This window comes from Aulonocara stuartgranti (assembly GCF_965226115.1).
Source record: "Aulonocara stuartgranti genome assembly, chromosome: 3".
In the NCBI taxonomy this organism is placed as follows: Eukaryota; Metazoa; Chordata; class Actinopteri; order Cichliformes; family Cichlidae; genus Aulonocara; species Aulonocara stuartgranti.
In genome coordinates this window covers 43838502-43910590 of record NC_138941.1, presented here as the reverse complement: position 1 = coordinate 43910590, position 72089 = coordinate 43838502, and the positions used below count along the sequence as shown (strand labels likewise).

The following is a 72089-nucleotide window of genomic DNA, read 5'->3' as shown; positions in this document are numbered from 1 at the left end:
TATAATGAAACATATTTAAATAATAAGAAAGCTGATTAAAATGAACGTTCACAATAAAATTAGAATATTTACAGTATAAGACATTTAAAAGAAATGATGGGAGAAAGAAGTATGTACAGTTATTTCAAGTGATCTGATGGATATAAGAGGTCTGGTGTTTGCCTGAATGGGAAGTCTCTGGCAGTGTCACTTTATCTGACATGGATGGAGTACTGCAAGAGTTTGTCTTTTGGCAAGTGCAGCATCACACAGGGTGGTCTGCAGGTGGTTCTTGTGGAGTCTTCTTTCTTTACCATTAAATACATTTTCGGTGCTGGCTCAATCGACAATTACAAAACAGCTGAAGAGCTGCTGTTAAGAGCTGTGGCTGAATTTGGATTGACATTATTGTAGTCAGAGCTCTCCTCTGGGTCACCACGTTGCCCTGTTCAGGTGATCAAATGAAAGCATTTCAAGTGTAATTATTAATGATGATAATTATCAAGGTATTTTCTCATGGTCATCACCTCACATTTTGTGCACTCACTTGTCTTGTTAATGACTGAGCTGAATCCCAGATGTGACATTGTTGTAATCACCTTCTGCTGGACCTGAAATAAGAATCTGATTGACTTTCATGTTAAACACAGTTACTGTATCATCATCCAGCTTCCACAAGCTCTGTATTAATGAAAGTGTAAACTTTACCATTTTCAGTGTTTTCACATCTTCTGACTGTCTCATAGACACAACGATCACCTGCAGGTCAGAGAAAATCAGTCACCTCATGTCTGTGATACTAAATTAAACACAAATATTCTTACAAATAACATTTATATTAAAAGCTGCAGCAGATGTAACAAGTACAGTCTTGTTGCAAATAGCATCAGAATATTTGAAACTGCATGAAAAACTAACCATGAAGAAGAGAGGAGTACACTTGCTGCTGATCTTCATCCTGACTCAGCGTCTGCTCATTAGCAGCACCTTCATTAAAAATGTAAAATTAGATGTTTGTTTTATGTTGTTGTGGATTATACATTCTTGTGAACAGTTTGCATTTTATGACTCAATGCTGCATCTGTGTATTTAATCATTTAAGATATAAAATATGTAATATTAGAAGAAAAATATGAAAATCTCACCTTTGAACTTTTTACAGCAATACAACAAGAGCAGGATGAAAATAAATGTAATTCCAGAAATTGTTCCAATGCTTATCAGAATAGGAAATGAAGAGATTTCAGGACTCGGGACATCTACTGTGGATAAGAAACATACGTTTTAAACTGAACCTAAGTTATAAGTTAAAAAAAGTTAAATAATATATTATAAACTCACCCTTTGTATCAATGCTGACTGACTGGCTGTCCTCTGTGTAGTAAACTGGGTTTCCTCTTCCTCCTCTGCACCTGTAGAGTCCTTCCTGTGAGACACTGATTTGTCCATTTGAGTGGAAAACTGCATCTTGTGTGGTCAGAGGTTCAGAGGAGTTCTCATCTCTGTACCAGTAGTATTTCCATCCAGATGATGATGAGTTCACAGAGCAGGTCAAGGTCACACTGCCCCCTACTGGAATGTCTCTCATATCAGAAGTTATTTGGGCCTTTGGTTGATCTGCTGTTGAGTCTAAACAAAGACAGAAAGAAAATATGAATATATACCCCACACACAGGCTGGGATCACACCAGTCTGATGTAATCTGCATGTGTCTGTATGTTGTTGGGAATAAACTTGCTCTCCAGTTTCCAACAACACATAGGAAGGAATAAGAGCAAACTGAAATGGTATGAGTGCTCTTACAGAGGCCGATAATGCATTTTATTCTTTTAGTGTTTATTTTTTTCTGTTTCATTATGATTCTTCTCTGGATTTATAAAAGAGTACCACAACAGAAGACACAGAACTTCTTCCCAATTGAAGTTTATAATTCCCAGACTAGTAGTAGTCCAACTAGTAGCTGCACAGAGAAATTTGAAATAGAAACACTTTATTTATGAGATTTTTAATTTCAGACTTTCATAAAGCATTTTCATTTGTTTAGATTATTTGTTCATGGCAAGTTTGGTTTGATTAGCGGATAGTCTTCTTCCTACATGACCAGAAGAAACGCATCAATATATTTCTCTGTATCTATAAACTTCCTGTTGCAAAAATACACACTAATATCAAAAAGTCACACATCACTGTTCGTTCCATCAATACAACAAAATGCAATGATTTATCTACCACTGTTCTTAAATGAAGTCTTTGAAAGCATCAATTTCCTGACAAAAAGAGAAAGAAGAAAAATCTTCAACAGTAATGCAACTGAACAAGGAAAATATTGCATTACTTCTTGTAACTCCATTAATCACAAAGACAACCAGTAATTAAAAAAAATATATAAATCTTACTATCTATTATAAAAAGGATAATGTAATATGGTTAATATGCTACATCTTCACCCCACACATTCTGTCCACTTTGTATTTCCACAGACATCACCTCAGTGTTTGTTTGTAATAATAATTTTTCCACCTTGTCAGTTTTTTTCTGTTTTTGTATTTCTGTCATTATTGTCCTCAGGTGATGGAGCAGCAGGTCAGCATTGGCGTCTCTATACCAGCTGAAAGTTCATGACACAAAGTGGTGACAAACTGTCTACAATGAGGCTACTATCAGCTGCAGCTCTTTGTCTGACTAACAATGTAACATGCTTTGTAGACCATTGAATTCATCCTGTGCTGACCATGATGACATTTGTCAAATGGAGATCACACAACTGTGACAAAGTGGAGAAGCAGTTGTAATTCTCTCCATTTGTCCCATATGTGTTTACCTTTTTTTTGCACATTGTACACATTATTCTGTTTCTATGTATTTGCTATGATTTGCTATTTGTCAAGTAACATTACTTCACTCACTATCCCGGGTTTGTTTGTGTAAGCGTTTTGTTGCCGGCAAATCAAACATTCTGCAAATTAAGACAAATACTAAGTTATGTTTCTTTATACTTTATTATGTTACAGATTAAGTCATTTGTTCATACTTACTTTGTTTGTCTTTTCAGTCATCATGAGTGTCAGGTGTGGGGAAACGCCCGCCTGGCATTTCCTCATTTTAAAGTCCTGATCATGTCACACATGACATCATCAGGTCAAACCAAGTGGAGGGGTTTCTTTTTCCAGAGAGATGCTTCCTTTTGTTTGTGTTAATGTTTAAAGGGATTTGTTGAATGTTTTTCCTTGTGTTAATACTGCCATTTAGTTGTGTAAATGTGCATATTAGAAGTGTGTAGAGGTTTTGTGTTTTTAGATAATCTGTGTAGAGTTTTAGATCCCTCAGTTGAGTGAGTGGTACTGGCTGGGCAATTGGAGGGAAATTGATGGCCCTATTTAAAGCCAGTCTCTACCAGATGCAGGAGAGTGGAGAGGTGAGCTGTGTCACCAGAGCCATGGCGCCAGAGCCATGTCATGTTGAGTTTTGTTAAATGAATTGATTTGGGGTAAGTTTTGTTAAGTTACATTAAAATTAAGTTCACTGTAAATAAATTGCTCACCTTGGAAACCTAAAATGTCTGCATAGTCTGCTTCCCTACCACCTTCCTTGACATTCGAGTCTGACTACTTCACAACAACAAACATGACTTACTTGATGCTGACAATGTGAAGGCTTCACTCCACTCTGTTGAAGAATATGAGTCATCTCTGCGTCGACTCTTACACATGTAGTCTCCACTGCTGGACTCAGAAACTCTGAATGTCACATCGTTATTGTGTGTCCACTGTGTGGGTGTCCTGGGTCCTCTCCATTCATACTCCCACTCAGTGGTTTCACCTCCTTCCTGCACCTCACATGTCAGAGTGATCGTCTCACCTCTGAATATCTGAGGCCAGTTGGGTCGTTGTTTTACAACAACTTTATTGGAAACTGTTCACACATATTAACAGTTGAGATACAAATAGAAACATGAAATCAACACAGAAAACTTCACACTGTATGTTTGATAATCATGAGTGAATGTATATTTCAAACTAAATTACTGAACTCACTGGTTTTCTCAATGGTGACATGATCACTTATATCAGTGTAGTAAACTGGGTTTCCTCTTGTTCCTCTGCAGCTGTAGATTCCTCCTTGAGATACTCTGATATCTCTGTTTTGTTGATCTCTGATTTGAACTTCAGAGGTTGTTTGGGTTCGTCTGAACCACTCATATTTCCATCCATCAGAGCTCTGCAGAGAGCAGGTCAGTGTCACACTGCCCCCTACTGGTATGATTGTTGTTCCTGCTGTCAGTGTGGCCCAGGGTCTATATTCTGTTATCAAAAAGACGAAAAGAAAACACAAAGCCATTGAAAAACATTTTAAAATATGCTTTCATTTTATTTAAATTCCAACTTCCAAGAAGAGATGTCTTTGTTGAGCACGCATCATTCTCAGGGACTCCTCTCATCCTGCCAATAAACTCTTCCAGCTCCTCCCCTTCAGCTGACGCTACAGGACCCTACAGACTAAAACCAGCAGGTTTATGAACAGCTTCTTCCCCACAGCTGTCAGCTTACTGAACTCAGTCCCCTGCTGAACCTTTCCATCCACACCCACTTATCCCTCCTAATGACCATGATCATGACTGTCATTCATTCTCAACATTCAGAATATGCTTACATTGGTTACTGCTATAGTTTAGGACACTGAACCAGTATAGTCTCTGGTATAGTGCGTACACTGTTCACTATTATAGTCTGTTCAGAGCGCTACGCTTCCACTGTGAATATATTCATAGCACTTTGTAGATCTGTTTACCATATGTAGCACATCTGTATATATTTAGCAAAACTTTATATTTGTTCATAGTACATCTGTATTTCTGCCCGTCTGTATAGCAATACAGAACATCTGTATACTATATAGATCATCTGTATATCTGTACATATGTCTGTAGGTCATCTGTATATTTGCTCTCTCTGTATATAATCTGTTCATAACTATCCCACCATTTATTTATACTACCCTTATCTGTATATAATTGCTCCTATTTTAAGCACTTACTACTCTTGCACTCTAAACAGATGCAAACTGTATTTCCTTAACCTGTATTTATAGATGTGTAATGACAATAAAGTTGAATGCTAATCCTAATTAAATTTATTTTTTTAATATAGTTTAAGATCATTTTAATTTTTTCTGACATAGTAAGAGAGCTACAATATTGAGGTTAGTCAGGTAATTCAGGTTGTAGATCTCTAAATAAGCACATTTCAAATGTTTGTCCATTCTTTGGCCTGAAGAAGTCACACTGAATGTAAACTAATGAAGTTCACTGTTGAAGGAAACACACGATGGGTTCAGAGGGATCTGCCTGGTTTCACATTTAGATAACAGAAACATCGTCACCTTAAATTATGTGGAGCTTTTGATGTTTCTTTTTTCATTATTTAAATTACATTTCATCCACAGTTATTCTTGTTATACATTAAAACATGCACATGTTGTAATGACAAGAAACATATTGTCTGAGTATTTTGGTTGTAGTGTGTACTGTGAACAAAGTTAGGTAAAATGCAATGGTCATGGTTAAAGTTCAATGTTTCAATACATCAGAAATACAATACTTTCAATGAAACATTTATTAAACAGATTTTTTTTAATAATTCAGATGAGAATTTTAACTGGAATCATCACATTATTAATCACTGAGGACTTACCTAATACACTTATAAAGACAGTATTACTGTTCTTTGTATAATCTGACTCCTTCCATCTACCAGAGCACTGATATTCACCACTGCGATATGTTTCGAATCTGTAGTCTTTTTGTGCACTGTAGGGGAAATCCTCTCGACCATCCTTGTTGAGTGCATAATACCAGTCAGTGTCTCTTCCTTCATTCATGTCACACTTGAAGGTAACAAACTCTCCAGTGAAATAACTGGACCAGCTGGGTTCAATAGTGAGCACAGCATCTAGAATCCAACACAAACAGACAATTAGCAATCTGAAACACTTATTTAATGCTCAAGGCAAGACATTGATTGATAACACTTTATATATATTCACACAAAATGAAAATACTGTGATAAATAGAAAAAAAGAAACACAAATAGGATCTGCATTAGAGTCATACAGGTTGAGAATAATCTTTATTAAATAAAAAGGAAGAAATAGAAAAAGGAAAACTGTTCAGTCACCTTGAGCGTGTCCACTGCAGACGAGCGTACAGAGCACTACAATAAAGACAGAAACTTCAGACATTATCAAACTAAAGACACCAAAATGTAACATAAATAAAAAAACTGTTGGTAATGATGTGTCTCATTTCTTGAGGCACATGATCAATAGTGAGTTAATGACCTTCTTAAGGAACAATCCCACTAGTGTTTAAAGTCCAGTCGCTTTCTTACCAAGCTCCTTAAAACACTTGGAGATTTTCAATGTCTGCTATGATCTGAGTCAGTGCACTAAAATCTAATCCAGTCTACAAACAAACATGGTGATAACAGACATGAGTGTCCTCTGATCATATGACCTGAAATGGTACAGGCCATCCTCTTTGGGCAGCCAGTGAAAGACTGGGTTCCAAAAGGGAAATGATCTCCCCAGTATTTACTTTGTATATTAGAAAAAAATCTCAAAAATTAATGCCATTGACAAATTGCAGTGGGTCACTTCTGTCAACAAGAATTTGTCTAGAAGGTGATATTTGTTGACCATTTTTGACATATTTATGTGTCATAGCAAACAACATTCATCTGAAGTTAAACCTGCCTACTGGCAGTTTTCTTTTTTAAATCTCCATTTATGGCTGGACGAGCTCTAATCTTCCTTTAGGAAGCAAGTTTCATTTAGTCAGGAGCAGGATTAGTCTAGTACTCTTTATACCTTGACTAAGGAAGAATATTTCTGCAATAAAATGCTGTTAAAATCTAGCACTGGCTTTAATCACTGCCTCTAGGCGTTTTATCATTGTCTACTATGATTGGTTACATTTTGTATTACGATTTAATCAGCATCAAATTATCACTGATGGAGAAAATAAACCTTTCTTAGATAAACTAAAGCAGCTCCACTCTGATCTGAGTCAGTGCACTAAAATCTAATCCAGTCTACAAACAACCATGTTGGTAACAAACATGAGAGTCCTCTGATCACATGACTTGCAATGGTACAAATGACTGATGCTCTGTTCTTCTTACTAAAACATGTTTATGGATCAGTATGAATCAAAAAATAGGAGTCAGTGATGTACTCACAGAATAGGCCCAGCTCACAGAGCAAAGTGGCTCCCATCCTCACATCCAGCAGTGACACGTCTGAAAACCTTTACAACTTTCTGTAAAGAGAGAGAGTGAAGCAGCAGCACAGCAGATACCAAAGAGCTGTGAAGGAAACAAAGAGGTTTTAAAACTTCTCTCTGCTTCCTTCCTTTTACACAGAAATAACAACTTAACATAGTCTGACCACCACATCATGTGATACATTTATACTCTCCTGCAGAAACATTTCAGGCAGATTTTTATCAGAACGGCTGTAAAAAATATATATATACTGAAACTAAACAATAATAGCTTGACTGAGTGCCCAAAATGAGATAGACACAAGTCAAAGACAAGCTTTAACTGTGAAGTACTTTAGTTCATTTTACAGCCCAGAAACACAACGAGAAACATTGTTCAGATTCAGATTGCTAACAAGTATCTATCAAGCATTAGATATTAAAGTAACAGGTTAGTAATACGTTTTTCCTGGTTGCTTAGAGTGCTGTCTATGGACTTTTTGTATATACTGTAATAACTCCAGACTTGGGCATTACATGCATTACGAAACTGCATTTCGTTGCCCTGTACCTGTGCATGTGCAATGACAATAAATTTGAATTCTATTCTATTAAAATTTGACTGAGGTCCGACAGAAGCAGCGACTGATATTTTGTTGCCTTTGTCTGCTGCTTGTATGCTTGGTTTGATTATTAGGAGCTTTATCACCAGTAATAATTACCCTCATAAACACTACATGTACACATCATTCATATCGTTTTAAACTGCAGTAGATGCATAAATGAAGACGACTGATTAAACACAACCAAGACAATAAACTTTTACCATTCCCTTCCTGTCACAGATGTAGTCATTGAGTTTGCTGCTGCTCCTTTACAAGGAGATGACGATACACTAAATATTGATGCACAAAATCATTACATTGCTTCAAATATACATTAAATGGATTTGAGGTGAGCCCCCATACCAGCTGATAAACAGAGATGTCATACTTACTGACAGCAAATGTTCACAGCAGATGTTGGTAATCCACACACTTTCTCACACAGCAGTGAAATCAAGAACTGACAGTAATTTTATTTTTATTTCATTAAACTAATGCAGATTCCTTTAACATATCTTTCCACTGTGGTGACATCTTAGATTGGTCATAAATTCACTCACAGAAAGTAAGCGTGCACTAGTTAAAATAGAAATGTGTCCTTAACCAGAAGTGACCGTGAGACCAGATGAAGTCCTGCCCCCTTTCTCAGCTCCTCTCTGTTTTCTTACAAGTAGTTGTAACTGCTGTATTAATAAATAATGAAAGTGCCTTTTAGCTACACTTAGTAACTAAAAAGCACACTTACACACTTAGTTACTCATTTCCATGGCTACATTTTTAGATAGCAGAGCAAAGCTGCAAACAAAGTAGCTGTTTATATACTTGAATGTGTTTTACAGAATTAACGGTGTAAGTCAAATAAAGGAAGCAATAAGAGGAAGCAAGCAGTTCAGCAAGGCAGAGTTACCATGGAAATCTGATAACGTACAGTTATCCGATTGTTCAGTCTGACGTCACTAGCCATGTCTGGGTCTAAACTCCGCTGCAGGTCCATATATCAAACGATCACTATGGCATTACTGAGAGTTGAAAAACTGTCTAAAATCTTTCATCTTTAATAAAATGATCAGCGTTCTGCACTACCAGGTGTAACAATTGAGTTTAACATCCAGGCATCCATGAAAACGGAATTTATGACATTTAACGGAGTTAGAAGTTAGCAGGGAGTTAGCTCGCTAGCTTCTATCTAAATACAATATAGCATGTCCTGACTGCGGGGTTTTGGAAACAAATTAAAAGGTACAGCTCTGTTATCACTTCCAACATAAATTAAGACAGAAAACTAAACAGCAGTGACGTTTGTAGGGTTACTGAAGTTGGGCTAGCTGGTATATAATGATGTGCTACGTGACCGCTAGCGACACAGGTATGTTAGCATAATATAAACAAGCTAACTTTTTTTCCACTCGATAAAAGTTAACGTGAGTGTTCTCGGTGGTCAGGAACAAATGTAATCGCATGGCAGGATGCTGTAAAAGGACCAAACTTCAGCCAGGAGAACAACTGAGATAATCCATCCACAATACGAGGTTAGTCATTCATATACTGCTGCATGGGCTGGGCTGTAGTTACATCCTAAGGTTTTAAAAACTGAGCTTAAATAAATGATTAGTGGTAATAAAAGCCGAGGGAGGTCAACAGTGATCACTGACTGTTTTAGGAGCTTTTTGAGATCAAATAGAAGAAAATACATAACATTAAACATGTTAACAACACAAAAGCCATATTAAACGCAGACTACTTTAGACCCGGAAGTAGGATTCGTCGCGTCATCACTGAACAACCGGATAGGTGAAACACAGTTGTGCTTCCTGCACCCTTTACTTCATAAGATGGTGGACTCCAGCTCGTATTGAGGCGATTTGCTGCTGAGTGTGAAGAGGAGGAAATGAGAATCAGCACCTCCAACTCTGAGCCATGATTGACACTGGATAATTGTTGAAGTCATAACTGTGTTTTAGGGATGAGTTCTGGCTTTATCTGGATTTATCTTCCTACCCTTGTGTGGTCACAAGCTCTGGGTAGTGACGGAGATAATGAGAAGGAAGACATTAGCTTCCTCTAAAGGTGCAGTTAGAGAACATATCTTGAAGCAAATCATAAATCATAATGTTATTTATATATTTATATGTATATATGTAGTATGTAGCTGCAGCTATAATATACTATGTAATAATGTGTGAGTCACAGTGAACTTTCACAAAACTGCATTGCATAGATTTTATTTTTTATTATTTAAATTGAATTTTTGTAATAATAAGGTTCCACATGTCAATGTTGTCGGGGGCATTAGTCAGTGGGACACCGCTAGCAAACATGTTGCATATGTGGAGGTTCCCAGACAGAGTTGCATGATCTCCACACTGGTAAGGCACATTCACTGTAGGTCCTCTCCCTGTACTAACTTATAAGTTTAAGTTTGGTGTTGCTTTACTAAGTGTTAGTTCTTAGAGCTAAATGTCCCCAAAGTGCTTTTGATTACTTTGAAAGGAAAAAATATTAATTTAATCTGACTTTTATCCATTATAACACCTATTTATGTGTTTTGCACCTGTGCTAAACAGGGATGAAGAGAGGCCTGCTGCTGTGTGTTTCCCTGATTGTGCATTTTGTCTTTTAGAGTTTGTAGAGATTTTGTTTTATGTGTATAATGAGTTTGTCATCTAAAGCTGCACATTAAATAGTATTTTCAGCCATGTTGGGAAAATTTACTCTTGTATCTATAGGTTTTTTGTAATTGATCCATCTTAGTGGGGATTTAAATATTATAAGTGATTATCAGTAGTTTGTTTTTGAGTATACTTCCTCATCGTATCAGAGGTGGGTCGAGTATCCAAAGATTGTACTCAAGTAAGAGTAGCATTACTTTAAAATATTATTACTCAAATAAAGTGAAAAGTAGTTGTCAAAAAAGTTACTCAAGTAAGAGTAAAAAAGTACTTGGCGAAAAGACTACTCAAGTAGCGAGTAACTGTTTCAAATGTCCGATTTATTTTATAAATAAATGCTATCAGACAAACAGAAATAAATAAATATACAAATTTTACCATTTTCAAAAGGAATATATGTAAACAGATCAACAAAATAAGGCACAACAATTCTAATTTCCAGATTTCAGTTTTTCACAACATTAAGCTTTTTTCACCAATACCTACAGTAAATAATATAAACATATAAACAGTGCAAACAATTTCCAGTGACAAGATATGCTGTAAACTTTATATTCATTTTTGCTCCAAACGGCACAGGAGTCTCAGAGAAAACAGAACGAGGCATCTTCAACATATGTACATACAAGGCAGCTCAGTTTACCATAAATTGTATGGGTGTGCATTTATTTCTGCATATTTAGCAAAAATGTGACATTTCTTCACTCAGTGAGGTGATGGTTAAGCTTCAGCAGCAGTTTGCTCTCAAGGTTCTTTCTGTGAAGCTGTAACTGTTTAGCAGTGAACAGGAGTCCTGCATGACTGAGAAGTCCTTCACAAGCTCCAGATGCAGGAAGAGCTGTATTGACTTTGATCAACAGCTTCTTGATGTGAGGAAAGCCATGCAATAGATCCACACCTCCAGTGAATGGACAAGAAAAGGTACCTCTCCTGCTCCCCTGCTTCTGGCTTTCCTGACCCCATGGATCCATCATCTTCGTTGAATAGGCCGCTGTTTGCGCTGGCCTCATCCATCTCTGTGTCTAGGTGATGTCTGATGAAGTTGAGACCTGTGGAAAGATGAACCAACAACCATGAAAAGAGTTGGATGGACATTGCTGCTCAATCACAGCTGCCTGGTCAATGTTTTTCATTAGTAATTTAGCAAAGTTGATGGTGTGTGTGTGTGTGTCTGTGTGAGTGAGTGAAAGACACAAAGAGGGAGAGCAAGAGACAGATTTTGTATGATAAGCTTCATGTTATTGAGCACTCAGGTCGCATCAGAGCATCAGGCCGTATAGTGTGAGACCCTGCATCGTGACCTATGAACTTCTAACCCCTGAGATTTAATTGTACAGTTTGAGCAGGAGCTAAATAACGTTGTTGTGATATTTTGATACCATGGTAGCATTTACAGGATATTGCTTTGTAGTGAAAACTGTTACTCAATAAGGCCCATTTACTAGTTGTTTTTCTCTTTCTCTCTGACCCATGTATTGATGTGTAAGAATCACAGGCTGGTACCCCAAGGTCGAAAATACCACAGAGACGAGACCACTTCCTTACTCCCATCCTCCCTTCTTCTTTATCTCTTAGAAAAAGGCTCGTTAAAGGCCAGGTGGTTTGTTTCAGAATTCACTAATGAAAGAACTCTGTATTCTATGTCTAGGAGTGTATTTTGCTGGGATGATCATAAATTGTAGCTGAACTGATAAACTACACACAGGATACTTCTTTGCTCAGAAGGCAGGAAGACGTTTCCTTATTTGGTCTGTACCGGAACCTGCTGACACACGAACCTTTTTTTCCTCTATATAAGCTGTTGTTTGATGAATAAACCTTGAGTTGATTTTGGAAGAGCAACCTGAAGCAGTTTCTGTGTCATTTTGTTCTCCCAAGCTACTCCCGGCGCTGTAACTAACCTGCTGAACGGCATACTTGAGTGTTACTTTGAATAATTAGGAATCTAATAAAGAAAGGACAGAACTCTGCTTATCGGTGCTCGTGCCTTGGAGGGAAACCGGGACGGAGATTTTCTCTTCAAACGTGACTGAAAAAAATCGCACAGTGTTTGCCCAGCTTAATGCAGACTGTTTAAACTAAACAAGCTGCTGTTTCACATATTAAACCCTGTCAGCCGCAGTATTGCCTTCTGTTTTAACAGTTAAAGCAGTAGAGACGAGCTGTTTGCATGTTCGTGGAACTCTAGCGTCATTAACCAGGCTAGCTGTTAGCTTATAGGCTAACCAGCGAGCAGTTAACAGGACAGCCGAAGCTGCACAAAACACCCACAAACTTGTCTCACTACAACGTAGCGCCGAAAATATGACTCGCAGCTCGAGCTAGACACAGCGTCTGTAACATAAGACTGACATCCACTGACACCACAGCTAAAAGATATTTAGAGAAAACTTACTGTTTCCTCAGGTTACACGAGTTGAGTTGTTTCACGCTGAAAAGTTTGTTTGTTTTGGCTCTCACTGAAGACACCGACACTGAAGACATAGCTGTTCTTTTGTACTGCTTTTAAGCGAAACATCCTTTGTATGTGAGGCCAAGGCTGTTCATCCTCTTCAGCTCTAGCATAGACGACTGGCTCTGCCATGTTTCGTGAACGAATCGTTCAATACTCGAGAATCACTTTACTGACTCGTGAATCATGATTCACAAGCCCAACTGACTCACTGACTCATCCCTGTTGCTGTTAGCAAACTAATTCCATTAGTAAAAATATATCTAGCTTATAATTAAAATTGTGGGGGAAAAAACAACAGCCAGTTTTGTAACAAAAGCATTTCTGCTCTGAACTGGAAGAAAAAACCCTGAGTAGAAGCTCACATCAAGAAAATAGCTCCTCGGTTCAGAGTAGCATCACACTGCTAACATGCTAACAACACATTTGAGCTACTCACCCCCTCCCTTCCTGTGCTGAATCGTAAGCATAAGCGAATCACTCAGGACTCGCTCACCCCCTCCCTCCTGTGCTGAATCATAGAGCGAACGAATCACTCACTCACTCACTAACCCCCTCCCGGGGTGAGGCACCAAGATGGCGGCTTGAACAGTCGTGTTTTTTCAGGAGCTCCGAAAGACCGCAAAATTTACTAAGTAACTTTATTCTCTTTCCACTCGAACTATAACTATGGATGCCCAAAAGGTTATTAAGAATGCAAAGCTGCAATTTGTGCAGCTTATTGTGGAGATTATTGTGGACTTCAGGAAGCACACAGCCCCACTCCCCCCCATCATCCTGACTGACACCCCCATCACCTCTGTGGACTCATTCCGCTTCCTGGGTACCACCATCACCCAGGACCTGAAGTGGGAGCCCACCATCACCTCCGTCATCAAGAAAGCCCAGCAGAGGATGTACTTCCTGAGGCAGCTGAAGAAATTCAACCTGCCAACACGGACGATGATGCAATTCTACACTGCAATCATCGAGTCCATCCTCACCTCCTCCATCACCGTGTGGTACGCTGGAGCCACTATCAGGGACAAACAGAGACTGCAGCGTGTTGTGCGCTCTGCTGAGAAGGTGATTGGCTGCAGACTCCCATCTCTGCAGGACCTGTACACCTCCAGGACACTGCGGCGTGAAGCCCGGATCTCAGCTGACCCTTCTCACCCTGGACACAGTCTGTTTGACCTGCTCCCCTCAGGCAGGAGGCTCCGGTCCATTCGCACCAGAACCTCTCGCCATAAGAACAGTTTCTTCCCCTCTGCTGTTGGACACATGAACAATAACCACATGACTGTCCCCGCCACTGACACATGACCCTACGCTGTGTCACTGCATCATTTCATGTCTGGCACTGATCACCACCTGCACTCATGTATATATCTTTCTACGTAGCACTCATAATTCTTATTCTCATGTATATATCTCATGTATATCTCATGCACATATCTTTCTTTCTACATAGCACTTTAATTCTTATTGTTTGCACTGAAGCACCGCAGCAATTTCCTAATGTTGTAAACCTCAACATCTGGCAATAAACCCATTCTGATTCTGATTCTGATTCTGTCAAACCCCATTGTTAAGACGTCGTCGCATGCTAAAGTCAGTGACCATGGCTATGCTAGCACTGAAGCTGCCAACGTGGGCTTAAACAAGCGAGAACGAGGAACAGACTCGGCGCCGCCAACTCCTTCAAAACAACCGCCAGAGGAGAAAAGAACAAAATCTTCAGAGAAGGAAGATGATATCTCCAATAAAACTATTTTTGAAGCCATTATGGGACTTGACAAAAAATTTGAAGCACAACTGGAGGATATCAAGGAACAAAACAAACAAAGTGCAGCTATGGTTGCCAGCTTGGCTAAGGCTGTAGAGTTTAATGCTGCAGAGATAGTTGATTGCAAACTGAAAGTTGTTAAACTGGCAAATGCGAATGAACAGCTGCTTAAAGAAAATGAAGACTTGAAAAGAAGAGTGAGAGAACAAGAGCGCTACCGAATGAGGTGGTGCCTAAAACTGAAAGGGGTGAAGGAAGACAAAGATGAAAACATTAGAGTGAAGGTTTTGCAAACGCTTCAGAAGATTGCCCCTGACTTGAACTTAGAAGAGGCCGTTGATATTGTCCACCGCTTAGGGAAACGAGTTGATGGCAGAAACAGAAACATCATTATTCTATTTACACAGAGGCGAATTAAAGAAGAATTGTGGAGGCGCACCAAAGACTCTTCAACCTGCAAGCAAGAAGGCATCAGCTTCGCGGAGATGTTGCCGCAGGAGGACATACAAGATCGACAGCGCCTATGGCCTCTGGTGGAGGAAGCAAGACGTGCGGGTAAACGGGCCTACTTTCGTGGTCCACATGCCTTCATTGATGGACGCAAAGTTGAGGAAAGACAGGAGAACTAAAAATGACAAAAACTGAAATAGTGGAAACTTGTTCGCGGTCTGAGGAGCTCAGCATTTAGTACTTTTTTTTTCTTCTTTTTCTCACGTGGTGAGTGATATTCTGTCTATAGTTCATGTTGAATGTTAACATTTGTTTTGGTTCTTTAAATGTTAGGGGTTTAAGAGAATCTGTTAAAAGAAAAGCCTTATTTTTGTACTGCAAAGGTAAAAAATCAAACTGTATTTTTCTACAAGAGACTCATTCATCTGATAGTGATGTATCTTTTTGGTCAAACCAATGGGGTAGCAAAATCCTGTTTAGCCATGGCTCAATGAGGTCGGGGGGTGTAGCAATTTTATTCAATAACTTTCCCGGGGATCTTGTAATACAACGAACTGACTTGAATGGTCATTGGTTGATTGCTGTAATGAGAGTTGAAAGTTTGTTTTTCATTTTAGTCAACGTTTATGGATATAACAATGAAAGTCAGAATAAAATTATGTTAGAAGATATAACTTCAAATATTTTTGAACTTAAAGGTCGATACCCTACAGAATACATTTTAATGGGTGGTGATTGGAATATGACTCCTGATGAATGGACTGATAGATGGCCCTCAAGGACAGGTAGACCACAAAAAAATAACCTAATTATAGAATTTTTGATTAATAACAACTTGACAGATATTTGGAGAGTAAGAAATCCAGAAATTAAGAGCTTTTCCTGGTTTAAACCAAATGGAGCTTGTAAATCTAGAATAGACTATTGGCTAGGAAGTGACATCATTCTTAGCCACACTGTAAAAGTTGCAATGTCAAATGCACCTCTATCTGATCATTGCTTTATTGAACTGTGCTTAGAATCGGAAATTAGACAATCAAATAAAATAACTTATTGGAAGTTCAATGCCAAACTTTTGCAAAATGAAGACTACTGCAACATAGTCAAAAAAAATATAAAAGATATTATGGCTGATCATCTAATTGTAGGATATATCAATAAATGGGAATTCATTAAATTCAAAATTAGAGAATTTAGTATTCAATTCAGTAAAAACATAAGTCAAAAGCAAAGAGAATATGAATGTAAATTATTCCAAGAAATTACTTATTGCTGTAGTAAATATGATCTAAATACCCAAGAAAGGAGTAAACTTATGGAGTTGCAAACTAAATTAGATCAGCTCTACCTAAATAAAGCAGAAGGAGCTTTTGTGTGTTCACGGGCCAAGTGGATTGAGGAGGGGGAAAGAAATTCTTCATATTTTTTTAATTTAGAAAAGAGCAGACAGAAAAGAAATTTTATATCTTCTCTGTTAATTGATGGCATTGAATGTGACGACCCTAAAATTTTGGAGAATGAAACTTATACATTCTATTCCAATTTATACTCCTCACAGTTCTCCCAAGCAGATTGTGATGTCTTTTTTGATCAAATAGATAATCTGATCCCTAAAATTGATGAATCATTTAAGGAATTATGTGAATCTGACTTCAGAATTGAAGAGTTAGATGCATCTGTTAAGAAAATGGCACTTAATAAATCCCCTGGTCCAGATGGGCTTACAGTTAATTTCTTCCAATTTTTTTGGGAAGACTTACGGGAAATTTTATTCAAAGCTATACTGGCCAGTATTGAAAAGGGAGAATTGATGTCTAGCATGAAACAAGGATTAATTACATTAATTCCTAAACCAAACAAAGATAAACGACAATTGGATAACTTAAGGCCCATAACTTTATTAAATACAGATTATAAAATTTTCTCTAGCTCAGTTGCAACAAGGCTCAAACAAGGGGTTTCAAGTATAATTAGTGAGACACAATCAGGGTTTTTGAAAGACAGGAACATTCATAATAATATCAGATTGGTTTTAGACTTACTGGACTACAATGATCTGATTAGTGATGACAGTTTTATTCTTTTCTTGGACTTTTATAAAGCTTTCGATTCAGTAGAACATCCTTTTATTTTAGAAACACTAACTCGATTTGGATTTGGGGATAAATTTAGGAAGATAATAGATATACTGTATAATGATATAAATAGCTCTGTGTCATTAGGCTATGGCACTGGTAAAAGATTTAGCGTCAAAAGAGGAATTAGGCAAGGGTGTGGAAGCTCTCCGTTGTTGTTCATAATGGTTGTGGAGATGCTCGCAATTCTAATTAAAAACAGCAGCGTTGCCGGAATTGAGATTATGGACAATTCTTTAATAATTAGTCAACTTGCGGATGACACTACTCTTTTCTTAAAAAATGAACATCAGATTCCCCTGGTAAAACAAATAATCACTACATTCTCAAAAGCTTCAGGCTTAAAGTTAAATTTAAATAAATGTGAATTATTGGCATTAAAGGAGTGTAATTCACAATTACTGTACGATATAAAGGTGAAGGAGGTGGTAAAATATTTGGGCATCACAATTTCAAAAGATCACAAAGTCTTAGAAAAAGTAAATATTTTAGATAATGTTGACAAATGTAAGACAATCCTAAATAAGTGGTTACAAAGAGATATCACAATTTTTGGAAGAATATTATTAACCAAAATGGATAGTTTATCTAGATTTATATATCCAGCTTACTCTCTATCAATATCGAATAAAGTTATTAAAACAATTAATAGCTTGAATTTTAATTTTATTTGGAGGAATAAGTGCCATTATATATCTAAAGATGATTTGGTTAAACCATACATTGAAGGCGGTGGAAACGCAATTGATTTTGACATAATGAATGGTGTTTTGAAACTTAAATGGTTAAAATCCTTCCTAAATAATCCACACTCCATTTGGTTTTTTATACCAAGTAAGGTCTTTAACACACTAGGGGGTATCGACTTTCTCCTAAAGTGTGACTTTGAAATTACTAAGCTACCTGCTAAACTCTCTGAATTCCATAAACAGGTCCTTCTTTATTGGAAAATGTTATTTAAACATAATTTCACTCCACATAATAGCCCAATTTGGAACAATAGATATATACTGATGAACAGAAAATCTATTTTTATTCAAGATTGGTTATCAAAAGGTGTTTGGGCAATTGCCCATTTTGTAGATGAGGAAGGACATGTTCTAGGACATCAAGATTTTTGCCAAAAGTTTAATATCCAATGTTCTAAAAGTAAATTTAATCGGGTTATAAAATCCATTCCATTGTCACTTAAAAACATAGTTGTAAATGATATAATATATTCTGACATCTCCCCCAAGTTAAGGCAATTATATATAGATGGTATTCGATTTTGTGATGTTAAATGCAACAATAAGTTTCTTAGATCTTCATTAAGGAGGCTTTATTCTCCAAATTTACTTAGACGTAATTACATATTAAAAGATTTCCAAAGGGAAGAAATTGAAAAAATAAGAACTGATTATATCACCTTCCCTATCCCTCCTAAAGGGAAAGAAGTCCAATTTAAAATCTTGAATAAAATTTACCCGACAAATAGACTCCTTAGTGATAGATTCAAAATAGAAACGGGTAATTGTGTATTTTGTGAAACAGAAGAGGAGGATTTGGACCATCTATTCTTTTTGTGCAATTTTATACAAATAGTTTGGTTGGATTTTCATACCTGGCTTTATTCCAGTGGGATTCAAATTACCCCATTTACCTTAAATATGATAATGTTTGGAGTGTTTTTGAAAGAAAAGAAAGCTAATTATGGTGTTAATGTGTTATTAATCTTGTGTAAGTATTTTATACATAAATGTCGCTTTTTTAAGATTAAACCAACACTGGCTCACTGGAAAAACGACCTAAACCTGTTGGTTAAATCTTTGACTTTAGTTAAAAAGAAAAAGGCTGCTTTTTTTGTTTCCTTTGTAGAAGATTTTGATTTAGTGAGTTAATAATCTGTTAATTTATGTGACCCCATCTTTATATTTTATTTTCACTATATATGAAAGTTGCTAATATGTAAGAAATGTTTATTCTCTGAATCTGTAATATATGGTGCATTTTGTTTGTATGTTTATATTACTAATAAAAGAAAAAAACAAACAAAAAAAAAACAAACAAAAAAAAACAAAAAACTAATCCTCTCCCTCCTGTGCTGAATCAAAGAGCGAACGAATCACTCAGGACTCACTAACCCCCTTCCCTCCTGTGCTGAATCATAGAGCGAGCGAACGAATCACTCACTCACCCCCTCCCTCCTGGCTCACAGCTTCTTCTTCTTGGTTGGCAACCAATGTTAAGGCGCATTACCGCCCCCTGGCTCACAGCGCAGTGGATATTTAGATGAGAAAAAATATATTTGACACACTTAAGGAAAATACTAATAAAATACAAAAAAACAAAATAAATGTTTATTAAGCAATTTTGATAGGAAATTGCTTAATTTTAGAAATGTTTTTGCTCTTTTTTCTCTATAAAATAGTTTTTTTTTTTTTTTTTGACTCATTCATCTTAGCAGTGGGATTTACGTGAAAAGGGAAAAAAAATAAGTTTGAGTGAAAATGAAAATTTTTTGCACTCTCTGGTCAACTGACTCAGTGAATCAAATGACTCAAAAAAACCCGATTCACTTTGGTGAGTGACTCATTAACACTCGATTCAGTAAAAAGAATCAAATTTACCATCACTATTGCCCATGTTCAGAGACAGATTGTTGACTCTACACCAGTCCATTAGCTGTTGCACCTCCTCTCTGTATACTGACTCATTGTTCTTGCTGATGAGACCCACCACAGTCGTGTCATTGGCAAACTTGATGAGGTGGTTTGAACTGTGCATTGCTACACAGTCGTGAGTCAGCAGAGTAAACAGCAATGGGCTAAGCACACAGCCCTGAGGGGCTCCAGTGCTCAGTGTGGTGGTGTTGGAGATGCTGTTGCCGATCCAGACTGTCTGAGGCCTCTCCGTCCAGGATCCATTTGCAGAGGGAGGTGTTCAGGCCCAGCAGGCTGTTTTCCAATCAGGTACTGAGGAATGATTCTGTTGAATGCTGAACTGAAGTCTATGAACAGCATTCGAACATATATGCCCTTATTGTCCAGGTGGGTGAGGGCAAGATGTAGGGTGATAGTGATGGCGTTCTCTGTTGACCGGTTGGGGCTATAGTCAAACTGCAGTGGGTCCAGTGTGGGTGGCAGCAGGGTCTTAATGTGCCTCATGACAAGCCTCTTAAAGCACTTCATCATGATGGGTGTGAGTGACGGTAGTTGTTGAGGCAGGACACTGGGGACTTATTTGGCACAGGAACGATGGTGGTTGAGGCACGTTGGGACAACAGCAGTGCTCAGGGAGAGGTTGAAGATGTCGGTGAGGACATATGTCAGCTGGTCTGCACATTCCCTGAGCACTCTACCAGGAATTTTATCTGGATATGTGGGTTAACTCTGCAAAGAATTTTCCTCACATCAGCAGAGGTCAGACAGAGAACCTGGTCATTATGACTTCCTCACCAGCACATCATTCTGGGGATCAAACCATGCGCTGCGTGTCACCGCTGTCCTGGAAGTGGCTGCGGATTTTTCTGCCATGCGCGCACTTCGCTGCTTTGATGGTTTGAGACAGTTTGGCCCCCTTGTCACCTGCTCTGAAGGCAGAGTCTTGAATCCTTAGCAGGTCACGTACTTCTACAGTCATCCACGCTTTCTGGTTGGTCCGTATTATAATATCCCTGGAGTAGGTGACATCATCGATGCACTTCTTGATGTAGCTAGTCACAGATGATGTGTACTCCTCCAAGTTGGTCCAGTCGCCATTTGTTGTAGCCTCCCTGAACATGTTCCAGTCAGTGTGCTCAAAACAGTCCTGGAGAGCAGAGAGAGCTCAAGTAGGCCAAGTTCCCACCTGTCTCAGAACCAGTTTGGAGTGTCTGATGAGCGGTCTGTATGCCGGAATTAGCATAATAGACCAGTGGTCTGAGTGTCCGAGGTAGCTGCGGGGCTTCGCTCTCTGCGCGCTGGGAATGTTTGTGTAAACAAGATCCAGCATGTTTTACCCCCCGTGGCAAAGTCAACGTGTTGATGGAATTTTGGAAGGACTGACTTGCGATTTGCGTGATTGAAATCTCCGGCGATAATAAACAGTCCATCGGAGTGTGAGTTCAGGAGCTCACTGATCAGCTCGCAGAGCGCTTCCTTAGTATTAGCGCTGGGTGGGATGTACACTGCTGTAATGAGCACAACAGTGAATTCTCAAGCTACATAAAAAGGTCTGCATCTAACAGTCATAGGCTACGTCCACATGTACCTGGGTATTTTTGAAAACACAGATTTTTCTATGCATTTGCACCTTTCGTCCACACGTAAACGGCTTTTTCGGTCACTGAAAATGGAGATTTTTGAAAACTCCTGCCAGGGTGGAGATTTTCGAAAGTTCTAACTATATATGTAAGCATTTAAACACTGCAGAGAGTAAAATTTACGTGTGGATGAGGAAAACGTCCACACTGTGTGTCCTGCTGTGTAGACTTGCCTTTCTTAAGCTTAACATAGTTTCCTTGTGTTTCTCTTCACTTCATTTCATTTCATTTATTCATTTATAAAGCACATTTAATAACAACAGGGCGTTGACCAAAGTGCTGTACAACATAACAATTAAACAGTGACATTAACAACAACAACTGATAAAAATTAAAAACAGATTAGGATAAAAGAATTGGTAACTCTCCTACAGTTTCGAAAGCCAGAGTAAAAAAATATGTTTTAAGATGCGATTTAAAAAGAGTAACAGTTGGGGCCTTTCTAATGTGGAGAGGTAGATCGTTCCACATTTTCGGTGCCACAACTGCAAATGCCCGATCTCCTCTATGAACCATCCTAGACTTATGTAAAGTAAGGAGTAGGTGATCACTTGATCGAAGGGCTCTAGAGGGCGTATACTGCTGCACAAGGTCAGACAAATAGTCCGGTGTCTGGCCATTTAGCACTTTATAAGTTAAAAGTAAGATTTTGAATTTAATTCTAAAACGCACTGGAAGCCAATGAAGGGAAGCAAGCCCCGGAGTAATATGTTGGTGTTTCTTCACACGAGTCAAAAGGCGAGCTGCAGCATTCTGTACAAGTTGGAGCCAGGCCAAGCTGGACTGACTGACACCCACATACAGTGAATTGCAGTAATCCAGTTGAGATAAAACAAACGCATGCATTGGTCGTTCCAAGTTTCTAAAGGATAGAAAAGATCTCACTTTGGATAGGAGCCTTAATTTAAAAAAGGACCGCTGGACAACTGAATTAATTTGTTTCTCAAATGTAAGTTTGCTATCCAAGAGAACCCCCAGGTTTTTTACATGCGTTTTAACAGCACATGTTAGGTTACATAAGTCCAAATCTGGGGCATTGAAATTACAGCTTGGTCCAAAAATAATTACCTCTGTTTTATTCTCGTTGAAGGTAAGAAAGTTTGAGGCCATCCAGATTTTAACTTCGTCGAGACATTTGACTAACGATTCCATGGGCGTAGAGGTGTTTCTATTAAACCGAAGATAAATCTGGGTGTCATCGGCATATGAGTGAAAGCAGATGTTATGTTTCCTAAAAATTAGGCCTAGGGGCAACATATAGATTGAAAAAAGAATTGGGCCTAATACGGATCCCTGCGGGACACCACAAGTAAGAGGAGCTGGGGAAGAAATAAAATCATCAAGGCTCACGGAAAAAGTCCTCTTGGAGAGGTACGACCTAAACCATTCCAAGGGGATACCTTTGATACCACATTGCTCCAAACAGGAGATCAGAATGCTGTGGTCAACAGTATCAAAGGCTGCAGTTAAGTCTAGGAGCAGGGGCACGGCTGGGTCTCCTGAGTCAGTGATTAATAAAATATCATTAAGTATTTTTAAGAGGGCAGTTTCTGTGCTGTGGTGGGTTTTGAAGCCCAACTGGAACTTCTCAAAAATATTATGACTGTTTAGAAAGGATTGTAGCTGCTCAAATACAATCCTTTCTAGCATTTTTGACAGAAACGGTAGCTTGGAGACAGGTCTAAAATTAGCAAGAACAGAAGATTCAAGATTCGGTTTTTTAAGTACTGGCTGCACTACAGCGTGCTTGTATCCAGTTGGTACTACTCCAGAGCTGAGACTGCTGTTAAAAATAGTTAAAATGTCAGGACCGACTACCTTAATAATCTTTTTTTGAAAATGGGTTGGGACTGCATCTGAGGGGCAGGATGATATCTTTATGCTATTGCAAAGCTCTTCTGCCTCGTTAAGACATACAGCCTGTCAAGGTTCGAGTTTTTGAGGAGGAGACAAACGACTGCATGGTCCTCAGTAGATGTCAAAATGTCATGGTCCTGGGTCGTGTGACCCAGTGTGTTATGCTTAACCTATTTTGATGTTTATTGTTTGCTTAGGTTCTTTAAGGTAGTCCAGCCCTTTTTGTAATTATGTTACCCTTGCATTACGTCTCCCTTGCCCTTCGTGTGTTTATGTCTGTGTGTCTTGTACTGTCAAGTTCATGCTGTCAGTTATGTCACCTCCCCCTGTACTACGTCTCCCCGGTTCATGTCTCATGTTTCCTGTTTTACTTTGAAGGCCTGCATTCACTGTCTGTGTATTCAGCTCACTCCTCCTGTCCTGTCGTTAAATTCATGTGTGTCAGCTGCGTTCCCATGTGTGGCCACTTCCCCTGATCATCCCTCATGTGTATTTAGTCTCTGTGTTTCTTACAGTCTGTGTCGCGTCGTCTGTGTTCCCACCCTCCGTGTTTCCATGCCTGGTCTGTTGTCTTCCAAGCCATAACCTCACCATAGTTTGTTCCCAGTTTAGGTTTTTGTTTAGCCACGCAATCCCTGCTGTATTTGCACACCTTGTTTTCAGCCATATTAAAGGCTCGCCTTCTGTTAAAGCTCACTCCCGTCTGTTCACTTGTGTACGCACCTGGGTCCATTACACGCATTCTCCACTCGGTCCGTCACAGCGGACCGTGACACAAAATAGTGGTTTTTATTATACACATATATATGTGGGGAAGATGAGCATCATAAACCTTTCAGAGCTGATCTCCCCCGAACAACCATGTCACAAGGCTTTTATTGCAATGATGCCGTCAAGTCACATGATAAGTATCAGTCAGTTCTCAGAACTCAGGAAGTTCCCCTTATATGGCCTCCAGATGTTTCCACTCAGTCCAGCACTTAGAGAAAACCAGTGTGTGTGGTGTGTATTTCTATTCGTGTCTATTGTGAGTGTGTGTGTGTCAAACAGGGAGCATGTCCTGAGACGCCCTCACAGTTCTCCATAAGTGTGTGCGTGTTCTACATGACTATGTAGGTGCGTGTAGTGTGGACTTGAATGTGTGTACTCCGTGTAAGTGTATTCAATTGTTGTCCAAAACCAAATATGGAGTTGTCTTTAGTTGGCCTCAGCTCTGACAGCATTACAGTGGAATGTGTGGGGAGTGTGTAGTGCATGTATCTGCAGACCTCTTATTATTGGTCAGTTTAACATGAATATGATTAAGCCTGGAATGTAGGATTCTTCTGTAACCATACATGATAAATGATAAATCATAAGTGATGCAAAAGCAATAATACTAAGTGTGAATAGTAACACAGAGACAGTAAAATAATATTCCACCTGATAAGCCTCAAACTGGTCAAAAGTTGTTGAGGGGGTATATGTTAATGAGACATTATACAGCAATGGGATAGATGTAGATCGAAGCCTTTCTATCTTATTAATAAAAAACTGCAAGAATCTATCGCAAGTTTCAATGGAGCTATCTATATGGAAAGCGGGGGAGGTATTCAAGACCGATTCAATAACTGAGAAAAGAGTTCGAGGGTTATTAGAGTTGGTCTCAATAATGCTTGCGAGAAACTTAGATTTTCTTGGCTTTTACGATGACTTGATATCTAGATAGGCTCTCTCTCAGCAGCAGGAAAGAGACTTGTAACTTTTTTCCATTTTCGTTCGGCCTTCCTGCACTGTCGCCTAGCTGATCGAGTTGAGTCGTTTATCCACGGGTCTGAGTAAGCTGTTGATTGCACTGATTTAAATGGAGCGATCTCATCAAGAATAGTCTTACATTTATTATTAAAATTCAAATGCATCTGCTCAATGCCATCACCAAGAGCAGAATTCGACAGTCCTTCAAAGGCAGTGGAAAACTGTTCTGTGGAAGTTGGTTTAAAAACACGATACCATCGTGTTGAGGATGTAGGTTTAAGATGGAAATGAGATAAAAGTATATTAAACACTAATAGACAGTGGTCGGAAAAGATTGCATCACTTATTTCCAAATTAAAAATTGGTAATCCAAAAGACAACACGAGGTCCAACGTGTGGCCCTGTACATGTGTTGGATCCAATACATGCTGGATGAGGCTAAAAGAGTCAATCAAATTTAAAAAGTCTTTAGCCAGCTGATTGTGGGGGCAGCATACATGGATATTTTTTTTTTTTTTTTTTTTTTTTGGTCTGTCCCGTTTGGCTCTTTTGCCCTCAGAATTGTTGTCTAAAGGCAAAGAAAGATGCCCAACGGATTTACTTTACCAAACTGACCATCCCAGCCTTGCCTTAATGGTCCATTTGATTCACCTTTTATTGTTTATTTTATTTTCACTTACTGAATACGGGACAGACTTGACTGGGGGAAAGAAGGGGAGAAAGAAAGAGGGAAAGAGAAACAGCTGAGAAGAGGGACGGGGAGAAGGGCAAAAGACAAAAACCAACAGAACGGGCAGAGAAAAAAAATGCATATATCAATCACCTGGGTCACCTGCTGAGAAAGAAAAAAGAAAGCAAGCAGAAGAGAACAAGAGTAATAGAATAAACAACATCACAATGATATATGGGAATATGACAGTAAATACTAAATGTTAAACATTATTGTGCAGCACATAAGATCAACAGAACACAGTGTGCTTTGAGGTAGGAGCCAAAAAGGGTGTAGTTTGTGGGTGTGTACACCTGTGAGCATGGACGCGCTTGTTTTTTGTTTTTTTAAAAGGTTCCATCCATCCATTCGCTTCCGCTTATCCTTTTCAGGGTCGCGGCTGGAGCCTATCCCAGCTGTCATAGGGCGAAGGGCGGGGTACACCCTGGACAGGTCGCCAGTCTGTCGCAGGGCCAACACACAGGGACAGACAACCATTCACACTCACATTCACACCTAGTGACAATTTGGATCATCCAATTAACCTATCCCCACAAGCTGCATGTCTTTGGACGGTGGGAGGAAGCCGGAGTACCCGGAGGGAACCCACGCAAACACGGGGAGAACATGCAAACTCCACACAGAAAGACCCCGGCCTGATGGTGGAATTGAACTCAGGACCTTCTTGTTGTGCGGCAACAGTGCTAACCACTGTGCCACCGTGGTTCTTTGTGTCCGGGGATGGGCGTCCAGGTACACACCGGCTCACTCCTTGGCGGCCGCTGATCGGGGCCTGGAGCCTGGGGCTCGCTCGGGCCACTTCGGAGGTGGGGTGCCCCCGGCCTCTCGGCCTGGGGCTCGGTCACTCAGGCGCAGCTGGCTGCCGGCGGAGCTCACGGGCGCGTCACTGCAACTCCCCCTGGCTTCTGCTCCGCGGCTGCTGAGTGAGCCCTCATCTGGGACTCTCCTCAGCTCTTTCTGGGACAGTGGCGCAGCTGCCCCTCTGTTGGTCTTCCTTGGTTTCTTGTGTTCTGGGGGCCTCTGGATGTCTGGAGTTTTGATCTCCTCCACACCTGCTTCATGCCCTGGAGGACGGGGCTGTGGCCCCCCACACCCTCTAGCATACATGGATATTAAAATCACCTACTATTAGAATTTGATCATAACTCGGGGTGATTCCTGCACTTATTACAGCAGTTCTGGTGAAATCACACTTCTTAGGCTGACTAAGGCTGCACAGAAAACGTAACATAGCAGGAGATCAGGGACTGTCATGGTGCTGCGTCTTTAGACCCAGCTTTAAGTTATAGACCAAGATTCATATTCTTCAGTATCCTGAGTAATTGGGCCTAATTTTTGCTTCATACATTTATGATACCATGTAATGTTTTTGTCTTTACACCATCAGGCTATAGTTTAGTTGTTGGTCATAGTTTGTTTATGTTCTGCTTCAGTTTAATCTTTCTTCTGTGTCATGGATTCAGCCAGACACCTCCAGAAAGACCCTTTATATTGGTTCTGATTAGTAATAAGCATGATTAACTATCACCAACCTACTTAACACTCACACATGATGACAGGCCACAGACTTCCACAATCTTATCTTCACCACATTCCTGCAGCCAGTCTCACACACAGAGACTAATATGTTGAGGTTGGAGGTGAATGATGCCAGTGCAGGCAAAATCCAGACATTAAAACAATTTTCATTGATCAAACTAGGTTTTCTTGTTCATCCTATTAATTAGGGTCATACTTCAATTAGAATTAAGCATGATTAATTATTTGGAGAATAGTATATAGATAAACATATAGATGTTAAATCCTCGTACTCCACTTTTGAGAGTGTGTTTCACATACCTTGTTAAGTCTTTGTCTCTGTGGTAGGTGTTCGTTACTCCCTGTTTTCTTTTGGTAACCTTTTTCTTATATGTTAGTGGTCAGCTTTACTTTCCCCATCATTTCCCCAGTTAGTCCCAGCTGTTCTTCCACCTGTTTCCTCTTCCTATGTTACCTTTTATGCATTTGTTGTTTGAGTCTCGCCTTGTTTCTTGCCGCATTCGACCCTCTTTGGTTGTGTGTCTTCTGTCTTATCTATTTAAATTTGTTCTGTGAGTCACAGAGAATAAAATCAAGATTTTTTTTTAAAGTTTATTACCATGTTCTGCATTTAAGGTCCTGCTCTGTCTGCCACACAGTCATCATATGAGAGAAACAGTAAACAGATTATTCTCTTTCTTTAAAAAACATGGTTAAAAAAAAACCTGCTGCATTATGTTGTCACTTTGATGTGTCTTTGCATTTAGCCCTCTGTAGGTTGATGATTTTCATTTCCAAGTGTTGTTTTATTTGTAATTAATTTATTGAACAATTACATGTAATAACACTTACAGTTTAATGAATATTCATGTCTAAAAAGCATCCTGGTCTCAAAGCCAGATCATCATTTGGTGCTATTATGATGGAAGAAAGTTTTTAAAGTTATTTTATTTTATTTTACAAAACAGTGCATAATCTCATTTTCTTCAATGATCTCTTTACTTCTAATGGAATTAACTCAGTTTTGTCACTGATCCAGTTGGTTTTGCAGATCTTGTTATTAATCTGAAAGAAACGATGCAGCATAATTCAGTCATTAAAGGTGATTTAGAACTGAATTAACTTCCTTTAAAACTTATTTGGGTTCATCGTTACAGCAACAAATCACAACATTTAAGCTATTTTATTTCTGCACAGTTACCCAGAGCTGTTTGTGATTTAACTTCAGAATAAACGGTGTCATCAGCTGCTACAGGAGCTGGTTTCCCTGCAAAGAAATAGTTTGTCAAATGTGATTTCAAGTACCTCTTTGTTCAAAGTGACGACTTGATTTATTTATACAATTTTCCTTCTTGTGTAAAACATTTAAAACCTAAAGCAAAAAATAAGTTACTTATTTTATTACATTACTTACCTTTGTGTCTCTTAGGTTTCGCTTTAATGTAATAGACCCGTGCGTACAACAGACTGTCATCTAAAAGAGGTTGGACAGATGAGCAGCATTAACAAACTTGAGTGGCTTTAATTTCCTTTATATTTCTGTCAGTTAACACCTACAGTAACTCATCACAGGAACTGACTGAAGGAGGTTTTGAAGCTCTATTGAAGACATGTTTGAAAACCTGTTTCTTTCTCTGCTGCTGTTAAATCTCATTTCAGTGTCAGATCACTTCAAGCTTCCTCCACCCTGGTTATTAAGGTCAGTGACCCTATGATCCAATGATATCTAACTGATGTCATTATAACCCTCTTAAAATGATGAAATAATGGTGTAGTCAATGTTGATTGCTTGCTAAATAAAAAACAAGAAAAAAAGGTATGTATTATTTTACTCACCGTTGTCTTTCTTGGTTTTAGCTCTATCGTGGGAGACCTGTGCATACAAACAAATGTCATCTGAAAGAGGATGGACAGATGATCAGGATAAAATGTTAAGTGTGGTAATTTTCATTATATTTATATCTCTGTCAGCCAACACCACACTGATCACATAAATCTATTGAAAATCTGTTAAAGATGAGATGTTTGTGTCATGTTTAAAAACCTTTTCTATGAAAACCTGTTAGCCCTCAATTCAGTGTCACATCAGCTCAACCCTGCTCAGCATGACCCTTCCACTAAGCTCAAATCCAAACCTTAAGGATCAGACTTCACTCACTCTGTTGACAACAGGACTGAAATTAATTCTACATAATGCTTCTAGGTTAAAATATTACAATTACAATAATAATGTTTATTCCGTAATCTGGCATGAGAAAAACAAAAAGTAATTTCATCACAAAAAAACATACCAAAATAAAGAAAAAACAATAACCTCTGAAATTTAAAAAACAAACAAACAAAAACATATATCCAAAGATTTTAGAAAATGAAGAAATAAATAGAATTTATGTTTGTATTTTTTTTTTTTTCTTTTGCCTGTCCCATTTGGTTCTTTAGCCATCAGAATTGTTGTCTGAAGACCAACAAGGATACCCAATAGATTTACTTTGCCAAATGGATCATCGTGGCATTGCCGTATTGGTCCATTTGGTCGATCTTTGTTTTTATTATTTATTATATTTTATTTTCAGATGTTACAGACGGGACAGACATGAGTGAGGGATAGGAAAGGGAGAAAGAAAGAGGAAGGAAAGGAAAAACAGAAGGGGAGAGGGACAGTGAGAAAGGGGGGAGAAAAAAAAAATCTCCTGGATCACCTGTTGAGAGAAAAATAGAAAACAAGCAAAAAAAACAAAGCAACATACTAAACACAACACCATCGCATTAATCTAGCTAAGTGTAAACAGCAGTAAATACTAAATATTCAATGTTGTTGTGCAGCACGCAGGACAGATGTGCTTCGAAGTAGCGGCCAAGAAAGGTGTAATTTGGGTCTACGAGCAGTGAACACCCGTGTGCATACCTGTGTGGATCAGCGCGCTTGTATTCCAAAGGTTTCTCCATGTAACGATCTGCTAGGGAGTGTGGGGGGGCCACAGCCCCGTCCTCCAGGGTGTGAAGCGGGTATGGAGGAGATCAAAACTCCAGACATCCAGAGGCCCCCAGAACACAAGAGACCATGGAAGACCAACAGAGGGGCAGCCGCGCCACTGTTCCAGTAAGAGCTGAGGAGAGTCCCAGATGAGGGTTCACTCAGCAGCCGCGGAGCAGAAGCTAGGGGGAGTTGCAGTGACGCGCCCATGAGCTCCGCCGGCCCCCAGCTGTGCCTGAAGTTTGTATTTTTTTTCTGTATGTTGATGACCTCAAAGTTGAACTGACTTTGTGTCACACTGGAAGGACCAAGTGTTCAGCTTCTTTTGTTTTCTTAGCTGTGTGGTGTGCAGCTGATTTCTTAAACCTTAAATCACACAGTCTACATCAGGGGTGTCAAACTCAAATACACAGTGGGCCAAAATTCAAAACTGGAACAAAGTCGCGGGCTAACATTAATATTTATTGAAAAAAAAATCTTCCTCCAGATTTAAGAATGAATCTTTTCTTATGGACTCAAACAAGTTTTGCTGAAAAACTGAATATGGAACAAGCAAAGCTTAATGCTAAACAATATATATATTAGCTGTATAATACCAGTAGGCCAGCTGTAATAGTAATTTGGTATGGCTTCGCGGGCCAAATGTAATTAGGCCAAATTTGGCCCGCGGGCCAGAGTTTGACACCTATGGTCTACATACTTCTGTGCTACTGTGTCTACATTACCATTTTTTGTGTCATCGTGGTCTTTGATTGATTCATAAACACAAGAATCACCTACAAAACAAGCCAATGTTAGATTAAAAATTGAAGTTCTAATGTATAGATTTGATTATTAAATCAGCAAACTCGAAACAAATATATTGGACTTTGAGTTTAAAAATGTTCAGTAAATAAATGAATAAATAAAGCAACAATAAAACTTGTCATGGATCAGGCTGACTTTGGAGAGTAGAAACATGCTGACTGTGTTGAGCTTCATCCTTGATCATGTGATTCATTGCAGAGCTCTGATTTGTGCTCCGAGTCCTGGTAGAAACCCGTGGAAGTAGTAACCCTGTAGATTTAATAAGAAACAAGGGATGCAGTTCTACTACTGGAGAGGGGAGATTTGAACCAACCTGACAAAGAATGAATCTGTAATGAATATATAGTAAATTGTTCTGGTGCAGAAATATTACATGGAGTGTTTAGGATACATCTGTGAATTTTATTATTTACATCATATTCAGTTTAATATCAGATTGATAATGGTCTCACCCTTTGACTGTTTGAAGCGACACAACAGCAGAAGAAGAAGAATCAGTAAAATTCCACAAACGAGTCCAACGATCAAAGGAGTGAGAAATGAAGAGCTTTCAAGCTCAGGTGCTGCTGTAATAATACCAGGTTTTAATTAGATGTATTTATACAGATTATCAACATAGGACATGGAGCGGCTCTACTCCCGCACGACGATATACTTCTTCATTGGTAACGCGATCCCGATATGTGATCTTGAGCAGCCGTCGAAGACAACGTTGTTGGAAAACGTCAAGTTGGCGGTTGATCTTTGCAGTTGATTTCCAAGTCTCCGCTGCATACAGTGCTGTCCGTTTTATGATGGTCTTCAGGAGCCACAACTTGGTTGATAAAGGCAGTGTGGTTGTCATCCATATGGGTCGTAATCGTTGAAAGGCTGCCCATGCTTTCCCAATTCCGTCATGCTCCACGTCCCCGTCACTGCTAAAAGTGCAACCCAGATACATGAACCTGTCCACCTCTTCTAGTTGCTGCTGCTGCTTCACAGTTACCGCTGTGTTTGATGGTGTAGCGTAACCAACTCGCATAATCTTCGACTTCTCACCGCTGATCCTGAGTCCTATTGGTGCTGCTTCTCTTTCCAAAGATGAGGTTGTTTTCTGAAGAGCCCGGAGTGTTGGTGCAAGTAAGGCTATATCGTCCGCAAAGTCCAAATCTGTGAACTGCTGCAGGGGATCACGTCCGGCGATGCCCATCGTGTTCGGTCCAATTGCTCGGCGCATGACATGGTCAATGGCGATGTTGAAGAGGAATGGCGATAGGACGCAGCCTTGTCGCACACCAGTATCGATGTTAAAATATTCCGTGATGCCTTTGTCTGTTCGGACGCAACAACTAGAGCTGCGGTACAACGCTTGGAACGCGGAAATGAAGCGGTCGGGTATGCCGTAAGACTTGATGATTTTCCAGAGCGTGTCTCGATTAAGGCTATCAAAAGCCTTTATAAAGTCAACAAAGTTCACGCATAGCCTTTGCTGGAATTCGAGGCTCTGCTCAATAATTGATCTCAGCGCGAATATTTGTTCAATGCAGGACCTTCCACTTCTAAAACCCGCCTGCTCCTCGCGTAACCGTTCGTCCACCGTTCTCAATAGTCGCCGAAGTAATACCTTTCCGAACACCTTCCCTGGGATGGAGAGAAGGGTGATGCCACGCCAATTATTGCAGTTTGACAGATCACCCTTCTTTGGGAGTTTCACGATGGTACCTCTTGTCCAGTCGCCGGGTACTTCGCCTCTTTCCCAGCATTTGTTGACCAGAGTTGTCAAAGCTCTGACCAGAACGGGGTCCGCGTACTTCAGGAGTTCCGCGGTGATTTCGTTGGCGCCAGCTGCCTTTCCACTCTTGAGAGACTTAATTGCCGCCTTTGTCTCGTCCATAGTGAAGGGGTCAGTGTCAACGAGTTCATCATTTTTGGCTAACTCATTGTCCAACTAGGGCGTGTCTGGGGTTGATTCAGGAGGTCTTTGAAATGTTCTACCCAGCGCTTATCTTGGTCTTCCTGCGTGACGAGAGGTCTGCCATCTGTGCTTTTAATTGGCACTCCTTGACCCGAAAAGGTGCCAGTGAGGTCACGCACGATCCTGTATAGCATTCTCGTATCATTCCGATCAGCAGCTTCCTGTGCCTCCTCTGCTTTCCGCTCGACCCCTTCGCGTTTATCCCTTCGACAGCTTCGCTTCACCTGCCGATCAAGGCGTCGGTACCGCTCCTCTGTGGCTTGCTGTTGTTCATTTGATGTCGTCTGATCCCGGGCGATATTTGCTCTTCGTCGTTCATCGATTAGCTGCCATGTTTGATCTTGGATCCAACGTTCCTTGAAGGTACCTCTTCGCCACCCGATGGCCTTCTCAGCAGCTGGCCGCCACAGCAATTTGAAGACACTCCCAGTGTGCCTCCAGATCTTCGACTTCTTCCAAAAATGGCAAAGCGATTTCAGATCTCAACGTTATATCGGTCGCGGAAATCGCAATCCTTGAGCTTGGCAACATCGAAAGAGCATACGCGGCGAGCATCTTGTCTTGTTCGTTTGAGCCGCAACTGGATCTTTGCCATAACAAGATAGTGGTCAGACCAACATCCGCGCCGTGTCGAGTGACTACGTCAGCAGTAGCTGACCTCCATTGCCTCGATATGCAAATGTAGTCGATCTCATTTGCTGTTAGACCATCCGGGCTTCTCCACGTCTTCTTGTGAATATGCTTGTGACGAAAGTATGAGTTCCCGACGCAGAGATTGTTTGCCGCACAGAAACTAGTCAATCGCAGGCCATTGTCATTTTTATTCGCGGACGATCCATGTGGGCCAATCACCTGCTCAAAGCCATTTCGATCAGGTCCAATCTGTGTGTTGAAGTCGCCCATGAGTATGACGAGGTCATGCCGGTGCACCTCGTCCAGAACAGTTTGAAGCTCGTCGTAGAAGGCTTTCTTGTCCATATCATCAGCGTCCTCGGTCGGAGCATAAACTTGAATCACAGTGGTTTTCGCATGGGCAGATATAAATCTTGCCACGATCAGTCGTTCAGAGATTGGTCGCCAACTGACCAGAGCGGCTACGGCTCATTCCGATAGGACTAATCCAGGTACTGCACTGCAGTGGTTTGTATCATATCTATCTAATAGACTCCAATTTGTTCATGTAAATGGAGAGTCCTCTTCACACACTGAGGTTAATTATGGAGTTCCACAGGGTTCAGTGCTAGGACCAATTCTGTTTACACTATACATGCTTCCCTTAGGCAGTATCATTAGAAGACATAGCATACATTTTCACTGCTATGCAGATGACACCCAGCTCTATCTGTCCATGAAGCCAGATAACACACACCAATTAGTTAAATTGCAGGAATGTCTTACAGACATAAAGACCTGGATGGCCGCTAACTTTCTGCTTCTTAATTCAGATAAAACTGAGGTTATTGTACTCGGCCCTGAAAAGCCTAGAAATATGGTATCTAACCAGATTCTTACTCTGGATGGCATTACCTTGGCCTCCAGTAACGCTGTGAGGAACCTTGGAGTCATTTTTGACCAGGACATGTCCTTCAATGCACATATTAAACAAATATGTAAGACTGCGTTCTTCCATTTGCGCAACATCTCTAAAATTAGAAATATCCTGTCTCAGAGTGACACTGAAAAACTAGTTCATGCATTTATTACTTCCAGGCTGGACTACTGTAATTCATTATTACAGGGCTGGACCAGGTGACCCTGAATCCTCCCTTAGTTATGCTGCAATAGACATAGGCTGCCGGGGGATTCCCATGATGCATTGAGTTTTTCCTTTCCAGTCACCTTTCTCGCTCACTATGTATTAACAGACCTCTCTGCATTGAATCATATCCGTTATTAACCTCTGTCTCTCTTCCACAGCATGTCTTTTATCCTGTCTTCCTTCTCTCACCCCAACCGGTCGCAGCAGATGGCCGCCCCTCCCTGAGCCTGGTTCTGCCGGAGGTTTCTTCCTGTTAAAAGGGAGTTTTTCCTTCCCACTGTTGCCAAAGTGCTTGCTCATAGGGGGTCATATGATTGTTGGGTTTTTCTCTGTATCTATGAAGCGCCTTGAGGCGACTTATGTTGTGATTTGGCGCTATATAAATAAAATTGAATTGAATTGAATTAATCCCACACTTTTAACGTGATCAGTGACGTGTCCCGCATAAAGTATGCTCTTCTTGTCGCTTACAGTTCGCCCACTACCAGTCCATCTTACCTCGCTCAGGCCTAAGATGTCCAACGTGTATCGCTCAAACTCGCGCAGCACTTGTGCTAACCGTCCACTCTGGAATAAAGTTCTGACATTCCAAGTCCCGATCCTTGTCCTTGTCTTTGCCGTAAAGAGGGCGCTGGGCATCAGGCGATGGACGTCCGATTGATGGCTTTCTTCCATCGCCGTAATCAGACGGCGCTCTTCACCGCTAACATCCCGTATTCGATATTTCTCTTTTGTCGTTTCTGTAGCGGTAAAAAAAAATTTATGGGGTCGGGTTGCTAGCCCAACCCTCCTCCTTTCTCATCCGGACTTGGGATGAGTTCTACGTGCTAATAAACAGCCTAAAAAATGTTTCAGCTCAGAAGAACATTTACATTTTCTCTGCAGACAGTGTGGTTTTTTTAATAATGATAATCATGCAGTAGATAATGAGCGAGTGTGGAATTAGATTCTATTCTAAATATTGTATAAAGAACATAATGAATAGTGAAAAATTGAAATAATCACTCTAATCTGTTGAATACTGGTCTGCGCTCTCCCTTTACACCTGTACACTCCATTATGGGGTTAATAAGCATATTTAACTTCCTGGATTTATTTTTCTTTGGATGTTATCCTTTCATACACACACTCAGTGTCTTCTCCATGGATCTCACATCTGATCATTATCTTATCACATTTTGGGTTCCTAGAAGAATAAAAAAAACTCACCCTTTTCATCAATCCTGACTGACTGGCTGTGTGTAGTAAACTGAAGGTAACAACCTCTCCAATGAAAAAATTGGACCAGTTGGGTTCAACAGTTAGCACAGCATCTAGAATCCAACACAAACAGATCATTAGCAATCCGAAACAATTTTATGTACTCAAAGCAAAATCTGTTCATGAAATGAAAATACATTGAAAAATAAAACAATGGAAATAGAAATGGGATGTGCTGTACAGTGATGAACTACGCTGAGAATAATCTTTACTGAATAAAAGAAATTTAAGAGAAAACGTTTCAGTCACCTCAAGCATGTCCAGTGCAGAGGAGCACTATAATAAAGACAGAGACATTATCAAACTAAAGACAAACAACTATAAAATAAATCAAACACGTGTGGTTGTACCAGTGGCTGCTATGATTTGTATGCATTAAATTGTCACTGTTGGAGAAACAAACCTTTCTTAGATAATCTAAGGCAGCTCCACTCTGATCTGAGTCAGTGCACTAAAATCTAATCCAGTCTACAAACAACCATGTTGGTAACAAACATGAGAGTCCTCTGATCACATGACCTGAAATGGTACAAATGACTGATGCTCTGTTCTTCTTACTAAAACATGTTTATGGATCAGTATGAATCAAGCAATAGAAGTCAGTGATGTACTCACAGAATAGGCCCAGCTCACAGAGCAAAGTGGCTCCCATCCTCACATCCAGCAGTGACACGTCTGAAAACTTCTACAACTTTCTGTAAAGAGAGAGAGTGAAGCAGCAGCACAGCAGATACCAAAGAGCTGTGAAGGAAACCAAGAGTTTGTATTACTTCTCTCTGCTTCCTTCCTTTTACACAGAAATAAAAATGTAACAAGATCTAACTAAAGCATGATGTACAGTGGGGCAAAAAAGTATTTAGTCAGCCACCGATTGTGCAAGTTCCCCCACCTAAAATTATGACAGAGGTCAGTAATTTGCACCAGAGGTACACTTCAACTGTGAGAGACAGAATGTGAAAAAAAATCCATGAATCCACATGGTAGGATTTGTAAAGAATTTATTTGTAAATCAGGGTGGAAAATAAGTATTTGGTCAATAACAAAAATACAACTCAATACTTTGTAACATAACCTTTGTTGGCAATAACAGAGGTCAAACGTTTACTATAGGTCTTTACCAGGTTTGCACACACAGTAGCTGGTATTTTGGCCCATTCCTCCATGCAGATCTTCTCGAGAGCAGTGATGTTTTGGGGCTGTCGCCGAGCAACACGGACTTTCAACTCCCACCACAGATTTTCTATGGGGTTGAGGTCTGGAGACTGGCTAGGCCACTCCAGGACTTTCAAATGCTTCTTACGGAGCCACTCCTTTGTTGCCCGGGCGGTGTGTTTTGGATCATTGTCATGTTGGAAGACCCAGCCTCGTTTCATCTTCAAAGTTCTCACTGATGGAAGGAGGTTTTGGCTCAAAATCTCATGATACATGGCCCCATTCATTCTGTCCTTAACACGGATCAGTCGTCCTGTCCCCTTGGCAGAAAAACAGCCCCATAGCATGATGTTTCCACCCCCATGCTTCACAGTAGGTATGGTGTTCTTGGGACGCAACTCAGTATTCTTCTTCCTCCAAACACGACGAGTTGAGTTTATACCAAAAAGTTCTACTTTGGTTTCATCTGACCACATGACATTCTCCCAATCCTCTGCTGTATCATCCATGTGCTCTCTGGCAAACTTCAGACGGGCCTGGACATGCACTGGCTTCAGCAGCGGAACACGTCTGGCACTGCGGGATTTGATTCCCTGCCGTTGTAGTGTGTTACTGATGGTGACCTTTGTTACTGTGGTCCCAGCTCTCTGCAGGTCATTCACCAGGTCCCCCCGTGTGGTTCTGGGATCTTTGCTCACCGTTCTCATGATCATTTTGACCCCACGGGATGAGATCTTGCGTGGAGCTCCAGATCGAGGGAGATTATCAGTGGTCTTGTATGTCTTCCATTTTCTGATGATTGCTCCCACAGTTGATTTTTTCACACCAAGCTGCTTGCCTATTGTAGATTCACTCTTCCCAGTCTGGTGCAGGTCTACAATACTTTTCCTGGTGTCCTTCGAAAGCTCTTTGGTCTTGGCCATGGCGGAGTTTGGAGTCTGACTGTTTGAGGCTGTGGACGGGTGTCTTTTATACAGATGATGAGTTCAAACAGGTGCCATTCATACAGGTAACGAGTGGGGGACAGAAAAGCTTCTTACAGAAGACGTTACAGGTCTGTGGGAGCCAGAGATTTTTCTTGTTTGAGGTGACCGAATACTTATTTTCCACCCTAATTTACGAATAAATTCTTTACAAATCCTACCATGTGAATTCATGGATTTCTTTTTTCACATTCTGTCTCTCACAGTTGAAGTGTACCTCTGGTGCAAATTACTGACCTCTGTCATCATTTTAAGTGGGGGAACTTGCACAATCGGTGGCTGACTAAATACTTTTTTGCCTGTAACTAGCCAACTTAAAGCTTTCTGATTAACCGTCTCCATTTCAACTTGGGTTTAACGTGCGGACTTCAAACCATTTACCAGTTTTTAAATTGTGTTGATAGGACACGTAAAACCGATGTTTTTTGTTTTTTTCTGAATAAAACAGTGGCGTTTAATCTGGGAAGAAACGGTAAAAACTGTGTTTTCTAAGGAGAGCGCTAGCGAACAGGCTTTGCTTGTGAGTGAAAAAAAAAAAACTCCTTCCCTATTGGTGGAAAAAATGTACCATGTCGACCAATCAAAAAATGATATGGCAGCATGTGGCATTTGTTTGTTTAGGAGTGACCGGCGAGAGAGAGCGAGTGAGCGAAAGAGAGAGAGAGAGTTTTGATACGTGAGAGATACGTGACGTTTACCGTGTTTGGAGTCTCAAGTGTAGTGGTGTAGTCGTTGTTTTGTTTTGTGTGTGAGTTCTACTAGTGAATGTCACAGTTGCCACCAAAAGCAGATTGCAGTGTAAACACTGAGTGACACACCTGGGGCCCGTTCTTCGTACCTCGCTAAGTAGGTTAGCCGGATTAGATTGTTGACGATTTCGCGTGATCCTGGATCAGTCGGTTCCCCGAAGCTCATCCGGGACTTGCTGTCATAGCAACAGAGCCGTAAGCGTAAACCTGCTCGGGAGCAGGTTTACTTTATGTAAACAGGATTAGATCGCGGCCACGCAGGTATGTCCGCTTCATTTATACGAAAGCAACAGCGATATTTTTCCACTGTTTCACCATAAATAAATATTATCAATGTAACTAAAGATAATGCAGCACTTGATCCTTTTATTGATGTCACACAGATACATACAGGTCATTTCCTAAAAAAGGGAAATGTACTATTAACATTCTATTACATGTATGTGATTATTACAGATGTAATTCATATTTCAGAGTAGTAATTGTAAATTACTTCGTGTAATCAAGATGAGAGACCACGGCTATAAAAGCGAAGGTGGATTTGGGAAGCCTGTCGCAGCCATGTCCTGTCCGTATACGCGACCAACCCATTGCGGAAGGTGCAAGATTGATAAGGAGAGTCCTCAGAATTCAGCGTATATTGCGGGACAGACAGGATCCTTTAGCTCAGCGCGACAGTGTGCTCATAGCGAGATATCGATATTCCCGTGAGGGTATTATTTACTTAACCAACTTGTTGACGAGGGGGTGCAGGACCACCACCTGTCTTTTTTTCCTCTGCCCTTTTCTTGGTTGCTGTTATGAACAAACTAACAGAGTATTACAGGCCAGTATTACCTTGCCAAGAGACGCAAAGCAATCTAAGAGATAAATATTACCATTCTGTAGAATACTCCTGTATTCCACTTTTACTTGTTCCCATGTTCTTGTGGGTCCTGTTGTGGCTCTAATGTGAAAGGGGATATAATATAACATATTATAATATAATATAATGCCATATGATATTGGACAATATAGTGTCATATGATAGATCTACCCTACCGCCTACTGGTGTTGGCCAGAGGGGCCGATGGCGCGATATGGCAGCCTGGCTACAACCGTAGCTGCCTCCACCAGTGTGTGAATGTGGGAGTGAATGAATAGTGGTATCGTAAAGCGCTTTGGGTGCCTTGGAAAGCGCTATATAAACCCAATCCATTATTATTATTATTATTAAATTACCTACGAGTTTGATTTGTCAGCAACTTTCTGCCAGCCCTCTCTCCTTGCTTTTGCAGCCTTTGCAGTGTTCTCTTGCGTTTTAATTAAACTCTGAAACTCCTGAAATCCCTCACTCATGAGTTCTTGCTCTGCTGCCGGAAAATACCGAGCACGCCCCTTGGACATTTTCGCCGACCAATCAGCGGGTTGCCGATCAATGTTTCTACTATCGATGCGTAGCCCCTTTTACGACACCCAGTGATGTCACATTCCTGCGTCCAGCTGTAGTAATCGTCAACAGCAGGTGTGTTCGGGGAACCGGATTAGCGAGCTCACGGTTAGCGCGATGATTTGATCTTGGATGTGTCATTTGATCTTGGATGTAGTAAGCGACGTACGAAGAACGGGCCCCTGGGCCCTATTTCAGGAAGCCGGTTTAGTGCAAACTCTGAGTAAGTATACCCTGAGTTAACGAAAACTCTGGGTTTTCGGTTTCACAAAGCGAGTTTAGATTAATCCTGAGTGAGTTACTATGACGACACACTCCGTGAAGCTAACCTGCCCCCTAGCAGGTTTACTTCAACTAACCCTGACTGTCTCCGCCTCTTTGTCGGAAACCTGACTGTAGGAAGTGTCAGACATGGCATGCCCCTTCCTTGAAGAGCCAGTAGATGTTGAAGCCCAAATTCTCCGCAGAGCTCTCCGCCGGGAGAGAGTGATTAGAGCGCGTTCGGACATTTTATCATTTCCTGATGATTTTCTGTGTGAACGTCACCGTTTTTCAGCACAATCTATAATTTATTTGAATAACATCCTCAGGCCTAATATTGCTCATGTGACACATCGCGGACATTCTTTCAGTTCTGTACATATTATTTGTATTGCACTTCGGATTTTTGCAAACGGGAGCTTTCTGTATAATATTGGTGACGCTGAGCACGTTTCCAAGGCTACCGTCTGTCGGGCAGTCAGGAATGTTACAGTTGCACTGAAACGTCTCCTGTACTCGTTTGTGGTGTTCCCCGGTCATAGACCCACAAGATTTATCAAAGAGGGATTCCACAAAATTGCAGGTATCAGGATGAACGAAACTTAATTCATGATGTGGTGATATTTGAACTACTACTTAAATGTTACATTTATTCTCACGGTTCCCAGGCGTGATTGGCTGTATAGATGGCACTCACATTCCAATCATTGCTCCTTCAGTAAATGAAGGAGACTATGTGAACAGGAAGTCTTTCCACAGCATTAATGTACAGGTACATAGTTCCCTGTAGCATTTCAAACTAACAAATTATTTCATTATAGTAATGGATGCTAATTTGTGTTCTCTGCACTGTGAAGATCATATGTGATGCTGCCAACATTATCACAAATGTGGAAGCCAACTGCTCAGCCTCTGTGAGTGGTGGTGGTGGAGGACCCCCACCTGTTTTTCGGGCCTCCGCTTTTTTTTCTGTTGGCTATAACGGGTCACATTTGAGCATACAGAGTAAGCAAATATGTACTTGTAATGTGCTCAGATAATTTCAATAAGTGCTTACAGAGGGGAAATTAATGTAGCCTCTAACTGCAATTGATTTACATTGGACAAACAGACCAAGCGCTATGGCTCATAATACAATTACACCTTACTTGTTTGGACTATATTTTTATATTTCATTTTTACTTGCTGCCAGGAACGTTTGGGGCCTGTTGGGTTGCACCTGCGCTCACATCACATCATAAAATAAAATGTATAAAATAAAAAATAAAATATAATAAAATAACGTGTTAAATGGGTGGAAATCCCTAGATCAATGTTTAAATTAACACTCACGCATTGACTCTGTCGGCTATGTTTTGCCATGCATGCTTCCTTTCTTTTGCAGCTGAGGCTGTGTTACTTTTTTCCCGCAAAATTTGCATGTTATCGGCATATGCTGCCATCAGAATTTCGGCCTCAAGCGCTGTAAAATACATTGACCGCACCTTCTTTCCCTCCGTCTCCATGGTGACTCGCTTAATCTGTGCTCCACTAATCAGGGCTTTATGTATCCTCGTGCACGCGCTTAACTTGGGGTTAAAGCAACTCCGCGTTGACTGAACGCAAGGAGGTATTTCTGTAGTCTATTGATACTAGATAGTGGAAAAGGGGTGGGATTAAATAAGCTTACGCTTCTTCCTGCTCCTTTTTGAACATCGACGTTATTTGGAGTTGTGGTTGCTCGTTTTCCTTTTGTTTGCTTTGTTCATTTGTTTCTTTTAATTCTATTTTTTTTATACTTTTTCAACATGTTCAAAATAAAGATTCAATCAATCAATCAATCAAACTAATTGTTATCAGCCTTTCTGAAACCGAATATTCTGAGTTGGACAGTTCGGGGTTACTCAACCCTGAGTATCGTTTTTCACTCTGAGTTTTCTAAACCGACTTCCTGAAATAGGGCCCCGCTGTCAGACCTGCAGGTTTATCCCTGTGCTGTTCTCCTCTGTCTTAGAGTGGACACAAACTATGTACAATTGTATGTACAATAATGTACAATTTGTATTTGCATTTCAAGTTATGAAAATGATTCCTTAAACATGCTTGTGGTTTTTACAGTCAGAAATATCACTTTCTACTCGTATTTTACATTTTGTCTGAATTTAGATAACTTGTGCTGATACAGTTTGTCAAAATGAGAAAATAACAGATTGGCAAGATAAACAGTTTTTAAAGGTGAAATATAGAGGCTAAATCAAAACGAGTCAAAAACGGCCAGTTATACCCTGGACCCCAGAGGGTTAGAGGCTAAAAGCAAAGATGTCACCAAGTACTGTTTATATTTGTGTGTATTGCTGCAGCTTATTTGAGTATTAACTTGGTGCCTTTGGGTGAAATAATGGTAATATGAGGGAGCGATCTATATGGTCACAAAGAATAGCCACTTGTTTCTGTGCTACCAAAGTTCCCCGGCTTTCATTCAAAATGTGTTTATCGTCAGCACCGACACATTAAACTGCTTAAACATTATAAATGTCTTCAAGCTCACACTGAGGCCTGTGGGGCACAATCAGCCACTGAGACAGTTCACACATTTATGTGTATTTGTACATGAATATTTCATACTTTAAGGCTGCCTGTTTATTTAAGGGAGATGAACAAAATACATTGGAATTGTACATAATCACATCACAGATGATAAATTAAATAGATTTTAAGTAGATGCTTGTGCATTCTTAAAGTCTCATATGTTGCATTGAACTATGTGATCTATTCAAAGCCTCCCAGTCAGTGCTGTTCTCCATGCCTGTCTGACTGTACACGATGTTATTAGCACAAACACTTTAAAGGTATTATTTAGGACTTCAGCAATAATACAGACAGCAATGTAGTTAGCAATAAAACAGTTTAATTGGGAATTAACAAACAACAAACAAACATCTGTCTCCTATTTTTTGTCACACAGGAAAGAAGCATCAATATCTGATGAGAAGACTTATTTCCTTTTTGGGGGGTTTTCAACAGGAGATGAATATCTCTAACAAGTTGATTTGTTCACATTTTCACATCTTCATTTTTAAGTGAAATGTGCATTTTGAGTTTATACACTATATGCATATAAGGAGCTTTATCACCAATGATAACTACCCTCATAAACACTACATGCATACAGCATTCAAATGGATTTAAACTGCAGTAGCTGCATAAATGAGGACCAATGAACTGTTACTGTTTCCTTCCTGTCACAGATGTAGTCACTGAGTTTGCTGCTGCTCCTTTGCAACGAGATGATGATACACTAAAGACTGATGCACAAAATCTATACACTGCTTCAAATATACATTGAATACATTTGGTGTGAAGCCCCGTATCAGCTGATGAACACAAACTTCATACTTACTGATGTTCATGTAAATGTTCACAGCAGGTGTTGGTAATCCATGCACTTTCACAGAAGTGAAATGATTAACTAAAAATACTTTTACATTGTAATCAACAAAGCAGAGTGTCACTAATTCAAAGTATCTCATTAAACTAATGCAGACTCCTTTAACATATCTTTACCTTATGGTGAAATTTTAGTTTGGTCATAAGTTCACTCACAGGAAGTAAGCGCGCACAAGTTAAAAAGGAAATGGTGTCCTTAACCAGAAGTGACTGTGAGACAAGATGAAGTCCTCTCTCAGCTCCTCTCTGTTTTCTTACAAGTATTCGTAACTACTGTATTAATAAATAATGAAATTGTTTTGCAGTATTCAGTTACTCAGTAATGTTGCTAAGATTGTCTAACTTTATAATGACAGTCTGTTCAAACTTCAGGAGATAATCATTTAGTTTCAAAAACAGAAAGAAACTCAATGACAAAAATCTGATTAATGACATTTACAAACATTTCACTCTTGTACAAACTGTTTTCAGTGAGATCAGATGAAGTAAATTCAGATGATGAAACTCAGTTACACAGCTACATTTTTGCATAGCAGAGCACAGCTGCAAACACAGCAGCTGTTTATAGACTTGAATGTGTCTTACAGAATTAGAGGTATACGTATCACAGATCAAATAAAGGAAGCAACACAAGACTCAAGGCTGAGTTGCCATGGAAATCTGATTACGTACAGTTACTAGTGAAATACAGTTGTGCTTACTTCCCTCCTCGCTTCATAAGATGGTGGACTCCAGCTCATACTGAGGCGATTTGCCACAGAGTGTCAAGAGGAGGGAATGAGAATCAGCACCGACAGCTCTGAGCTGTGATTTTCAGCTCAGAAACGATGAAGTTCTAACTGTGGTTTAGGGATGAGTTGTGGCCCAAAACACAGGCGAGTGTGGAGTGAGAGATTGGCAGCAGGATTGTGTGATACTGGATGATATACAGTGATGGACAATTTCGACACATGTTTAAATATTATGAGAGAGATTATTATAAAAGAGCTGTCATGAAAAAAATGACCTAAAACTCATTTTGAACCTTTTAAAAAGATGATTAAAAACATTTACAATAAAATTTGAATATTTATAAGAAATCAAACAAAATGACAGGAGAAAGAGTATGTGCAGTTATTTACACTGCAGGATTAACCTGGTCCTGGACTAGTTCTTTTAAACAGTCATACAAGACATCTGATGTTTGCCTGAATAGGAAGTCTCGCAGTGTCACTTCTCATGACATGGATGAAGTGCTGCACAAGATTGTCTTTTGGAAAGTGGAGAATCACACAGGGTGATCTGCAGGTGGTTCTTGTGGAGTCTTGGTTTTTGTTTTTTGTTTTTTTTTCCATTAAATGGATTTTTGTGGCTGGGTCAATCAACCACTAAGATGACACTAAGAACCCAAATTAACAGTATTTCTGTCCTGCCTGGAAAGGCAGGGCTCAATGTCTACTCACAGTTCTTTAGTGACACACAAAACTCACACCATGCATAGACATCCACTGCTGAGTTAGTCTGCAAGGTGGCTCTTACTATATGTTAGTTAAAACTCTGTGCTCTGGACCATATACCATATGCTCAATAGTGCAACGGTGGTCTCTCGCCACAAGGGGGATCTCCCACACAGTTGACAGCCTTTCCAACAATTTCATTGATACATACATATGAAATGAAAATACACATTTGTGCTAAAAGTTCTATGTCCTATTTTACTATTTGTACATGTTTACTTTTATGGCTAAAAGTCTAGATTTTGCCATTTGGACTTTTTTTCTTTTGTTGTTGTTTTTTTGTTCATTTAACTCTGTTTCACAAGTCTGACACATTTATTCAGCATGTAACAGCTACAAAAAACTGATCTATGGTATATATTTGAAAGAAACATAAACTCAGACTATCAGGATCTTTGAATTCAAAATCTCCTTTTCACTAAAAGTGACTTCAAGTTTTTAAAAGACTTTAAAGAGAAAAAGAGAGCGAAAAAAACAGCGCTGCTGTTAAGATTTTAGAGCTGTGGCTGAATTTGGATTGACATCATTGTAGTCAGAGCTCTCCTCTGGGTCACCACGTTGCCCTGTTGAGGTGATCAAATGAAAGCATTTCAAAACAAACTCCCTCTGTTTTGTCCACAAATGCATTTATTATCAGTGAGAATAATTACCAATGTATATTTTGCATTTCAAATCTCACATTTTGTGCACCCACTTGTCTTGTTAATGACTTTGAGAATCCCAGATGTGACATTGGTGTAATCACCTTCTGCTGGACATGAAATAATAATCTTATTGACTTTCATGTTAAACACAGTTTTTGTATCATCATCCAGCTTCCACAAGCTCTATATTAATGAAAGTGTAAACTTTACCATTTTCAGTGTTTTCACACCTTCTGACTGTCTCATAGACACAACGATCACCTGCAGGTCAGAGAAAATCAGTCACCTCATGTCTGTGATACTAATTTAAACACAAATGTTCTTGCAAATAACATTTATATTAAAAGCTGCAGCAGATGTAATAAGTACAGTCTTGTTGCAAATAGCATCAGAAATTTTGAAACTACATGAAAAACTAACCATGAAGAAGAGAGGAGTACACTTGCTGCTGATCTTCATCCCGATTGAGCGTCTGCTCATTAGCAGCACCTTTATTAAAAATTATAAACAATATGTTTGTTTTATGTTCTTGTGGATTATACATTCTTGTGAACAGTTCACAATTCATGACCCTATGCTGCATCTGTTTATTTAGTCATTTTAAAAAATAAAATATCTAATATCAGAAGAAGAAAAAAAACAAAGTCTCACCTTTCAACTTTTTGCAGCAATACAACAAGAGCAGGAGGAAAATCAGTGTAATTCCAGAAATTAGTCCAACGATCATCAGAACAGGAAACAAAGAGATTTCAGCAGTGGGGACATCTGCTGTAGTTGAGAAACATATTTAAAAAACTGGACTGAATAAGTCTGGACTGGACTATAAGTTATTATAATAACATGAGAGAAACAGATAATACACCAATGTCTGCCAGGTGCAGCCCAAACACTCTCTCCTGTGTAATTTACTCCCCATAGAAACGTTAAGCTTCTGTTTCAAATCATACTTGGGTATTGTGTCAGCATTGTGCTCTTTTTTTTTAGTCTTTTTTTTAGTCGAGTTAGTCTTGCGAGATCTCGCAAAAGTCCGTCTTAATTTTTTTTTCTCCCATGACCCCTGCGGGGCTCCGTATTAGTCCCACACATGGGAAATTTTTTGGTCACGGCACAAAGTACAAGACGTACCCAGAACCGTTCCCTGTGGGGCCTCCGTACTGCAGACGACCCTGTCCGACACACAGCCCTGAGTTCTTACATACTGTGGTCGGTCGGTGAGGTAGTTCAGTATCCATGTAGTGAGGTGATGGTCCACTTATGTATTCTCCAGCTTGTCTTTTAGAATTGTGGGAAGAATGATGTTAAAGGCAATGGAAGAATCAATCAAAGAACTTGATTCTCACAGCGGTCTTCCGGTGAGAGAGGAAATGACGTAGGAGGTGAAAGCACAATACCAGTAATATTCACCACCTCCAAGCCTCCCTACTCCTCGCCACCATCCTAACTCTATTTTCCTCTCTTCTCAGTTAACCTTCAGACGTGCCTGCCTGTAAATCACTTTCACTGTCTAGGTACACAACCTCGTAACCACACCACCCATGCCACACCCTAGCATATTCTATGTCTCCCTGTGCAATATACTAGTGTGTGTTTGCAATAAACCCTGTTAAATGTTTTTGCCATTTCTGCCGTGGTTCTCGGCGTGCATTGTGACAGTTTGGTCTTGCTTTATATGCATTCATGGCTACATATTTATCACTGTTTCTTTGCAGGTTTGAATTGATTGAAAATTAATTCTAAAAGTACTACATCTATTAAATAGTATAGAGTATTGCAGGGAGGTGCTGGTGAAGGATGCTTTATTATGTCAAAATTTCAGGACACGCCAGGATATGCAGGTATAAAATAGCTCTTATTAATCACTTTATTGGTGTTAAAATACGACGTTAATCACTGTCAAACTATGATACCTTCATGACATCATGTGACATCTTTCATGAACTCAGTGAAAGAAATGACAATAAATCATGCTTTTTGCAAGCTGCCAGAAACAAAGTACCTCGTAATGCATTTGAAAATAATATGACAATAACACAATAATAAACAAAACACACAAGTCTTTTATATATTCTTAAACTTCAAAAACAGTGCAATCTCCATCTCATTTTCTTTTTCCCGATGATTTGTTAAATTCAGAAGAAATCAGTTCTGCATTGTCCTCCGTTCAGTTGATTTTTGCAGAAAAAGTACAATTACCAAGAACTGCTAGTCTTACTTCAGAATAAACTGTTTCCTCAGCTGCTGCAGGAGCTGATTTTCCTGCAAATGAAGAAAAGGGTGACTGCTGGTGACATTAAAACTGATGACTGCAAAGCTTTCATTGTTTTTGTTTTTTTTCTTTGAATTTCCCAATAAGAAAGCAAAACAAATAAGGTACTACTTTACTCACCTTTGACTCTGGCTTTAGCTTCATTGTGGGAGATCTGTGCGTACAACACATTGCCATCTAAAAGAGGATGGACAAATAATCAGGATCCAAAGAAATGATGACGTGCTTTAATTTTCTTGACATTTACATTTTCTTTCAGTCAACACCAAACCCATCACATGAACTGACTGCTGGAGCTTCTTGCTCTAAAGAATAAGATTTTATGATAACTTTTTATCGTTCATTTAAGTGTCAGATCAGTGCAACCTTCCTTCCTTCCCTGGTTAGCAGGGCCACTGTCAGTGGATCCTTCCACCCTAACACTAAACTACAGTATGTTATATTTTTATAACATAAAATCCTTACCTTCCTTAGTGAAGTTTTTAAGCTCAATCAAAGAATATGTGAAATCTCCAGATTCAACTAAAAGAGTTACACATTTATACATAAATGATCATAATCACAGTTTACACATGTATAATTCACTGCATATACTTCAGCATTTTGTGTGTCATCGTGGTCTTCGACTGATTAATCGAGACAAGCTTCACCTATACAAATCAACTAAATGTTAGATTAATGATTAAAATTTCTATATTTGGATTTGATCATCTTTTAAATAAACTGGCCAGAACGTCACATGCATAACAAAATTAATAAAACTTATTGTGGATAAGGCTGACCTGGGAGAGCAGGAGCATGTTGACCATTTTGAGATTCATCCTGGTTGATCATGTGGTTCGTTGCAGAGCTCTGATTTGTGCTCCCAGTTCTGGTGGGACACATAATGTAGTAAAACTTCAAAGAAACACAGGATGTAATTCTAGTTTGATAAAATGGGAGAGGGGAGATTTGAACCAACCTCATAAGGAAGGAATCTGTAAAAAAGACAATTGCATTGATTTATTGTATTGTGTCACTGGTGCAGTAACAGTACATGTAGTCTTCATATGTGGTTCTGGATAACTACATCATATTCAGTCTAATATTAGATGGATAATGGTCTCACCCCTTGAATATTTGAAGTAATACAACAGCAGAAGAAGAAGAAAAAGTAAAACTCCACAAATGAGTCCAATGATCAAAGGAGTGAGAAATGATGAGTTTTCAGAGTGTGTAATAAATTACAGGTTCTAATAAGATGCTGTCATGGTTCAGCTCAAAAGGCATGATAATAATAATGGAAGAGGCACAACTTCAGCCAAAAATGACTTTTTTTTTTTTAACAATAATTAACTTGTTAGTCAGTGTTGCCATTGTGTCAAGTAAGAAAGCTGAGACACCCAGCTCGCAAGTGCTCCACAGAGACTGTCCATGTTCTCCTAACTTCACAAATTAAAACCAACCTATCAGAACCTGTGCTATTGACACAATCACTTTATTACAGCTCTTTGTCAAATGTACAGACAGTTGTTTTATGAGCTTGTTTAATAGAAAAATGAATATTGTAGTTAGAAATATACACTATACACTTACAAAATGATATGTTCTTTTAGACTTAGAATTAATCTCTTAAAAATACATAGGAGCACACACTGGTTTGTGAAAGTTGTCAAGTTGCACTGCCTCCTTGAGTACAGTAGTCGAGATGGACCATTCTGCCTAATCGCTGTTTATGTATGTGGCTAGAAACCAGCCATATATGCAGAACGGTAAGGGTTGAGGAGAAGAGAACTCTATACCAGCTGAAGGTTCATGACACAAAGTGGTGACAAACTGTCTACAATGAGGCTACTATCAGCTGCAGCTCTTTGTCTGACTAACAATGTAACATGCTTTGTAGACCATTGAATTCATCCTGTGCTGACCATTATGACATTTGTCAAATGGAGATCACACAACAAACATGACTTACTTGATGCTGACAATGTGAAGGCTTCACTCCACTCTGTTGAAGAATATGAGTCATCTCTGCGTCGACTCTTACACATGTAGTCTCCACTGCTGGACTCAGAAACTCTGAATGTCACATCATTATTGTGTGTCCACTGTGTGGGTGTCCTGGGTCCTCTCCATTCATACTCCCACTCAGTGGTTTCACCTCCTTCCTGCACCTCACATGTCAGAGTGATCGTCTCACCTCTGAATATCTGAGGCCAGTTGGGTTGTTGTTTTACAACAACTTTATTGGAAACTGTTCAAACATATTAACAGTTGAGATACAAACAGAAACATGAAATCAACACAGAAAACTTCACATTGTACGTTTGATAATCATGAGTGAATGTATATTTCAAACTAAATGACTGAACTCACAGGTTTTCTCAATGGTGACATCATCACTTATACCAGTGTAGTAAACTGGGTTTCCTCTTGTTCCTCTGCAGCTGTAGATTCCTCCTTCAGATACTCTGATATCTCTGTTTTGTTGATCTCTGATTTTACCTTCAGAGGTTGTTTGGGTTCGTCTGAACCACTCATATTTCCATCCATCAGAGCTCTGCACAGAGCTGGTCAGTGTCACACTGCCCCCTACTGGTATGATTGTTGTTGCTGCTGTCAGTGTGGTCTTGGGTTTATCTGCTGTTACGCCAAACCAGAAAAAACTAAATCAGGTTTTTTTTTTCTCTTTCTCTCCAATTACAGAATCATCCATCCACTCTCTTCTACTTATACAATTCACGGTCAACCCACGCAGACATTGGGACACCATTCAAATTACACACAGAAAGGCCCTAGTACCCAGAACCTTCATCTTGTGAGGCAACATTGCTGACAACTGTTTTGACCATGCTGCCTGGAATTGGAAAAAATATTCTCAGTCTCTGGCTCAATATGGGATTACTGTGACAATTATTCAATTTAAAAATCTCTAAATCAGCAGTGTAACAGTTTTTCAGTTGACCTGAAAAAGTCACACTGAATGTAAACTAATACAGTTACATTCACTGCTGAAGGAAACACAATGATGGTTGAAGAGGCATCTGTCTGATTTCAGTCAGCACAATTTCTGTAAAGCTTCTGATGTTTCTTTTTTCTCTCTCTTTTAAGTGAAATTTTATCTGTAATTGATATTATTACACATTAAAACACACACCTTTAGTAATGGTAGATTACAGAGTCTGTCACAATTTTAGCATTGCTTATAATGTAAAAAAGGTAAAATACAGTAATGTAAGTCCAGTAATTTATAATAAATAAGTATTTGCAAAGAAATCATACAAATATGTAGTGGTGATGTTCATTAAAGATTTACCTAAAACAATTACAGAGACAGTATTACTGATCTTTGTCTAATGTGAATTCTTCCTGCGACCAGAGCACTGATATTCACCACTTTGACCTGCAAATTGAATTTCAAAAAGGTGGATTTTGTTCAGGTTGTAGGGAACAAAGTCTCGACCACCCTTGTTGATAACTGTGGCTCAGGGGGTTGGGAATCGCATCTGTAACTGGAAGGTCGCCGGTTCGATCCCTGGGCTCTCTGTCCTGGTCGTTGTGTCCGTGGGCAAGACACTTTACCCTACTTGCCTACTGGTGTTGGCCAGAGGGGCCGATGGCGCGATATGGCAGCCTCGCTTCTGTCAGTCTGCCCCAGGGCAGCTGTGGCTACAACCGTAGCTTGCCTCCATCAGTGTGTGAATGTGAGAGTGAATGAATAGTGGCATTGTAAAGCGCTTTGGGTGCCTTGAAAAGCGCTATATCAATCCAATCCATTATTATTATTATTATTATTTTGTATTCCCAGTCAGTGTCTTCTCCTTCATTCATGTCACATATGAACATAGCAAATTCTTGGATGAGAAAACTGGACCATCTGGGTTCAATATTTAGCACAGCATCTAGATTCAAACACAGCCACACCATTAGAAATGTAAAAGATGTTTATGTAGGATGTAGGGTCTGCATGTTCATAAAATAAGAATTATGCCGAGAATTAAAAAAATAAAAACAGAATGGAAATAACTTAAGAATGATGCAGTATGTCAAAATTAACCTTTGCTATAGAAATTATTAAAAAAATGAAAACAAAAAACTGTTCAGTCACCTTGAGCATGTCCAGTGCACAGGAGCGTACAGAGCACTACAATAAAGACAGATACTTAAGACATTATCAAACTAAAGACACTCAAATATTGCATAAATAAAACAGTGCTGATAATGACCCACAGCTTTTTTTACATCTTGGCTCATGTGATGAGGCACATGATCCATAGTGAGTTAACGACCTCCTTAAGCTGGGCTTGCATCGTGCGATTTTTGGCCCATTTTGGGCCGATTTTTTAATCGTACGACCGTTTAGGTGATCGGCCCGATTTTGGCCTTCATCATGCATCGTGTATATGTGGGGTAACAAGAAGCAATTAACACCTCACGACCAGCTCCCGATCATCAATCGCTTGGTCGGAAGGATTTCAAACCGGTTTGAAATCCTCATGACCGTCGTGAGGATGTCACCGCAGCTGCTCACACTGCGCACGCGCAAACACATAAATGTTGGTGAAAAAGACGGAACAGCACAGCAGTGCAGGTGATCTGGACACAAGCGATGGAGACACTTGTAGAACTTTGGAAAGCTCATCCGAGCCTTCAAAATTATCACGACCACAACAACCGTGAAAACAGTTGGATTTACATTGCTGCTCACTCACAGCTGCCTGGTCAATGTTTTTCATTAGCAATTTAGCAAAGTTGATGGTGGTGGTGTGAGTCTGTGTGACTGAAAGACAGAGAGGGAGAGCGACAGAATTTCTGTTATAACCTTAATTTTATGGAGGCACAGTGTGAGCACTCAGGTCGGATCAGAGCATCGGGCCGTATAGTGTGAGACCCTGCATCGTGACCTACGAACTTCTAACCCCTGCGAGTCAATCGTACAGTTTGAGCAGAAGCTGAATAATGCGACTGAAAAAAATCGCACAGTGTTTGCCCAGCTTTAAACGAGAACTCCCACCGGGGAGACTCAAATATGGCATAAACAAAACACTCAGGGTTTTACCAGTGCCTACTATGATTGGTACAAATGACTGATGCTCTGTTCTTCTTACTAAAACATGTTTATGGATCAGTATGAATCAAACAATAGAAGTCAGTGATGTACTCACAGAATAGGCCCAGCTCACAGAGCAAAGTGGCTCCCATCCTCACATCCAGCAGTGACACGTCTGAAAACTTCTACAACTTTCTGTAAAGAGAGAGAGTGAAGCAGCAGCATAGCAGATACCAAAGAGCTGTAACATACATCTGCTGATTGCTCTCAGATAAACATGTTAAATACTCTTTGTCATAAACAATTAGTAGCATGTCTTTTTTTCCACAAATGCAGTTTTTACATAAACCACTATTCAAAGCTAAGATTAGCTAACTAACTGAACCAAACCAGATGTAAAAATACCTCTCCAAATAAACAATAAATCAATTTCCATCTAAAATGAGAAAGAAATCTGCCCATGGTGCACTCCACTTAAGACAGCCAGGACATGCTCCAGCCCTCCTGAGACCCAAAGTTTTAACATGGTAAAACATGGATTCATAGACGATTAAAGCATCGTTGACAGATATGTCATACTCACTTATGGTACTGCTCACAGCAGTTGATGGTAATCCATGCACTCTCTTAGACAAAAATCCTGAGCTTCGCTAATGTGATGTATCATATTACTCCACTGCAAACTCTTTTATAATACAATTCTGATTTGGTCATAAGATCTCCTACAGGAAGTGACTGAGCTTGAGAAAAATAAATACAGTGTCCTTAACGGAGTTAGAAGAACAGAAGATTTCTGAAAAGATTCAAACATACAGCTCTGCTATCACTTCCAACATAAATGAAGATGGGAAACTAAACAGCAGTGACATTTGTAAGGTTACTGAAGTTGGGTTAGGTGGTAGCCCACACCCCCCGCGCACACGAACGCACGAACACATCCTCCAACCACACACACTCATATTTTGCTCCATTGCGGTTTATTTCACACCTCAAACATTTAGTAAACAATTAAGCAAATACAAGTAATCTGCAGGTAGTAGGAAAATAAACTACTAACTCTTTTACGCTGCGTCCACACCTACACGGGTATTTTTGACAACGCAGCTGTTTTGTCCACACGTAAATGGCGTTTGTAATCACCAAAAACTGAAATTTTTTAAAACTCCTTTTTTGCGTTTACGTGTGGACAAGGAATACAGAGTTCGTCATGCAACATCAAAGGTATGTGCCTTTTTTCACATCGCCACGTTATTGTTTACATGAGATGAATTGCTATCAATAAATTTTTCAAAAAATGCCTCTCTGTGCAAAATGGGTTCAAAACATAAACAACTGTTGGATACTGTTTGTCCGTGATTTAGACAGGGGGAACAAATTGTGGCAGGATCAGCCTGATATTATTTGTATCCCGCTGTAACTTTACTGTATAAAGAGCTAACAGCTCCAAAATGTCCAAAGTAGTTAGTCATTACAACAACATGTGTGTGTGAACTAAAAATCAAGAATGTGGGATACTGTTTGTCTGTGATTTGGAGAGCCCAGCGCTGCTCCCGACGCAGGGAAAACCAATTCTACAGGGGAGACCTACCTTGGCACTTGTGCAGGTGAAGCCAAAGGGCAGATATGCTTCACCATATTTTCTAGTCTTTGGCTTAGAATGAAGTTGCTTTGGAAACATATTCAGTTATGCAAGTTATGCAGGCTTGTTTGCACAACAAGGCTAAATAATTATATAAACTTTTCTGAATCTAAATATTGTACTTTGGTAGAATTAAATAATAAGTGTAATGCAGGTCTATGATGATTTTTAGTGCTACTATGATTCTGGTTCTGTCTTGGTTAAGTCCTCAGTAGTTCTGATTTTGAACTGTTGTAGTCCTGTTTTAATTCCGGATCAGTTCTGGGTCTGGTTGAATTGGGGTTTAGTCCTCGTGTCTTGATACAGCCCTGACTTTGTTCTGCCTTGCTGCTTAATTAAAAAACTAGTTTAAGGTGTCCTGCACATGTGAAATATATTTTTTTCCTATGTGAAGTCATTCTTTTTTGAACAAAACTCAAAACAGAGCATATTAATCTTTCAGTCATTTCTACCCCCCCCCCCCCCCAAGAAAAAAACAAAAAATCCCACATGCATACTACCCTTTTGGGCTAAGCCCCGGGTGTTTCAAATGTCTGGCTCCGCCTCTGCCACACATAGGAAGGAAGATAGATCAACGAGGAAACAGCACACAGGAGGGAGACATGGCTTAACCTAAATAACGTGAAGAGACAGGGGGACGCAAAACAGAACACACCGATGTCAGACATGGGCCTTCAAAGTAAAACAGGAAACACACTGACTGAACTGAGAGACACCATACCGACAGAGTACAGAGGGCAAACACAGGCAGAGATGACTAGACACTAAACTAAACCTACCCCAACACGATAATAATGATAATAATGATCAGAAAGCACAATTGAAGATCAGAACCTAAACCATAATACACAATAGTACAAAAACACAAGAAACAGAAGATGCTGGGTCAAAAGGACCCAGAACTGTGGCAGTAGCTGATAAACAGTCATGTGTCACGCAACTCTATCTGGTGTGTTGGAGCAAAAAACATGAAGGAGTATAAGTCAACTTGAACAGGTTTCTTTTTCAGCAAACACCACAGAACACTGCAAAGTGAATAATATATCAGGTTTAATAAAGAAATGATTTATATGACACGTAATCAGATAACAAAAACTACTGACAAAAAAAGTTAATCAACTTATAATATTGTTTTAAAAAAGCTTTTTGAAATGAGTCAAATGATACGTATTCAATTCAAGGTAACAGAAAAACATACTTAAAGAAATAAATAAATGAATAAGTGCTTATGCTAATGTGAAAACAGATCCTAATCTCAACGCTTGCCATCACTTTATAATAAAGCTCTATTTTAATAATACAGTCCATTAGCTTTTTTCCCCCACAATGATCTCTTCAATTCAGATTTGGGACCGAATCTACTTGCTTGAAAACTTATTGAAGGTACTCATTACCAAGAGCTGTTTGTGGCTTGATTTCAGAGTAAACGTCTTCATCAGTTGCTGCAGGAGCTGGATTTTCATACAAATAAAGACATCATTAGTCAAAGTTAATTGCCAGTAACCTCTTACTTACATACGACAGCTGTTCGTTTTTATACAGTTTTCTTTGATCTGTAAAAAAAATTGTAAATGAGACAGAAAGAGAAATAAATTATTGATTGTATTACTTTACTTACATTTGTCTCTCTTGGATTTAGCTTTATTGTAGTAGACCTGTGTGTAGAACTGGCTGTCATCTAAAAGAGGATGGACAGATGCTCAGCATAAACAAAGGGTGGAACGATTTTTCTGTCAGTCAACACCAAACTTATCACATGAACTGACTGAAGGAGGTTCTCGCTCTATTAAAAGGTGAGATTTCCTGATGACCCCTTGCTGTCATGTTTAAAAATCTGTTTCTTTCTCTGCTGCTGTTAGCTCTCATTTCAGTGTCAGAGAAGCTCAACCCTCCTCCACCCGTGCAGAGGATTACAGATTACTGCTGTCTTCATATTCCTTCTGATTCTGGGAGACACAGCAAACCTTCTGGCAACAGCAAGTGTGGACGATCCATCCTGAAGGAGCTGGTCTACCTATCCAACTAGAATGGGATGCAGGTACTGTTGTCATTTTTGGGCTTGCCATTTTGTTGCCTCTCCAGTGAACCTGCTGTCACTTTTAGCAGGTCATATGGAGTCACCATGGTTTATGCTTCCTAACTGGATGTATTTATGCCTCTTAAATTTAACTGGCTTTTGTTTTATTTATTTATTTTTGAGGAATGCACATGACAAGCAGACAGCATGTTTCTTCGTCTCTGTTAGAAGGCTCATATGAATGAATGATTTTAAATTTAATATAGATACTACTGTCCTATGAAAACATCTAATCTACTGTATTTCATGTTTTTATAACATCAAATTCTTACCTTTCATTGTGAAGTTTTTTAACTCAATCAAAGAATATGTGAAATCCCCAGATTCAGCTGGAACAGAGTTACATAGTCATACATAAATAAACATCACACAGACTCTATATACCTTATTGCCTTATTTATGTACTTTACCATTTTGTGTGTCGTCGCAGTCTTTGATTGATTCATAGAAACAAGCATCATCTACAAAATCAAGGCTGATGTTAAAATAACTAAAAAAATTTAAAAAAACATAAAAAATACTGATACTCAAAGCCATGTAAATATATTAAATGTGGTTACAACATTACAAACAGCAAATGCATAGCATTTTTACATCACTATAAACTTTCCAAAGAACATTTAAAAAGAATAAAGAAAACAAAAATGAAATGACAATTTCTGGGTAGATGATCAGATACATATACAAATTTTAATTATTAACCACTATAGTATGTGGATAGCATCCACTTCCTTATTTAGTACATTTGTTACATATTTACATTACAGACCAACAGCAACAATAATAGCAAACAAAGGCTGACCTTGGAGAGGAGAACTGTTTTGTCTCTCAATTTCATTCTGATTTGTGTTCTGAGTCCTGGTGGAACATAAGGTGAAGTAAAACAGTAGATTATTATTATTATTATTATTATTATTATTATTATTATTATTATTATTTAAGAAACACAGGATTTAATTCTTGTATGCTAAAAAGAGAAGTGAAATGTGAACCAACCTGACAAAGAATGAATCTGTAAAAAAAGACAATTACTTTTTTTAGTGTTGTAACACTACATGCAGCTTTTTAAACACATCATAGATCATATTCAATCTAATACCAGAAGAAAATGGTCTCACCCTTTGACCGCTTGAAGACATACAACAACAGAAGAAGAAGAAGAAGAATCAGTAAAATTCCACAAAGGAGTCCAACAATCAACCAGGTGAGAAATGAAGATCGTTCAGGCTCAGGTACTGCTGTAATAAATAATATACCCTAATTAGATTATTATGATGTGAATCACCACCACAATTTACATAGGGAGTTTACAAAACATGTCAGCTATATTACAATGTTCTTAATAATAACTGATAATTGCACCTTTTATTGCAATCTGTGGTGGGGTTTTTTTTCCTGCTTTATTTGTCATCAATTCATATTCCCATTCACTGTCTTCTTTGTCGATCTTATACTTTTCATATATACACTCAACAAAAAAATAAACGCAACACCTTTGTTACTGCTCCCATTCCCCATGGGATGGACGTAGAGACCTAAAATTCATTCCAGATACACAATATAACCATGTGGTCACAAATCAGTCCAAATGTGTGGTAGTGGGCACATCTGCTATATTGAGATAATCCATCCCACCTCACAGATGTGCCACATCAGGATGCTGATCTGACATCATGAGTAGTGCACAGGTGTACCTCAGACTGCCCACAACAAAAGGCCACCCTGGAATGTGCAGTTTTGTCTCACAGCAAAATGCCACAGATGCCACAAGCAATGAGGGAGCGTGCAACTGGCATGCTGACAGCAGGAATGTCAACCAGATCTGTCGCCCGTGCATTGAATGTTCATTTCTCAACCATAAGCCGTCTCCACAGGCGTTTCAGAGAATATGGCAGCACATCCAACCGGCCTCACAACCGCAGACCTCGTGTAACCACACCAGCCCAGGACCTCCACATCCAGCAGGTTCACCTCCAAGATCGTCTGAGACCAGCCACCCAGACAGCTGCTGGAACAATTGGTTTGCACAACCAAACAATTTCTGCACAAACTGTCAGAAACCGTCTCAGGGACGCTCAACTGCATGCACGTCGTCCTCATCGGGGTCTTGACCTGACTCCAGCTCGTCGCCGTAACAGACTTGTGTGGGCAAATGCTCACATTCGATGGCGTCTGGCACGTTGGAGAGGTGTGCGCTTCACGGATGAATCATGGTTCACATTGTTCAGGGCAGATGGCAGCTGAGAATGTCCCAGTTCTTGCATGGCCAGCATACTCACCGGACATGTCACCCATTGAGCATGTTCGGGATGTGCTTGACCGGCGTATACGACAGCGTGTACCAGTTCCCACGAATATCCAACAACCTCGCACAGCCATTGACGTGGAGTGGACCAACATTCCACAGGCCACAATTGACAATCTGATAGACTCCATGCGACGATGTGTTGCACTGCATGAGGCAAATGGTGGTCACACCAGATACTGACCGGTTCTGGGTCCCCAGACCCCCAATAGCGCAAAAAACTGCACATTCCAGGGTGGCCTTTTGTTGTGGGCAGTCTGAGGTACACCTGTGCACTACTCATGATGTCAGATCAGCATCCTGATGTGGCACACCTGTGAGGTGGGATGGATTATCTCAATATGGCAGATGTGCCCACTACCACACATTTGGACTGATTTGTGACCACTGTTTGGGAGGGATGGTTATATTGTGTATCTGGAATGAATTTTAGGTCTCTACGTCCATCCCATGGGGAATGGGAGCAGTAACAAAGGTGTTGCGTTTATATTTTTGTTGAGTGTATATAAATGACTAATGACAATATTGATTTCCACATTCTTTATTCCTGGAATATTCACTCTTTGATAGTGATGGAAAACTCACCCTTTTTATCAATCCTGACTGACTGGCTGTCCTCTGTGTAGTAAACTGGGTTTCCTCTTCCTCCTCTGCACCTGTAGAGTCCTTCCTGTGAGACACTGATTTGTCCATTTGGGTAGAAAACTCCATCTTGTATGATCAGAGGTTCAGATGAGTTCTCATCTCTGTACCAGTAGTATTTCCATCCAGATGATGATGATGAGTTCACAGAGCAGGTCAGGGTCACATTTCCTCCTACTGGGATGTTTCTCATATCAGATGTTATTTGGGACTTTGGTTGATCTGCTGTTGAGTTAAGATAGAAAAAGAAAAAAAGTAAATATATTATACTGTACACAAAGGTCAGGATCTACACTGTACTAATGTTACAAGCCTTCATTTCCCCTCTTGTCCACCTCTGCTTCAGTTTCCAAAAACAAATACAAGGAAAAGAGACCAAACTGAAATGGTACGAGCACATCACATTTTTATCACCCAACATTGTAAAAGCAGTGTTTCCCCTTTCCTACTCCATGTATAAAAAAATACTTTTACTTTTTTTGTGTGATTCTTTGTAGGTCCCACTGCAACAACAAATTCGTGAGATAACCCAACAAGTGTTAGTAAGCTTAGTCTCAGATGTCAGACCACTCAGGAGGAGATGAACATGCTTTACAGAGAAACCAGCCATCTTCCCATGTCATAAAAAAAATCCCTTTTTAGTTTGGAAAAAAAGGCTCAAAACTCACAAATTACTGTTCATTAACTCAATAAACTCCTGGTCCAAACTTAATAAATAAATTCTAAAAATGTTCACAACACTTGGCTCTGTAAATGATGATCAATGTCACCAAATCATTATACATAGTTCTAGGATGTCTCATCCCACCTTAATCCAGCTGAACAAGGGAAATAGACTACTGATTATAGCTCTATCAGTCACCATGGCAACAAGTAAAAAATGAGTAAATTATTAGTAAGGAAAATTTTGACATCTCCTCCTGAAATATTACAACAACAAACCTACATCCATATGCTCTTTAACCTCCTACAAAACTTATTTTCTTCTTTTTACATTTTTTTCTCACTCGGCACGCCCAGCTGTGAGCCCTTTCTGTGGGTGCATAGACAGTGCACAGGCTACAACCTCCTCCATGCATCTGAACTCACGCACAAGGCTCAGATTATGTCCACTCTGGTTTTACTTCCATACCAATGGGTTCAGATTGTAGTAATGACTGGGTGTCAAGCTAAATCTGGCAACCTAATCATTTTTCCCCTCTTTATTTATGTTAATATTGCACTCAAGTGATGGAGCAGCAGGTCAGCATTGCGGTGACATCATTAGCCGTGTGCAGATCCAAACTCAGCACCAGGTCCTAAAGTCAAACGAACACTGTGGCATCACTGAGAGTTACAAACTGTCTAAATTCTTTCATCTTTAATAAAATGATCAGTGTTGTTGCTCTACCAGGTGTAACGATTAAATTTGACATCCAGGCATTCATGAAAACAGAATTTATGAAATTTAACAGAGTCAGAAGCTAGCAGGAAGTTACCTAAGGTGGTAACATGGTATAAAGATGATATACCATGTTCTGACTGAGGGAATTCTGAAAAATTCAAAGTACAGCTCTGCTATCACTTCCGACCTCAATAAAAACAGGGAACTAAACAGCAGTGATGTTTTTAGGGTTACTGAAGAGGCTAGCTGGTATATTTTGAAGTGACACGGGGTGACTAGCTACACATCTACGTATAGCATAATATAAACACATTAGCACAGTTAAGCTGGAGGATGAACACTAATTTTTTTCAAGTTGATAAAAGTTAACGTGGGGGTTCCCAATGGTTAGGGACAAATGCAATGGTATGGCAGGATGCTGTAAACAGAACAAACTTAAGTCAGGGGAACAACTGAGATAATCCATCCAAAATACGAGGTTAGTCATTAACGCAGAGCTTCCCAAAGTGTGGGGCCCGGCCCCTGGGGGGGTGCACTGCTAGCATAATGGACAGGTTTTTTGACGGGGCGCCCACACAAACGCAAAGCAGGAGATGCAGCATTTTTCTTGTGAAACAAAGGGGGTTGCGAAAAAAGTTTGGAAACCACTGCATTAACATACTGCTGTATGGGCTCTAGGTGCATCGTAAGGTTTTCAAAACTGAGTTTTAAAATGAATAGTTCTAATAAAAAGCGAGGCAGACTGACAGTGATAACTGACTTTTTTGGGGGTTTTGTTCAGATTAAATAGAACAAGATACAAAGCATTAAAACATGTTAAAGACACAACAGCCTTAATAAATGAAGAGTAATTTGGACCCGGAAGCAGGGTTCATCACATCCTCACTTAAAGACTGGATACCAGTTGAAAGTTGATGACAAAGTGGTGACAAACTGTCTACAATGAGGCAACTATCAGGTGCAGCTCTTTGTCTGACTAACAATGTAACATGCTTTGTAGACCATTGAATTCATCCTGTGCTGACCATTATGACATTTGTCAAATGGAGATCACACAACAAACATGACTTACTTGATGCTGACAATGTGAAGGCTTCACTCCACTCTGTTGAAGAATATGAGTCATCTCTGCATCGACTCTTACACATGTAGTCTCCACTGCTGGACTCAGAAACTCTGAATGTCACATCATTATTGTGTGTCCACTGTGTGGGTGTCCTGGGTCCTCTCCATTCATACCACCACTCAGTGGTTTCACCTCCTTCCTGCACCTCACATGTCAGAGTGATCATCTCACCACTGAATATCTGAGGCCAGTTGGGTTGTTGTTTTACAACAACTTTATTGGAAACTGTTCACACATATTAACAGTTGAGATACAAACAGAAACATGAAATCAACACAGAAAACTTAACATTGTACGTTTGATAATCATGACTGAATGTATATTTCAAACTAAATGACTGAACTCACAGGTTTTCTCAATGGTGACATCATCACTTCTATCAGTGTAGTAAACTGGGTTTCCTCTTGTTCCTCTGCAGCTGTAGATTCCTCCTTCAGATACTCTGATATCTCTGTTTTGTTGATCTCTGATTTTACCTTCAGAGGTTCTTTGGGTTCGTCTGAACCACTCATATTTCCATCCATCAGAGCTCTGCACAGAGCAGGTCAGTGTCACACTGCCCCCTACTGGTATGATTGTTGTTCCTGCTTTCACTGTGGCCCTGGGTTTATGTGCTAATATGAAATAAAATATACACATCATGATCTATTATAAAGCTACACTTTAAAATATGTTTTCAGTGGATTCAATTTCTGACTTGAGGTAAAATCTACATATTTCACTATGATCATATTTCAGTTTTGTTTTTTGTTTTTTTAATTTTTATTTTCTTTCCGGTGTCCATCTCAACACTGTTCCAGTGGTGTAGTAAATCTTACATCCCAACAAAAGAATGGTATAGCAGTTTTTCAGTTTTCTGGCCTGAAGAAGTCGCACTTAATTAATACATGAACAAAATAGTGAACTACTTGTAACTAATTAGTAAAGTAATGCAGTTCACTGCTGAATGATAGACAATGATGGGTTAAGAGGGATTTGTATTTGTATGATTTTTGCTTAGATAACAGAAGTTTTTTTTCTAATTTCATTCACAAGTGCTGCTGTTACACATTAAAACGAATATGATGCATTATAGAGTGCATTAGCATTGTGTATATTGTGAGCAAAGTAACATGTAAGAAACAGTGGTTGTGTTCAAAGTTTCAAGTTTCCATGACAACATTAATCAAATGTACACTGTATTTTATCATCCAGATTAGTGTTTAAATGTATCGTTTGTTTTTTCACTGAGGACTTACCTAATACAGTTAGAGAGACAGTATTACTGTGCTTTGGTTTATGTGAGCTCTTTGTACGACTTGAGCACTGGTATTCACCACTGTCACCAGTAGATCTAATTTCTAATCTGTAGTTTTTCAGTGTGTTGTACTGGATAAATTCTCGACCATTCTTGTTAATTTTGTATTCCAATTTACTGTCTTTTCCTTTGTTCATGTTACATTTGAAGGTAACAAACTCCCCGGTGAAAAAAATGGACCAGCTGGGTTGAATAGTTAGCACAGCATCTAGATTCAAACACAAGGACAATATAAGCAATCTGAAATACTTTTATGACATCAAAGGCAACATCTGTGTTGATGTTTTCATAAAATGAGAAACGTATTAAAAATGAATAAATAAAAACAGAAATGGAAAGTGTTTAAGGGTGAGTATGCAGTATTTTCTGTTCAATCTTTACTAAATAGATAAAAAGGAAGTGTATTGGACATTTCTTTACTCTATATATTGATCACTTTAGTATTATTAATATCACTTGCTCACTTAGTTATATGCATGTACAATAGCACCCCAAATGGGCCTTATGCTCTATCACACATACACATACAGACAGAGTGGGGCCATTGTGAGTTCAGGTGAGATCTTATACAGACAGACAGTGAAACTCCCATCCTTATCTCAGAGAAGATCGAGGGAGGATTCGGGATGTAATTCTTTAGGTGCTAAGTAAGAAAACAGCGTCGTAATTCTTAAACTCTGAAGAGAAGGATTTAAGGATGAGGCTGAAGGTATCGCCCCCTCGTGACATGGGCCAACTTCAATTTCCTTTGTCTCTAAGTTTGGTCAAGGTATAAAAGGACAGCTGGAAGACTTTGGTCTCTGGGGAGTAGTGATGGGAATAACAGCGTTACTAACAGCGTTACTTTTTTCAGTAATTACTATTCCTATCGTTACAACGGCATTACCGTTGCTAACAAGAAAATGCGGTGTGGCCCGTTACTATTTTTCAACAAACAGACGGTTGAAGCTGTGTTCAGCTTACTACACCCTATATCAGTTGCACGGAAGTAGCTGACTACGTAAGTAATCTGGAAGCTACAGCTTTAACCCTTTAAGACCTACCATAGAACCAAGTCCACCAGAGCTTATATTATATTTTTACATGCTGTGGAGCCATTTATGGGAGCATTTCAAGTTGCTATACATCAATACAACCATTATAGCCCAAATTTTAATAATATGTATTCATTAAGTGCATAGTAATTACATAAATTGCAAAAAAGTGCAATAAACTACAAAAAAATTGAAAATCGTTTTTGTTTTTTTAACATATATTTGTAGTTAGAGAAATTTAAGAGGCTTATCCCTCAAAACTGTAAATACAAAAAAGTTGCACAAACTAGTTTCCCACCACAGGAAATTTATTTTGAGTGTCTTCATAGTTTTATTTTTGAAATACACCAATTTTTATATACTGCAGGAAAAAACGAAATATTACAATGCAAATTTGTAAAAAAGCAGCATATGCATCAAAATAAACTATTTCCAGCAGTGCAATTTGAGTCCTAAGCATCCCAGAAACAACACAGAAAGTCATAAAGTCAAAGATAACTTTTAAAAACACAAGTATAGGCTCATTAGGCCCTGATAGTAAAAAACTACATTTCCGCGAAAATGATGTCACTTCCGGTTTTGGGCAGGTAATGGCGGACATGCGAAAATTCGCACTGACGTCTATTCTAACATAGGAAGTGTTATGAACAGCTTATCGGATCGGCAAAGCGTGTTTCTGGAATATTATGTTTTTGTTGCTGCAAGCGCTTTTTATGCAGTTTTTGCAAAGCTATATGTGGAAGGAAACTGTGACCGAGGACAAGCTGATGGCATAAGATGTAAGTACAACTCCTTCGGTTTCATATGCAAAAAAATTATTGCGCTAGCTCACGTGGTTGCAGCACTACCGGGATTTAAAAATAGTTACGCAAAACAAAGTGTGCCCGCTCCGACCGGCTTTAAAGGGTTAAGCAGCTATGGGCGCTCCCACTGACGGTAATCACTTTCTGCCCGATGATCACTTTCAAGCACAACAACTGAAGCTAGGGGGGCAAAACAATCGCATGAGTGCTGCTGTTTGACTGAGGAAGAATATAGTAGCCGATCACATGACCACTTCAAGATGACAAAGCAACAAGGTGATATATACCAGTTTTTAAATTGTGTTGATAGGCCACGTAAAACCAGAGTCATGATAAACAATATATATACTTTTTCCTCATAGTTTCTGTCTTAGGACAGCGCTAGCAAGCACTCTCTGCTTATGAGCAAAAAACAAAACAAAAAACAGCCCTTTCGTGTTGGTGGAAAAATGTACCATGTCGACCAATCAAAAATGATGTGGCAACATGACATTTGGTTGTTTAGGAAGAGGGGGGAGGTTTACGAGTGACGGTGAGAGAGAGAGAGAGAGAGAGAGAGAAAGAAAGACAGCAGAAAAAGAGAGAGAGCGAGTTTTGAGATGTGAGAGATTTGTGACGTTTAGCGTGTTTGGAGCGTGTAGTTAATGTGTTGTCTTGTGTAGTTAGTGTGTAGTGTTGTGGGTAATTTTGTGTTGTGTGTCAGAACAATGAGGTGACTGCTGTCTCCAGGTAGAAAAAGGAGTGATACACCTGCTGCTGTCAGACCTGCAGGTATCAGGCTGTGATGTTCTCCTTTATAGTGGACAGACATTTTTGGAATGGCACAAATAATTTGTGTGAAATCTTATTGAATGTAGAACAGCTGATTGTTATGTAAATAGTTTTGAAATGGTTATTTAAAAAAAGGGGTAAAATGTAAATGGCTGCAAATAACTTTGTTGTTTGCAAAACTTGTGCATATGATTTTCAAATTGACAATTTATATTTGCATTTAAAGTTATGAAATATGATTCAATAAACATGTTTGTGGTTGTTACAGTAAAAAAATATAACTTTTTCTACTCGGATTTTATGTTTTTTGTCTGATTTTAGATCAATTGTGTTAATACAGTATGTCAAAATGAAAACAGAACTGTAAATTCAGACACGTGAGGTTGTGCTGAAAAGAATGATACCAAACAAGGCAAAGTAAATAGTTTTTAACCCTTTAAAACCAGCTGGAGTGGACACGCTCCATTTTGCGTAACTATTTTAAAATCTCTGTAGAACTACAACCACGTAAGGTAGCGCAATAAATAAATAATAAATTTTTTGCATATGAAACCAGAGGAGTTGTATTGACATGTTATGCCATTAGCTTGTCCTAAGTCACGGTTTCCTTCCACATATAGCCACAGCCACCCTGGGGCGCACTGACAGAGGCGAGGCTGCCGGACACTGGCACCACCGGACCCTCTGACCCTCTGACCACCACCAGTAGGCAACAGGTGAAGTGTCTTGCCCAAGGACACAACGGAGCCGGGGCTCGAACCGGCAACCTTCCAATTACAAGGCGAACTCCCAACTCTTGAGCCACAATCGCCCCATAATATAATACATAATATAATATTTATTTTCGTTGTTCCTGCAAGATATCAAAATTGGTGTATCTCAAAAATAAAACTATGAAGACACTTAAAATAAATTTCCTGTGGTTGGAAACTATTTTGTGCAACTTTTTTGCATTTACAGTTTTGAGGAATAAACCTCTGAAATCTCTCTAACTAGAAATATATGTAAAAACAAAAACAAAAAAAAAAGATTTTCAATTTTTTTTGTAGTTTATTGCACTTTTTTGCAATTTATGTACTTTCTATGAACCTAGTGCATACATATTACTAAAATGTGGGCTATAACGGTTGTATTGATGCATAGCAACTTGAAATGCTCCCAAAAATGGCACTACAGCATGTATAATATAAAGATAAGCTCTGGTGGACTTGGTTCTATGGTAGGTCTTAAAGGGTTAAAGGTGAAATTGAAATGTAGAAGTAAAATCAAAAGTAGTTAAAAATGGCCAATTATACACTGGACCCCACAGGGTTAGACTTTTTTTTTTCTAAGTAACGCAATAGTTACTTTTCATTATTTTTAGAATCTTGTAACTCAGTTACTAACTCAGTTATTTTTTTGAAGAAGTAACTATAATTAATTACTTTGTCAGTGTTACTTGCCCAGCACTGCTAGGGAGACAATTGGAGTAATTTTGAAGGTATAAAAGGATCAGAGTGGCCGATCTTCAGAGACCAATCTGATGTTGGACTAATGTGTTTCTCTCCATGTTGCAGCACAATATTAAACCACTTTAAATCATCTTCACCTGGTGTTAGCAGTTTATTTTAAAACTTTCACGACAAAAGAAAATAAAAAATTAAAACTGTTCAGTCACCTTGAGCGTGTCCAGTGCAGAGACGTGTACAAAGCACTACAATAAAGACAGAAACTTCAGACATTATCAAACTAAAGAGACTGAAATACAGAAAATAAACAAATAAATGCATGCATAAGCACTTGTGGTTTATCAGTTTCTACTATAATGTGTTATTTTTTTTTTTTTAGTTGTGCATCTGCACCTTATTGTTGTCAATGTCTACGCATGGGACAGTGTGAAACGTAATTTCAATTCCTTTGTATGGCAAGTACATTTGAAGAAATTGACAAATAAAAGTATTCTATTCTATTCTATTCTATTCTATTATCTTATATTATTATGTAAAATGCATCAAATTACTGTTGAGGAAGAAACAAACCTTTCTTAGATAATCTAAACCAGCTCCACTCTGATCTGAGTCAGTGCATCTAATCCAGTCTACAAACAACCATGTTGGTAACAAACATGAGAGTCCGCTGATCACATGACCTGAAATGGTACAAATGACTGATGCTCTGTTCTTCTTACTAAAACATGTTTATGGATCAGTATGAATCAAACAATAGGAGTCAGTGATGTACTCACAGAATAGGCCCAGCTCACAGAGCAAAGTGGCTCCCATCCTCACATCCAGCAGTGACACGTCTGAAAACTTCTACAACTTTCTGTAAAGAGAGAGAGTGAAGCAGCAGCACAGCAGATACCAAAGAGCTGTGAAGGAAACAATAGTTTTTTTTTCTGCTTTCTTCCTTTTACACTAAAATAACAACTTAACAAGATCTGACTACAGCATGCTGTGATGTGTTTATACTATAGTATAATAGTATAATAATATAGTATAATATTTACACAATAGATTCTCAGAACTATTACTAATCTTAATAAATTCATACATCCACTCACACAAAACTATGAATTAGAAACAATAAACATCAACAAATTTGTCTAAACAGTTAAACAAAGTCTCTGAATGCTGTTACACTGCTGGATATAGCAAAAAGTTTTTTCCCCCTGTGGAATTGTTGATACATTGATACATTTGTGGAAACTTGTTATTTTTCTGCTTTCCTCCAGTTTCTTATCAGTCTTCAAATTTCTAACAAATATCTGCTAATATTAAGTAATAAAATTACTTCTCAGTAATATGTTTATTATGGATGCTGGGAGTGCCCTTGATGGACTCTAATATTATACAGTTAATGGTTTTAATGTAATAAACGTCAAAGCCAGACAAAAACTTTGAAAAGCAGTTTGCTTGAAAGTGTTTCACACACTGGAATAACTGCATTGCAAGGCTTAAAACTTGACTGAGGTCTTACAGAAACAGGAGATTGCCTTTGCCTGCTCATTTTGTTATTAAGCAATTTTACCACTGATAATTATTACCCTCACAAACACAACACTACATAAACACCTCATTCAGATTGGTTCAAACTGCTGTAGATGGATAAGTGAACAAAAGCATTATAAAGGAAGAGAATACACTTTTCTTTACACTCTTTCTTTTATGCCACAGAGACAATCCCAAATAGGGTGCTGCTAATATCTAAGCAGCCATTAATTTCTCATACTAAAGGCTGTAACACAAAATTATTATATTGATTCAAATGTAAAGTAAATAAACCACAACATCTCACTCTAAAAACAGCTGGAGTGTGATGGAGGCCACCTGCCACTTAAGTTTTATAAGCAGTTAAGAAAATAGTTTGAGAGATGAATAAAGCATTAACTGATAAACAGAGATGTCATACTCACGGACAGTAAACCTTCACAGCAGGTGTTGTTGATCCATGCACTTTCTCACAGAGCAGTTGAATGTATAACTAAAAATATTTCCTAATTGAAAAAAACTGAGCTCAGTAATGTAAAGTACTGCATTACATCAGGGCCGATTCCTTTAACGTGAAATTCTGGAGTGGTCATAAATTCACACACAGAGAGTGAGCGGCCTCGAGCAAAACTGACATTTAGCAGAAGTGAGCTTGAGGCCAGATGGCGTGCTCTATGTTGTTTCTCTCTTCCTTAAAAGTAGCTGTAACTGCTGCACTCAGTAACCGCACAGTGGGGCAGTTGGGTAATGTTGCCCAAATCAAACATTGGCTAACTTTAAACAGGGACGCTGTTCAAACCACACCAGGTAATGGATGAGTGTCAAGGATTGCTGTGTGGCAGGCAGGAGATTGGGCCCAAAATTCAGGACTCACAACACACAGGAGTGAACTCAAAATACAGCTTTATTTACTGACTCAAGGAAATTATAGAAAACTAAACTACATGGGGAAATTATAACCTAAACTTCAAGGCAACACACAACATGAGGGAGAACACAACACTGACAAAAAGAAACACGGGGCTTAAATACACTGAGGGATAATGAGGGCAATGACACACAGAAGGAGAGCACAGCTGGGAGTAATTAGGCAGGACGAGACAAAGGAAGCAAACTAAAAACACTGGCATGAGACATAGGCCTTCAAAGTAAAACAGGAAACACACCGACTGTATTCATGGATGATGTAAGCAAAATTCTGCTTCTTGTTTGGTTTCCTGATGCACGTCTTTTTTTAAAGATATTAAACCACAACAGAGCTATACTAAGTGTGATTGGACTTTCCACCTGTTGAATTAAATGTGCTTTTTGCTGTTCACTTTAAGAGTTTGTGTTTGGGTTCTCGATCTTGCACCCAAACAGATTCCTTTTTAAAATATTTCCCATGTGGTGAAATTCTGGTTTTAAAGATGGTCATAACTTAGTGGGCAGGATGTGGGTGAGCATGGGGAAAAGAGAAATACTGTTTTGAAACAGAAGTGTGAGGTGAGATTTAATCCTGCTTCCTCTTTGAGCTAACACGTGTGTCCTTAAAAGTAGCTCTGAAAGCTCTATTCACAGAGATTTTTTCTTCCTTTAAACTTTCAGTTACCCTACAGTGGGCCAGTTCCTGGGGCTCATGGGAAAAGTTTGAAGTTAAAGAATCTCTGATAATCACAACATAATAAGCTGTTTAAACTTCAGTAAATGAATTCAGTTTTAGTATATAGTGAAATCAGCTGAGATCAAACTACATCAAGTGTCACTTTACATGAAATCAAAACTCTGTTTCCACTGAGAACACGTCTGCAGAAACTACATTTTTCTGGGGGGGTTTAATGAGTCACTTGCAAACAATGCAAATTCCTGATTTTTGGAGAGCAGAGCAAAGCTGCAAACACAGCAGTATGGATTAGGTAAGCAGTAAATAAACAAGAATGCAGTTTCAACATTTGCACTTCTTGTTTGGTTACATCATCAATGTCCTTTTTATGCATATTCAGTTGCAGCAAGACAAGTGTTAATTGTGCCATGCTTCTAATAGCTTCTAGCAGGATCTATGCTACATGTTTGACATCTAAGAAAATCTGAAAGCAGCAATAAAGGTATGTAAGCAGTTCAGTAGAACACAATCGATTTGGAAATATCATGATCAACAGTTATTAGTGAAATTACAGCTGTGCTTCCTGCACTGCCCCCTAGTGATCAAACGGCTGTTACACTTGATGATGTATCATATTTATAAAGCTCAGTGTTATTGGGTTTGACTGTTATAGTTTACATTCAAGTCAATACAGCATCAGTCACAGCATTTATTTATTTATTTCAACATAATGTATAATACATTATGCAGTACAAATATGTATTGGTGCCCTAATGTAGCATTGCAAAACCTTTATTTAAACCTGTATTGTCAGTTAAACCAGATAATACAAAA

The 72089-nt window shown here is 39.2% G+C and overlaps 3 protein-coding genes and 1 long non-coding RNA gene across 4 annotated transcripts in view; all 4 read right to left on the bottom strand.

The window, feature by feature from the left end:
• The window catches only part of LOC309703078 (uncharacterized protein), a gene marked incomplete at its 5' end in the record, with an annotated part of 7563 nt that extends 312 nt beyond the window's left edge, over positions 1-7251 (bottom strand). The window contains 10 exons of the mRNA XM_082527782.1: positions 1-424; positions 527-590; positions 688-738; positions 898-966; positions 1125-1241; positions 1321-1608; positions 3613-3891; positions 4014-4280; positions 5730-5927; positions 7215-7251. The exon at positions 1-424 is cut by the window's left edge and continues 312 nt beyond it. Of these exons, the coding sequence (XP_082383908.1) occupies positions 535-590; positions 688-738; positions 898-966; positions 1125-1241; positions 1321-1608; positions 3613-3891; positions 4014-4280; positions 5730-5927; positions 7215-7251 (1362 nt within the window). The 3' untranslated portion in view covers positions 1-424; positions 527-534. The remainder of the gene's footprint in view (positions 425-526; positions 591-687; positions 739-897; positions 967-1124; positions 1242-1320; positions 1609-3612; positions 3892-4013; positions 4281-5729; positions 5928-7214) is intronic.
• Positions 7252-46494: 39243 nt separating this feature from the next.
• LOC309703077 (uncharacterized protein) lies at positions 46495-51929 on the bottom strand (the record flags this gene model as incomplete). Its single annotated transcript, XM_082527781.1, has 9 exons — positions 46495-46592; positions 46752-46820; positions 48718-48774; positions 49063-49119; positions 49380-49468; positions 49559-49574; positions 50552-50830; positions 50953-51219; positions 51893-51929. Coding segments are annotated over 9 exons (969 nt in total), but the record flags the coding sequence as incomplete, so codon positions are not given.
• Positions 51930-52111: 182 nt separating this feature from the next.
• LOC309702823 lies at positions 52112-53844 on the bottom strand. Its single transcript, XR_014275754.1, has 3 exons — positions 53742-53844; positions 52685-52720; positions 52112-52478 (listed from the first exon to the last, which is right to left on the bottom strand). It is a non-coding gene; the product is annotated as an uncharacterized lncRNA (long non-coding RNA).
• Positions 53845-55768: 1924 nt separating this feature from the next.
• Positions 55769-70309, bottom strand: LOC309703074 (Fc receptor-like protein 5). The gene is made up of 15 exons (XM_082527777.1): positions 70099-70309; positions 68929-69008; positions 68362-68397; positions 64038-64304; positions 63147-63413; positions 62746-63024; positions 60233-60514; positions 58461-58580; positions 58339-58354; positions 58145-58200; positions 57753-57803; positions 57615-57671; positions 56884-56943; positions 56660-56716; positions 55769-55877 (listed from the first exon to the last, which is right to left on the bottom strand). Exons 2-15 carry the CDS (start codon positions 68963-68965, stop codon positions 55873-55875), a joined length of 1590 nt encoding a protein of 529 aa, XP_082383903.1. The 5' UTR covers positions 68966-69008; positions 70099-70309; the 3' UTR covers positions 55769-55872.
• Between the last annotated feature and the right edge of the window lie 1780 nt (positions 70310-72089).

What these genes read in the sequence shown, in the direction of transcription:
- LOC309703074 (XM_082527777.1), bottom strand. Translation starts at nt 68,965, where the DNA reads ATGGGAGCCACTTTGCTCTGTGAGCTGGGCCTATTCT. An exon ending in CTTCACATTGTCAGCATCAA is followed by an intron (nt 60,515 to 62,745) that starts GTAAGTCATGTT and finishes TTAACTCAACAG; the next exon opens with CAGATCAACCAAAGTCCCAA. An exon ending in AAACAGTTCTCCTCTCCAAG is followed by an intron (nt 57,804 to 58,144) that starts GTCAGCCTTTGT and finishes TTGATTTTGTAG; the next exon opens with ATGATGCTTGTTTCTATGAA.